At 33.2% G+C, this 72089-nt stretch overlaps 6 protein-coding genes and 3 pseudogenes across 9 annotated transcripts in view; 2 read left to right on the top strand and 7 right to left on the bottom strand.

The window, feature by feature from the left end:
* The window catches only part of LOC120192141 (two-component response regulator ARR2-like), a 3151-nt gene extending 1703 nt beyond the window's left edge, over positions 1–1448 (bottom strand). The window contains exons 1-5 of one of the 2 annotated variants that reach the window (XM_039194987.1): positions 1304–1448; positions 825–976; positions 343–723; positions 153–229; positions 1–57 (exon numbers count right to left, since the gene is read on the bottom strand). The exon at positions 1–57 is cut by the window's left edge and continues 1182 nt beyond it. In XM_039194987.1, the coding sequence (XP_039050918.1) occupies positions 1–57; positions 153–229; positions 343–723; positions 825–969 (660 nt within the window). In that variant the 5' untranslated portion in view covers positions 970–976; positions 1304–1448. Of the gene's footprint in view, positions 58–152; positions 230–342; positions 724–824; positions 977–1303 lie in introns of those variants that run through there. The other variant, XM_039194979.1, reaches the window with a different exon arrangement.
* Positions 1449–7914: 6466 nt separating this feature from the next.
* On the bottom strand, positions 7915–9694 carry LOC120192029. Its single transcript, XM_039194885.1, has 4 exons — positions 9646–9694; positions 9112–9361; positions 8473–8868; positions 7915–8320 (listed from the first exon to the last, which is right to left on the bottom strand). The coding sequence occupies exons 1-4, from the start codon at positions 9692–9694 to the stop codon at positions 7915–7917; spliced, it is 1101 nt and encodes a 366-aa protein (XP_039050816.1).
* Positions 9695–17897: 8203 nt separating this feature from the next.
* Positions 17898–20351, top strand: LOC120192132 (protein DEHYDRATION-INDUCED 19 homolog 4-like). Its single transcript, XM_039194970.1, has 5 exons — positions 17898–18162; positions 18237–18385; positions 18790–18867; positions 19388–19644; positions 20069–20351. Exons 1-5 carry the CDS (start codon positions 18075–18077, stop codon positions 20175–20177), a joined length of 681 nt encoding a protein of 226 aa, XP_039050901.1. The 5' UTR covers positions 17898–18074; the 3' UTR covers positions 20178–20351.
* Positions 20352–24580: 4229 nt separating this feature from the next.
* LOC120192121 (probable polygalacturonase) lies at positions 24581–27538 on the bottom strand. The gene is made up of 6 exons (XM_039194960.1): positions 27415–27538; positions 26391–26708; positions 26122–26242; positions 25868–26042; positions 25693–25763; positions 24581–25500 (listed from the first exon to the last, which is right to left on the bottom strand). Exons 1-6 carry the CDS (start codon positions 27424–27426, stop codon positions 24815–24817), a joined length of 1383 nt encoding a protein of 460 aa, XP_039050891.1. The 5' UTR covers positions 27427–27538; the 3' UTR covers positions 24581–24814.
* Positions 27539–32587: 5049 nt separating this feature from the next.
* On the bottom strand, positions 32588–34617 carry LOC120192110 (annotated as a pseudogene).
* Positions 34618–49038: 14421 nt separating this feature from the next.
* LOC120192087 (ethylene-responsive transcription factor RAP2-3-like) lies at positions 49039–50549 on the bottom strand. 3 transcript variants are annotated; one of them, XM_039194951.1, is made up of 3 exons: positions 50274–50548; positions 49413–49797; positions 49039–49367 (listed from the first exon to the last, which is right to left on the bottom strand). In XM_039194951.1, the coding sequence occupies exons 1-3, from the start codon at positions 50476–50478 to the stop codon at positions 49199–49201; spliced, it is 759 nt and encodes a 252-aa protein (XP_039050882.1). In that variant the 5' UTR covers positions 50479–50548; the 3' UTR covers positions 49039–49198. The 3 variants fall into 3 exon arrangements, with proteins under 3 accessions (XP_039050882.1, XP_039050877.1, XP_039050872.1); XM_039194946.1 differs by having other exon boundaries at positions 49039–49799; positions 50279–50549; XM_039194941.1 differs by having other exon boundaries at positions 49039–49797; positions 50274–50546.
* A 2147-nt stretch (positions 50550–52696) lies between these two features.
* LOC120192024 lies at positions 52697–54829 on the bottom strand (annotated as a pseudogene).
* Positions 54830–56026: 1197 nt separating this feature from the next.
* On the bottom strand, positions 56027–57941 carry LOC120192014 (annotated as a pseudogene).
* Positions 57942–62289: 4348 nt separating this feature from the next.
* LOC120192077 (pectinesterase-like) lies at positions 62290–64347 on the top strand. Its single transcript, XM_039194934.1, has 2 exons — positions 62290–63295; positions 63620–64347. Exons 1-2 carry the CDS (start codon positions 62305–62307, stop codon positions 64309–64311), a joined length of 1683 nt encoding a protein of 560 aa, XP_039050865.1. The 5' UTR covers positions 62290–62304; the 3' UTR covers positions 64312–64347.
* The last annotated feature ends 7742 nt before the right edge of the window (positions 64348–72089 follow it).

The raw sequence follows: 72089 nt of genomic DNA, 5'->3' as shown, positions 1-72089 counted from the left end.
CAGATTACTCGGGTGAGGCGATACCCCGCTCAACCGTCTAAGATACAAGCGATATTTCTGATCACAAGATAACAACGTAATAGTAATCAGAATTTATAAAATGCAAATGCAGGCAAGTAAAGAGTTCAGGCATTTGGTGAACTGCAACCTACCTGAAGGTGGCTGGCAACATTTTCTCTGGACAGTCCAGGAACGTTCATCAACTCCAAAATTTTCTTCGGGACAGCCTCTATATTAGAAGATCAACCAGAAAAATCATACAAGAGAAAAGACAGCAGTGCTTGAAATTAATTTAAAAAGCATTTCATCAAAATCGAAAGAAATGGAATAAAAAACTCATACTGTCAATGCCTAGTTGATTAACTGCTGCGACAAACTGTTGATGAAGCTCAACAGACCAAACAACCCTCGGCTTCTTTAGCGTTGATGTATCATCCCTCTCGTCGGTTTCATCTTCATTATCCTTCTTACGTTTCGAGCTTTTCCAGTTCCCTTCATTAGCCGAGGAAGAGTAACCAGCGTCTTCTGATTGTTTTAGCTGCTGATCTCCTTCCTCTAAACTTCCCGATTGCTCAAAGTCCTTCCATTCGTTCTTCCTCTTCCGAACCACGTGCTGCCATATGTTCTTCAGCGCCTCGATACGAACCGGTTTGATTAGGTAATCGCAGGCACCGTGGGTAACACCCTTCATAACAACATGCTTTCCATCATCGGCAGACATCACTGCAGAAAATACAAGTCGAAATCACATGAAAATTTCGAATTCATAGAGGTTATATCTTGATATCAAACATCTATGAACTATGATAAGAATGTGTGCTTACTGATAACAGGGAGATCCATCTCTAAACCGATATGCTCGAGAAGCTTGAATCCGTCCATGTCCGGCATGTGGACGTCGCTGATAACGATATCGAACCCGTTTTGTTCTCTCTTAGCATAGATAATGCAGTCTCTGCTCGATTGCATTTGGTAACTGAAAAATAAAACCGTCACAAATCAAATGAAAATCAACCCCTAAAGCTTAAAACAAGATGTATCCGCGTTTCAAATATCCACAAGATCAAGACAAACTGACACAAAAATCATAGCTCAGAGTACTAAAAAAAACTATTGCCAAATCTAGGAAACAAAGATCCATTTCTTCCCCCTTTTGTTTTTCCAGAAATAAAATTCAACAAAATCAAGAACAAGAAAAACAACCCAATTCACAACGAGAAATCAAAAACACAAAATCATGGCTCCAAAAATAAAAAATTAGTAATCAAACAAAAGATTCAAAGACGACCCGGGGAAGAAATACCTTCGTAGAGACAAGTTCTCAGCATCTTCTCCAAGATCATAAGACAAGTAGGATCATCATCAACAACAAGAACACGCAAACCAGCAGGAAACTGATCAGCAGCAACAGCGCCTCCAGCTTTCCAGCCAGCACTAGAGCTGGCTGTTGACATATATCCCTTTCCACTACTTGTATTCATCTCTCAAAATCCTGATCCAAATTCCAACACAGAGAAAAAGGAGAAAAAAATTGCAGAAAGATGCTGGTTTTCACGTGCTTATACAAGAACTAAGCAGATTGATAGTTTGATGCATAGTTGAAAACTGAAAGAACCCAAAGTTGATAAGTTAAAGATTTGAAGTGAAAAGGAAAGAATTTCCCTTAACAGAGATTGAAGACGAAGAGATTTGCATGTCTCGTCTTTAAGTTTTGGGTTTTTTCCCTCAAATAAAATAATTCATTGAAATTTCTTTTAATTTTTTTTATTTAAAAGTGTGGATCCAGCACACACATGAAGTTAACTAACTCCACATATCCAAATCTACTCTAAGCACATGTCAGAAGTTAAAATATATATATATATTATTTTTTTTACTTTTAACTTTTGTTTTTAATAGTAAAAAAAACTGCCCACAAACTCTATCTTATTCCTTACACAATCAATTTCTCATCCAATTTTTTTAAATGTTTTGTATAATTTATTTTAAAAACCCAGTTTAATGTATTTTTTAATTTTATTTTTATTGTAATAGTTTTTACAATAATTTTTTCCTAAAAAGAATATTAATAATTTCTTTGTAAATAAGCCAATTATCTTTATAATTTTTAACTAGTATAATTACCATAATAGATAAAAATTATATTTTTAGTTTTTGTTTAATTCAAATTACAATTATTATTGGGGAATGAGCTCTGATTTTGATGTGAACAGTTCGACTATTTTCTCTCTGTCCAGTTATATTCTTCACTGACTAAGCTTTTACTGTTATTAAAATTTTATCTTTTTATCTCTTTCTTCCCCCCCCCCATTTGCCACGTGTCATGTTCATCCAATTCGAAGATATAGGTCTCTTTGGCTTATATTGTTTTTGCAGTCTTATGATTCACACGGTAGATCTTTTTTACCTTATTAACTTAAGGTAATTGATTTATAATTAATTACACTTATTTTTTATAACAAAGCTTTACTTTTACTTTATTTTGTTATTTATTTATTGAGTTAATCTTAAAATTATATTTTCACTTGTATTTTTAGGATGATAATATAAATATATTTGTATTATTAATATATGTGTTCGCGTTATAAAATATTTGGGAGGTTTGGTAAATAATATTTTGAGAAATTTTTAGTTTATTTGAGCATAAATAATTGATTGGTAATGAAATCCTCCATTTTTAGTATTTGGTAAACATCTTTTTGAAATAATTTATTGTGCAAAATAAACTGAAAATGAAAACGTTAAAAAATCCAACGGCTTGGGGAGCTGATTGTAAAATAAGATGTTAAATGACATATTTGACTTTATTATTTTCATAATTATATCACCGACATAAACCTAATCTAATGAAATAACATCCATCCTAATATCTTTTAGTGAAATTTTATTTTATTATTCTATTTTTAGTTGTAGATTCTCAAATATTTTAGTTAAAAAAAATAGCAAAACATGAATGAAAGAAAAATGTAGTGTTGATATTTATACAAGGTTAATAATATGTATCAATCTCACGATGTTAATATTTGTAAATATTAAATTTAAAAAATATATATTCAAAATTTTCAAAAAAAAATTCACTAAGGGATTTTTAATTCATTGTCAAAAGAATTTTATCCGAATAATTTCACCCCAATAAAGACTAAAGTATTATAAAACATATGTACTTAACAACTAAATGTATCATACACTTATTTGTGATTTTATCCATATCAACTATCAGCTAAATTTTATCAAACACTTCTACATAAATATTTAATCAAATCAGTTTCTCAAATTAGCTAATCAAATCAGTTGATCAAACCAGCTACTGGAATCAACTACCAACTATCAGGTATTTGTCATACACCCCCTTTATATTATTAATATATATGTTTATTGTCCTCAAAAATATTTTTTAACTCTATCACTAACCATCGTAATTTTGAGAGCAACTTGATATTTATTCTCCCTATGCCCCTAACCAGGGATGGACTGAGGAGGTAAGATCGCACCTCCTAAAATTTTTAAAATCTCTTATATTTTAGATATTTTCTTTGTATTTTATATGACTTATTTAATTTCGCACCCCTTGAGATTTTATAATCTTACACCCCTTAAAATTTTAATATAACTTTTTATGTTCACATATCCTGACACAAATTTCTGCACTAACCCAACAAATTCAAAGATATGTGGTCCACGATAAATTTCGATCTGAAATGATTTTATAAGATTAGTTCTTTATCAAAAAAATAGATTTAAATATAACATGAAGTTGAATACAGGTTCATAATGAAAAATCATTGATATGAGATAATAGGATGATTATATCTTATAAATCTATGATGAATGCAATAATAATAATAATCTCTTTATGTTCTTTATGTTTTCTTATTTACTGAATTTTTAGAATTGGACGAAGTCTCCCTAAACCTAAATCATATCAATAACGTATAAAAAATATAATACTCAATAGAGTTTAAGCTGATCAAAAACATGCCTATCCATAATTGTATGCATACATCATAAGACTACATGCAAAGGAGTTGACATGAAAATACCAATTAGTTGAGCATATTGAATAGTCTTATTGGTAAAAGGAATATTATTCTTCTTGGAGGATTCTAATTCGAATAAATTATATTTACAGAGTGTGTATGTGTATTATCATAAGACTAAGAAAATATTGAATGTATATTACCTTATAATCACTTTAAACTGTTAAAAAATATTAATTAACTTAAAAATCAATTTCAAAGAAGTGTCAAAATAGATGATTAAAATGAATATTTTTATTTGATTGACCAAAGTATAAAAATCTCTAAAATAGATGACCGTAGGTTGTAATTTAAAAAAAAAAGAGAAACTACTATTGCTATATCCAATTAAGATGCCTGAAACAAGTGTTAGAAGGGCCCACCTTCAAAGAAAGAAGGGGACCACTGTCCAGCTTTAGATGTCCACGTCATCAAATTAGGGCCCACCTTTAAGATGACCGTGGGTTGCAGTGTAGTGCGTCACTTCTTAACACGCCCGTTTTCACTCGAAAAACAAAAGGTCATAAAATTATCAAAAAAATAATTTTTAGACGGAAGTAGGGGTGATATTGGTTATTTTATCCACGTTCACTTCAATAATTATTGTTGTAAACAAATGAGCTAAATCGATTATACTCGATTCATCTCTTTTAATTTAAGCGGAACTACAATCAGTAACTAGACAATCTTTGGCTAATTTTAAAATGTTATGTTTTATGAGGTAGATAAGAGATGAATGAACGAGAGATTATCTCTTTTTTCGATTTGAGTTGTAAGGGTTACAGTTAGACATAGAGTTATAATAGTTTACCAATATATTGAAAGAATAGGTAGAGTTGATTGATGTTATCGTTTATAAATTGATTTTGACTCTTACAGATTATATGAGTCTTGTTAGAGGTTATATTATAAAATTATAAGAGTTAAATATTTATATTAAGGGTAATCTATGTCAAATACCACTCATATTTATGCTCGGGATCGAAAATGTCACTGACGTTTTAATTTTTCCAATTTTAGCACGGACGTTTATGTTTCACTTCAATTTTGCCACTCTGTCGTTAATCAATTAACGGCACGATGACATGGCGTTCAAATGCCGTGTACGGCGATGACATTGACGGTTTATTAAAGTTTTTTAGTCCACGTAGGATCGTTGTTGGCATTTGATTGGTATTTTGTGTTATAAATACCTAATTTAACCCTATATTACCCCATTTGCTTCATTTCTCCTCTTATTTTCAGCAACAGAAGAAATAGGAAGAAGTTCGGCGGTGGAAGAAGCAGAATAATGGAGCAAGCCCTTGCATATCCAGTCTCTGGGTGTGGATATCCGGCTCAACTGGGGACATCATGGTCCAATGATAATCCCGGGAGAAGATTTTTTGGCTGTAAAAACTATGGGAGTTTGGTTGTATTCGGTTGTCGATTTTTTTGCTGGTTTGACCCTCTTATGACTCCACGAGCACGTGTTGTTCTTGTGGGATTGTTGAAGAAAATCAAAGCAATTGAAATTAGGATGAGGAATGAGAGAATTGTTTGGGGTGTTTTTATTTTAGGGTTTGTATTAGGTTAGTACATAAAACAAATGGTGATGGTGAAAAATACTTAGGGTGGAATTTGTGATGATAGTACATTTTGGTTTGTAATGGGACGAAAAATTGAGGGTGAAAATTTTAGGATTAACGGGTTTGTGCTTGTTAAATATAATGGTGCTTGTTAGATGGTTTTATAAAATTAGCTACTGAGCTTTGTTTGTTAAAAAACTTGGTGTATTGGTGCTTTGATGCTTACAGTTTTTTATGTTTAAAATGTCAAACATGAATGATAAACAAAATAAATTTCATTCAATAAGAGTTATGGTTGATAATCAACACATGTGTACAACAACATAAAGTGCACATAAGCACTTAAGTATCAACCTATAAAACCCAGCAAAATATGAAACAAAATATCAATGTGAATAAACACATGTGTTCAAAAGCATAGTTCATAAACTTAAGTATTCAATCCAAAATATCAACCCAAGTATCTAAGTTCTGAAATCATCCAAATAAAATTGGAGAATATCAATCTATAACATCCTTGGTAATTTTGCAAAAACAGTTCAACATTGTTCTTGGGAAGTCTGGGTTATAGTGCTTAACTGGCTTAATTGTTGGCTGGCAATTACATCTTCTTGTGAGGGTGGCATCCATCTAACTAACATTACATTTTCTGTTTGCTGGTTGGTTGGATAAAATGTGTGGCCTGGAGTAGGAATAAAGACAAATGGAGGCTCAGCTTGTGATGATGGTGGTGGTTGTGATGTTACAGCTTGTGATGATGTTGCAGCCTTTGATGATGGTGTAATCCTTGTTGTAGTTCTTCTCCTAACTTGTAGTCATAAGTGTACCAAAATCTTAAAACATAATTGTAATTGTGATATAAGGTTAAAAAAGAATAAGAATATATACATGTAGTTTTCTCCGAATGTGCCTTGATTCAACCCTTATTTCATTGGTTTCCCTTGTTGAGTTGAAATTAGGTCGCCTAGGTAGCATGTTGCCTCCAACTATCCCTTTGCAAGTCCTTTGGTTGTGTCCTGGTTGACCACACTTGGAGCAATACATCATCAGACCTTTCTTACTCATTGTAGCATGAGAATTTGTAGGCTCATTCGCTTCTTTTCTCCTCTTTTTTTAGGTCTTCCTGGTGGTCTTCTAATTGTTGGTGGTATAACTGGTTCATAAGTGGTGTCAGTTAGCCACTGATTGGGGCCTCTCATGGGTTGAATGAAGTGACTATAAATTTCTCGTTGAGTGGTTACAAAATAAGAGTTGTGAAGATAAGCTTCAGGCCTTTGATTATTTAACACCATTACAGAAACAACATTTATGCATGGGATTCCTATCAATGAAAGAAATAAAAGTGGTTAAATTAATAAAGTAAATGAGAACAATATTGTAACATAAGACACTTGATACAAACCAGTGAGATCCCACTTCCTACATGAGCAGGAATGATTTTCTAAATCAATAGCATGCTGGTTAGATGGTCCAGCAGACATTTGATATTTTTGACCTCCTGCGTGTGTAGGCCAGCACCTACACATAAAAATGAATCAAGAATAAATAACTTAATTGTAAACAAACTTAACAGTACCTACACATTAGTAAGAATAAATAGTTTAACAATACCTAGTGGATTGTTGAATTGCAAGTTTAATTTTCTTTTGGATTCTTGGACACAAACTTCCAGTGTACTTGTTTGCAACTTCATTTTTCTTGGCAAAATTTTCCATTATCTTGGTCCTAATCATCTCAATTAAAGTCAAAATTGGTTTATCGCGAGCTTCAGGATCTTCTTGTAACAGAACCAAAAAATGGCTTATAATCATATTATAATATAATCATATTTAAATAATTTTATTCATTTTACCTTGTTAAAACACTCAGACAAATTGATGAGAAGCATGTCTGATTTACTCCTTGGGGAGAAATGAGATTTAGACCATTGGGTTGGGTCTTTTGCATTCAACCAATCAAAGTCTGATTTTGATAATGCTTTCAGTTTATCCATTGCATCTTCAAACTCTTTTTTGTAGGTAGCTCTAGTTGCCTTCCACAGTGCATCCTTTAAGTTCTTTCCTTTGAATTAAGCATTATTCTTAAATTTGGAGTACAAGTGTCTCACACAAGTCCTATGCTCAGCATTAGGTAAAACATGCATCATTGCCTCAACCAGTCCCTAAAAAACAAGATACAAAGTATTAAAAAAATTGTTCATAATAGAAAGGAATAATTAATTAAAGGGTAAATCAAAATTACCTTTTGTTTGTCTGACATAAATGTGATATTATGGAGGTTTCAATCTCCAAATCAGTTGCCAACAGTAACAGAAACCAATTCCAAGATGATTAATTTTCACTCTCAACAACAGCATAAGCAATTGGATAGATGATGTCATTACCATCAATACCAACAGCAGCCAAAAGAGTACCTCCATAATAGCCCTTAAGGTGACAACCATCAATGCTAATTATAGGTCTACAATCTTTGAAACCTTCTTTGCATGCTTGTAAACATATGTACATTCTTTCAAACACCCTATTATCCAATTTTAGAATGGTTGTGCTTCCAGGATTAGAAGACCTTATTTCTCCAAGATAATCATATATCTTTGAGTATTGACCCTTGTGACTCCCAAGGACCATATCAAGAGCTAAGTACTTAGCTCTCAAGCATTTACTCAATGACACTTTATACACATAATCTTCTAATACATCATGTCTTAAAGTTGTAATTGGGTACTGAGGATTAGCCCTAACTTTTTTAAGATATGTTTTAGCCATCCACTTATAGGTTGCATTTTTATTTTTAAAACCCATCAAATAATTATGATCTCCTACATAAGACTTAATCTGCCATGAGGTGTTGTTTTATATTTTCGATCAACCTTTGATGCCCAAATATACCATGGACACCCTTCCTTGCAAACAATATGCACCCTAACCCTGTTAGTTCTTTTGAATTTGATATCAACCCTATTCTTAATCCCATACTGCCTGACAACCTCTTTGAACTTCAACTTATCACCAAAAATCATTTCAACTTTAAACTGTGGGTTTTTCATATCAGTTTCATCGTTAAACTCAGGACATCTATGTTTTCCTTGACCATTAGAGTCAGACTCAGAATCAAATTCAATTTCAGTATGCAATGACTCTACTCCATCAATTTCATTTTCATCATTCAAAGATGCATTAATATTTCCCTCATCTCTATTGTTTAACCCATTAAAATCTCTTTCAAAATCTACACCCACATGTACCTCATGTACAGACCCCTCTTCCTCACTCACATCATTTTCACTGTATTCAAAACCACTTACAGAAGAATCAGTGTCATCAGCAACATATTATGTATCTTCTTCAGAGTTTAACTCAGTCATGAATGTTTCATAAGTTTCATGAGTTTCATGCATTTCAGTTATAACAGTTTCATGAGTTTCAGTTGTATTATGATATCTGGTTTCAGTGGTTTCGTTCGAGAAGTTTGCTTCATTTTCTTCTAAGTATAAATGAATGTGCCTATTCATGTGCATATCTTCTAACATGCTAATGATATCACAATTTGTTCTTAATGACTTAACAGTAAATTTATGCCCAGATTGTTTCCAAAACAAATTCCACAAACCAGAATAACCTAACTCTTCCACAAAATCATACATTTCAAGCATTGACATACTGTCCACATGGCACATATCAATAAAACTTACCTCCTTTCCAGTGTATTTAAAACCTGATGAATTTACCATAAAACCACCATGGTGCATAACAATTGTGAAATATTTAGATTCTCTACCTGTCAAAATGCATTAAAAAATCAGTCAGCATTAAAAATTAACTTTACAATACTGGTGGTCCCCTTACACTACTTTTGCAACACTGATAGCAAACAAAACCAGTAGACGGACCATCATTAACTTGTAAAAAACTAAAATTTGGGACCACTATTGATGACAACTATAGAACAATTAATCATACATGCAGCAAATTTGATGCAACAACCACCGACCATAAAAAAAGTTTAAAAATACCCAACATCCAGCAATATACATTTATATGGATAAACTATTCATTCAATACAGTCATATGCATCGGCATAAAAATCATGCGGGCAAGCAATAACAATCATATTTTATACTCTTTTCGAATACAACAAATAGTTATATTGATATGCACCGCCATAAAACAGTCAGTTCTTTTGGAATACAACAACTATGCATTAAATACAATTATATATGCACTGGAATAAAAATCATGTGGGAAATCAAAAACAATTATATTTTAGACTCTTTTGGAATACAAAAACAGAAATAAAACCATATTTAAGTTACATAAATAACGAAGAAAACAACAAATAGTTAGAGATAAAGTGTTTTCATAAAAAAACCCTAAAAGTATTTCAGAAAAATCTCTAAAAGTATTTCAAAAAAATCTTAAAAAAAACGTCAGTGGCTTTTCAAACGCTATTACCGTATTTCATGCTCGGCATTTCTTTCGATCGCAAGAATCGTTTCTTCATTTTGCTTTTGCAGTGACAGATGAAATGAAGGAAATGTTTTTCAATGATAGAGAATTTTTAGACTATTTTGGAGTACAAATGAACGAAAACTTCTGGTTCATTCATCTGATGGGTTGTATTTGGGAAACCAACACAAAGTTTTAATTTTTTTTAGGAATACTAATAAATTGTTTAATGGGTTTCGGGAATAATAAAACACAAAATTATAAAACTACACCGTTTTAGGAATACAAATAGTCATTGGCAAAACTACGTCGTTTTACTAAACAGTCCATGTCATCGCCGTCACGGCATTCGAACGTCATGTCATCATGCCGTTAACGGATTAACGGCGGAGTGGCAAAATTGAAGTGAAACATAAACGTCTGTGCTAAAATTGGTAAAATTTAAACGTCAGTGGCATTTTCGATCCCAAGTATAAAGATGAGTGGTATTTGACATAGATTACCCTTATTTTAAACATATAATAAGAAAATATTTTTTTATAATATTGTGAGAGTTAAAATGTTTATTTTAAACAAATCATAATATCACAATTTTTAAAAGATTAAAAAATTAAATTAAAAAAATGATATTACCTCGATTCTATTGAAAGTGTCTCTCATTCGAAAATTTTAAAAATGATTGTTTTAAATATTTAAAAAAGTAAATTTTAAATATATATTTTGAAACTAATTAATTAAATATTTTTAAAATATATTTTGTAATATTAATAATAAATTTTAAATAATAAAAGTCGAAATTAAAAGAAAGACCTAAAATAATCAATAAGACACCTTTTAAATAAGACAAGGAGTATGAATTAAAATAAACTCAATGATTAAATTGGTAAAAGTTGTTTAAAAAATCCATAGCTTTCCCCTCATCATTGTTCTTTTATCTCCGTTCTGTTTCTGCATTCTCTAATGCGGAAAAAGTTAAACCCAAGTGGGGAATTGCATTGCACTTTCATTGGATTTTCATTGTGGAAAAACATAAAATTACTCAAAACCACCCAAAGACTGAATTACTCTTACAAATTGGGGGGGGGGATGCAATGATTTTAACATTTCATTAGATTTTTTTCACGAATTAAATGATTTTAGTGATAAAAAATTATTGATATTCTTTGAGATCTCGAGTTTGAGTATTAAAAATACTAAAAATATGAGTGTTCTATGTCAAGTGATTGAGAATTATCTTTAAATATATATTAGGCTTAAATATACAAAAGGTACCCAACGTATGCTCGTTTTTTCATTTTAGTGTCTAACGTTTTTTTCGTTCCAGTTTAGTGCCTAATGTTTCGTTCTGTTACTCAAAATAGGTCACGCCGTGACGGACCGTTAGTTTTCTCCTTTAAATGACACATGTCATAATATGGTAATTTTAAAAAAATTATTTAAAAATAAAATAATATATTTAAAAAAACTAAAATTTTGAAATAACCCCAAAACTTTAAAAACCTTCATTTAAACCCCTAAATCGTTCTGTCGCCCTTATTCCAAGCTCGTCCGCTCGGTGATGATGGCTTACCAAATCGGTTGGGTTTTGGTCGGACAGGACCGACGAGCACAGCTTCGGTGGTGGTAAGGCAAAAAAGCGGCGGTTTCGGCCGAAAACCGCAAAAATCGAACAGTGATGGGCTTTTCGTTGGTCTTTCAAACGCCACTCCACCACGAACGACGGCAACTTGAGGCGATTGGATGACTGGGTTATGACCAGTCTGAGACGACGCTTCCACTGGGGCTAGACGGTGATGACTCCCGACGAATGGTGGCTGAGGTTGGAGGTAGACGATTGAATGGTTTCTTTGCGATTAAGCTTGACGGTGATCGATTTCAAGTGATATGAGGGCTTAGTTGAGATCGCTAGTTGCTGCTGAGTTCGGCGGGAGCGGCGGTGTACACCACCACCAGGTCGAAAAATGGTGGTTCGGTGACGAGGTTAGAGGTTAATGGGTTGCAATGAAGGTTTTCAAAATTTTAGGGTTATTTCAAATTTTTTGTGTTTTATTTTTTAAAAATATATAATTTTAATTTTTTAATTTTAAATAAAAATTTAAAATTACCAAATTGTGACACGTGTCATTTAACGGAGAAAACTAACGGTCCGTCACGGCGTGACCCATTTTGAGTAACGAAATGAAACGTTAGACACCAAACTAGAATGAAAAAAATGTTAGGCACTAAATTGGAAAAACAGACATACGTTGGGCACCTTGTAACATCCCAAAAACCAGGCTAGTGACTAAAACATAAGATTTTGAAACTTTGTGACCAATTTCAAAAAATTTAAAAATTTAAGGACTTAATTGAAGTATCTTGGAGTTGGATTTAATAACAAAGTTAGAAAGTAGAAAGGATATAATGGTCATTTGATAGGAATATACTTAAAAATTATATTGGTGAAGATATATATACACATGGGGATTGAGGATGAAAAGAGAAAGAAAAATCTGGAGAGCTTTGGGTTCAATTATCTCATTCTTCTTCTCTTCCAGTGACTCCATTAGTAAGGTAAGTTGGTTCCAGGTTGATTATTTCTTTCATTTTAAAGTTTGTTTTGATTTTTGGAGTGTTAAGAAAGCTTAAGGAAAGATTAAGATTTATTAAAACCAAAGGATGAAGAAGTTATGAATAATTAAGAGCAAGGAGTTTTTAAGTGAATTGTTGAGAAAGAGTTAGTAAATGAGTTTTGAAATGAAATTTGACTTGTCCTCAGTCAGAATAAGAAATTTAAAGTGTTAGAAATAAATTTAGAACACGTTGAATAATTGGTGTGATTTTTGTTTCTAAGTGTTCTATGAGGATTTTGGATGTTTGAGGGTGTTTAAATGATATAAGTTAGTTTTAATAAGTATATTTGAGTTTAATGACTTGAAAGGAATTAAAAGAGTGGAAGTTTAGTAAGTTTTGGAAAATTTTCGGGTAATATAAGTAAGTTCTGGGCAAGGGGGTATCAGTACTATTCATCAAGTACCGATACTTCAGAGTGAAAATAGGTAATTTTGGGTTTGGGGGTATCGATACTATAAGAACAATATCGATACCATAAGGTAAGTATGGACTGAATCTTTAAGAAGTATCAATATCGAATGAGTAGTATTGATACTAGGGGTATCAATACCATTTAGCAAGTATCGGTACCATTTTAAATATGAATTTCAGAATCGAAATTGGGTATCGATACTGAAGTATAGTATCGATACCATAGTATAAAAGTATCGATATTGTACCTATGGTACCGATACTACTCATATGGAAATTGTGTATTAAGTACTTTGTATAGCTTATGTTATATACGATTGATTAATAGTAACTCGAATTAAGACATTCATATCAACTATATGTATCATGTAGATATCAAACGAAAGTAAGTACCGGATGAGTCAACGAGATAAGATCGATCAAGAAAGAGATAAGTGTATTGCTTGGACTAATGAGGCTAAGGTGAGTACATATGATTATAGTATATGATTATATGGAAATTAGACTTGCGATGAGTCTATTTCCATGTTTTGAGTTTATGAATGCATGAATATTAGTATAATTGATAGCTATTAGTATGTGAATATATATTGTCATGTTCTTTGCTATGTGATATGATTTATGTGATGATGTGATTTTGTGATATAAGTTATATGATTATGAATTATGTAAATAACAATGACTTATGTAATAACAAGAGAAAGTGATATAAACTATATGGTATAGATATAAATGATTATATGAACATGTAATATAAGTTATGTAATAAGGATCTATGTGTTTATATGTCTATGAGAAGATAAAAGAACAAGATGTAAGCCATATGATATGAACCACTTAGCTATGTGTTATTGACCTAAATAATTATGTAAACATGTGACGTGTGAATATGAATCTTATGAAATGTTCTAAGTTTAAGTGAACTATATAACATAAGTTATATTGTGTGATAATGATCTAAGTGAATATATGACAATAAGGTATAAATTATATGAATTAGATCTATGTGAACTGATATAATTAACTTATGTGATTAAATGAAGACTGAGATAGGTTAAGTAGCATTGATATATATGATAATATGAGAATAGGATATAAGCTAGGAGATACTGACATAAGTAATTATACAAACATGTAAGTAAGTTGTATGGTAAATATATATGAAACCATATGAGAATACATGTCTAGGTAACAAACTATGTGAAGCTGAACTAAGTGATATATGAAACTAGTATAAAATTTATGTGATATAGGTGATTATATAAAACTGTGAGATAAGCTATATTGTATTGATATACGGACTATATTAAAATGTGTATATGAGTACATGCTTAAGTTATATGGGTTGATATGTGAACATAAGAGAATAAATGATAAGTTATATGATACAAGCTATGTGATTACATGTATATATTAATATACCATGCTTGCATTACATGTTATGTAATATGAACATATGCGATATGTGTTATATGACAATTATTTATGAGACCATACAATAATGTTACATGAGCTACGTCATAATAAGTTAAAAGATTATATGTATATGCGATATAAGTTATGTGAATTGTGATAAATGGTAAAGCACATGTTATGTGATATGAGAGCTAGGGGTATAATTGGCATGTCAAGAGTTGATGGTTCTACGCAGTCCTTCGGGTTTAAAGCAAGCCTTGCATAATTGCATCCACACTTCTCGGGTTTAAAGCATCGCCTCTCCGCTATAAATACCCCTCTCCCCCGTAAACTCTCTCACAACTCCCTCTCAACCGAGAAACTACTACAATAATCTTGTCAACCAGTAAAAACACACGACAATCCTTTTATATTTGATTCAGAAATTCGTTCGATCTTTCATTATAAGGCAATTTTTTATAATATTTTTTATAATTATATATGAGTATTTGTAAAAAAAATAGTGTATTAATTGTTTTCAATTAATTTTTGTGGTTGTAAAATTGGAAAGCGGGAGCATACATTAAAATATTTTTACCGATACAGTAATAATATAAAATTATATTATTTAAATTATTTACGTTTATATGTAAAAAAATTATTGTGTTATATTTTCGTTCATATATTATTTATTTAATTAGGTTTGGTTCAGGTTTTTTTTCTAGATATAATATTGTCGCACTTTCAAACTCTAAGAATGTCGCGAATTTCAACTATTGTTTATTATGATGGAGAAATTCGAGAAGATGAAACTGACGTTGTTTTTGTATCAAATCATTATGTTAAAATATCCTTCAAGAGAAACATAACTCTTGAGGAGTTGATAACGAAGATTTCAAGGAAGGTTCATGTTGGAAGTACTAGAAGAATGTCGTCGTTGCAGTACAGATTTCCAATATCATTGTTGTCATTAACTTATACAGCGTTCGAACTATCGAACAATGATGATGTTGAAATGATGGTTGATTCTCTAAGTAATTATTCAGTCGCTGATACGAAGACGTATGCAAAGTTTGTTTAAGTGTTTGCTGTTCGGGGTCTGTCATTAAGCTCCCACTATGGGCAGGCTGAACAAGTTGATCAAGTTGACAGCCCAACTACAATAATGTGTAATGATTTTAATACCATAACGAGGAGACATTCATCAATAACTCCTTACGATCTGTATCGAGGTGGGTCCACGAACAATCCGTATGACAACATCGCGTCCAGTTCATGGAAGAAAGCATTCAAGGTGAAGGCAAAATATTAAATATAATAAAATATACCTTAAAGAGCTATAAGAGAATATAATAGTATTTGAGAGAAGTTGAGAGGATTTGATGTGATGAAAGTTATTGAGAATTGAGGTATTTATAGGGAGGGAATGGGGGTGTGAACGGCCGGGGTGGATGCGAAATTAAAGCAAAGGCGCGCTTTAGGGGCGCGTCTTTCTGACACGTGTCATAATTGCAGGAAGGCGCGGCCCCCGCACCGCGCTATACTCCTACGTAGCATAAGACGAGCCCCAGGAACCGCGCCTTAGCCAACGCGTATCCATGTCATCATAAGACGCGCTTCAAGGGGCGCGCCTTTTTACAAAGGGTGTTAGATCGATAAATAAAGATCAAAGGACGTCTGACAAGTAATTAAAGTTTAAAAAAGTGATTTTTCGATGTAATTATCAGATACAATTAATAAAATAAATAAATAATAAAATAAAAATAAATTTCAAGATAAACATTTACTCATCTTAAATTAGAAGTGAATCAATCCATTATTATTTTATTTTAAATTTGTAAGAAAATATACTGGATTCAATGAATTAAAATATTTTATTAATCTGATTTATATTCTATTATCTATTCAGAATAACCCATTTTTTATAGCTACATACCATGGATCGGATTTATGAAATCACTAAATTGTTTAATTGCACATGAGATACTATTGGTGGATCATCTTATTTCCATTTTCTACAATTGCACGAACTAGCTTACTTAAGTAGTTAAAAAAAATATTATTATTTCTTTAGGTCACAGATTTGAATATCAACAACTGTAGTAGGGTGATTAGGCGTTTATTGTCAAATGATTGAGAGTATTTAAAATAGATATTACTTTGTAATCACCTTAGCAAAATCAAACAAAAAAAATCAAAAACACTTTCTAAATATTCGGAGGACTTAATAAAATAATATCATATATTCGGGATTATTTGTGTACTTTACCCTTGTTTTTAATGGTATTTTCTTTATAAATATTTATCCAGCGAATCTTCAATATATCTCTAGGGCTATTCATGGACGGTTAATCGTACCGTTTAGCCTAAATGATCGGTTAACCATTATGACAGTTATAAGATTTTTCTAACCGTAACCTAACCACTAAGAAACAGTTAACTGCTAATGATTAATCGTTATTAACGGTTCGGTTACAGGTTAACCTACGTTTAACCTATTACAATTATTTGTCAATTTTTTTCATAATTCATACTACAAAAAATTGTAGCACTAAATACATACTTACATCGATGTAAGTGAATAAAATAAACAAATGTAGTACATAATACATACTTACACCAGTGTAAGTGAATAAAACAAAAAGTGTAACAGTTAACACATACTACACCGGTGTAAGTGAATAAAATAAAAAATATAACACTTAACACATACTTATACTGATGTAAGTATGTATATCTCACAATATTTTAGTTCCTAACAATAAACATATAATTATATTAATGTAAATATTTTCTATATTTTTAAAGAAATAAAAAATTAAAATAATAAAAAAATATATTAAGTTATTTGTATATAAATTTTATTAAAAATCTGTATAGAATATAAATAATAGAAATTTATATTATTTATTTTTAAATTAAAAATATAATTATAAATTTAATTTATTAAAGATTAACCGTTTATCAAAATTCATAACCGTAATCGTAACTGTAACCTTAACCGTTAACTATTCTTTTTAACAATTCAATTAACTAAAATCATTTAATATTAACAATTCAATTAATTAACTTATTAAATATAACGATTATACCAATTAATTTTTAACACCCTTATATTCGCAATCAACCTTCGCTGTCTCAACCGAAAACAAAAAATCAAAAATGACAGCTCCCGCGGGACACGTGGAAAGTCCAGAACAAACGACGTCAGTAAAACGCGTTTCAACCAACAGCCAATTAAATTCCTCCGTGACGTTACTAACTCCACGTCCAGTAATGAAATCACAGCCGCCAACCACTGTCTATCCTTCTCTCATCAAGTGGTTGGTTAAATGGTTATGGAAGTAGGGGGCATTTCCATAATTCAACAAAACTTAAGGGGGCAATATGGAAAATAAAAGCAAGTTGTTTCATAAAATATAGCAGAAATTCGTTGTACAGTCTCTCTCTCTCTGGTGTTTTCCCTGATCGTTTCTTCCATCTTTTTAGGGTTTATTTTTTGGTTAATTTTGTGGACTTGTTTTTGTTATTTCATTTCAATAAATGTATCGATTGGCTTTTTAAAGGAAAAAGTTTGATAAATAATTGGATCGAAAAAGAAGAAGCTGCTTTATTTTCTCGGGAAAATGGAGTCAAATTCATGGAGTTTTCGTTTCTCCAATTCTTCTTCTTCTTCGTCTTCATCCGCGTCAAGGCGTCGCCAATCACGATCCGGTTAGTATCTGGCTGTTTGTTTCTCGAGAAAATTAGAAATGAAAATGGTTTGAATTTTTTGATGATTTTTTTAGATCTGTTTCTGGGAGGAGGCTATGAAGAAATTGACGGAGATGAGGATTTCAAGGCGCAGTTTTTATGTCCGTTTTGCGCTGAGGATTTCGACATTGTTGGCCTTTGTTGCCACATCGATGAAGAACATCCTGTGGAAACCAAAAACGGGGTACCTCTTTTACCTAATTCTCAACAAGAATCTGCTTTTTTTTATTCTTTTGATGAAATTATTTTTTTTTTAGGATTTTTGAAGTATATAAATAGAAGAAATGTGTCTCGAATAGTTCATAATTGCAAAAAAAAGAATATTCTTGTGGGATTTAAGTTTTATAAGACTTTTGATAATATTCTCAGCTATGCGTCTTTATTGGTGAATTTTATTACTGCTTGAGTGATAAATGTTGCGTTTTAAGCTACTTAGCTTTAATTTGATTGTTGGGGTCTGATTCTTCAGGCATTGATGCTCTTTTTCGCCAATTGATTTTGTTGTTGGTTTGCTAGACAGGTGATATTGCTTGAGAATTGCATCTGAATATTACTTAATATGTATTTGGTTCGATGTTACCTTTTCAGGTTTGCCCAGTGTGTGCGAAGAGGGTCGGAACTGATATTGTCAGCCATATTACTATGCAACATGGGAATTTTCTTAAGATATCCTCCTTTTTTTTTGTAGATTTTGTTTGGCCGGGTTTAGTTGTTATCTATCATTTGCTTCTGATGTCAATGCTGGTTAAATAATACTATTTCCATGTAGATCTGGTTCAACCATCAAAGTATTTATGTGTTTATGTTAAAAGGCTACACTTTTACCCGCTTTCATATTAACCATGGTGCTTGACTATGCGGGCCACGGTGAGACAACACATGAAACATGATAGATTTCGTTTAAGGTTATTTATGAGTATTGGTTTTATATTTTCTTATTTTAGAATCAAACTGTACGTGTCCTTAGGTAGATTTCGTTAAGGTTATTTATGAGCATTGGTTTTATTTTTATATTTTCTTATTTTAGAATCAAACTGTATGTGTCCTTAGGGCGACCGAGTTTATACTTTGTTCTGTTAAAAAGGTTATTCTCAGTTCTCATATTTTTAAGTTCGAATGTCTCTTGCTTATTTGTGAGTAAGCATTCCTTGGTTAACAGTTAGGTTATACCTTGACTGGACGTTACGTGCAGCGCAGGCGGAGATTACGCAAGGGTGGAACCAATTTGACATTTTCTATGTTGAGAAAAGAACTGCGAGAAGGAAATTTGCAGGCCCTTCTTGGGGGATCTTCATTTGTTTCTTCCTCCAATATTGAAGCCGATCCTTTATTGTCATCATTTATGTTTAGTCCTCCAGGTGATGACCCTTTAAGCTTGCAACCTCTTCCTATTGCTGAAGCAAGTGCGGTAAAGGAAAGCGTAAATAAAGAATCTTCGGAAAGGTAAAAGTTCTGGTCTATTGTTTCTTTGTCTGATCTCCGAAAAATGACAGGCCTGCTTGTAGTCCTCTATGATCCTTTTAGTGAACAACTTTTAGTGAATTCATTATGGCTCGGAAATGTCATGACTTACACTATGTTTGTTTTATTGTTATGGCTCAGAAATCACTAGATTATGGTAGCTTTGGCTTAGGTTCTTCATTTTCCTTGAAGCATTCATGTCCGACGCATATTCATACAAGAGTATAGGGATATATGACCCTCCAAAACTCTTCAGATAAATAGAAAATCTTCAAAAAGTGAACTTATCTATCTCAAATAGATATCCGAGTTTTGAGTAACATAGATCACTGCTATTGATAGATGAAACTTTTAACCATATTTTATGCAGATATCCCAACTTTCTAACACTTATTTTTGTTGACAGAAAGCCTCAACAGCCCCAAATTTCGGATAAGGATCACGAGGAAAAGGCTAGGAGACGCGACTTCATCCAAGGGCTGTTGATGTCCACTATACTTGATGATAACTTATAAGCTAATGGGGGTGCATGGGTAGTGGTTATGCCAATATAATGTTAGGTCCGAGAGAGTAAAGCATAAAGAAGACCTTCTACCCTACCTCCAAAACGGTAACGGGTTAGATCCGTGGGCATTCTTATTGTATTTAGAGCTTTTGTGCATAATGAAAAGATGGAAGAACTTCATCCTATATCTATGCTTTGCTTTTTATATAGTATTGAAGATCAAAGTTGCTTTTAATAATCTCACGTCATTATTTGCTATAGAGGTTTGCCTTCTGTTGAAAAACCGGACTTATCGTACTTGACGCTTGCCTTTGGCAACACATTCGACGCATTTCTGAATATAAATACGAGGATGTGATTCTTCAAGCGCTTTTTTAATCATGAAAATACTTTAAAATTTTGAATGTAATAACGTGTTAGAAATTTTCAACCTAGCTAAGGAGTTGTAGCAGTTGAGTTTGGTGATTTCAAGACCATGATGCTGGTACCCGCTAACCGGAAACAGTAGCTTTGAGGATCAGTGAACTCTCTGACATTAAGCCTCAGAAGGGCAGGCCATCGTTCTGCTACCTGCTCGATGGTAATCAATCACAACTCTCGTATGTCATTGAAGCTGGAGATTGAGATGCCAGAACCAGAATCTGTGGGATGCAAGGTTACCAGAGAAAGCACAGTGAGATGCAGAATGACATGCTAACTCTCAAGTACACGGTAGAATATGCTCAAAGTACTCGGAAACAAGCTGACCGGGAGGGTTGTATCGGTTTCATCCTTGATGAACCCTGAGAGTGTCTATTCGGAACCCCTAGGACAGCATTGTTGTTACCGTCACGACTCGTTGTGTCCCGAGATGACTCGGTATCGCTTTCCTCTATGGGTTTACTGTTCTACGATTCAGCGGAAAACGATTACACGGAGCAGAGAGCAGATCTTGTAAAGCATATAGTAAAACTACATTGGGAAGGGTACGATCCAAGTTATACCAACATGAAGCACAAATCTATTATTATTAATATAATTATTGTCACTTTAATTTTATAGATAATATAAACTAACGCTTGTCTTGTTATGTGCGTTGATTAAATATGAGTTATTAATAAACGATTACTATACAACGAAGTAGTGATTATCTCTTCAAGAATTTAAGAATATTTTTGTTATTATATTTTATTTTACCCTTTAGTTTATTTGTTAAACGACTTTTTAATTTATAATTTTATGTCATAAATAACAATTATATTAAGGAAATATGAATTTAATTTTTTTCTTTTTGGAAGTAAAAGGACCTCGTTAAAAGCTCCCCATAACTCGATTAAGCCGAAACAAAATAGGGACAACGAAAAGGGGGAAGAGTCCCTAGAACAAATTAAAATTGTCAAAAGCATAAATATCATACAATATCCGATACAAAATATGATTTAAAATTATTTTATTAATTATATTACTAGTTTTACAAAATAAATATTCATGTTTACTCATGTGGAAATTTATAAATTAATTTACTACAATTGAATTATTTATTTATTTTTTTAAAAAAACTTTTATTTTTATTCAGATTTGAGAGGGATGAAATGAAATAAACAACTGAGATTAACCATAAGAAATGTGAATATATTTACTAGTAAAATGAGTTAATCTTAGTTGTTTATTTCATCTCACCAACTGATGTAAGGTGATCTACACGCTTTGATGGAAGAGATGCAGATAGCCTTATTGTGCCCCGATCTAGGATTGACAAGTACTGATGCCCTTGAATTAAAAGCTTGGTTGCAACATAGATATGAAAAGAAATATGATTAGTAAAGGAAAATAAATGAAATAATAAAGATAAGAAATGAAATTAAATAAGGATGGGATAGAGATGGCTGAGGAAATTGATGGTTTTTGATGGATGATGTTGATGATGGAATGGCAATGGTGGTGATATTGTATCTCAAACACGCCAAAGATGAAATAGTGCTAAGGAGCATAATCCCGGTCTTCACAAACTTGCTTGAGGGGTGGTGATAGTGTCTTCACTAGATATTAATCTAGGAATTTTGGAATCAGGATAGAAGGAATGACGCCACAAGTATAGGAACTATACTTGTTTAATCGATAAAGTTCACAAAGAACTTTGAAGAGAAGTAACTCACAAGAGTATATTTTATATAAGAGATGAGATGAGTACAAATGATGGCAAGCCACTCTATTTATAGGAAATGAGAGGTCTTGGTCGAATGGTTACACGGCTGTTCAGTTGATACATGGCTTTTGATGAAAGTACATAATGCTTAAAATGAATGATTAAGTCCTTTGGGCTTGTGATGGATCGGCTAACCCTTCATGAAGGGGCTTAATAATTCGGCAATGATGAGGAAACATCTCCCTTGGTCGAATGGTGTTGTGACTTCTCATGTTGGCGCCAAAAGCTCTCATGTGCATGGCATGTGTGTGGCCGAATAGGCATGGAGCTTTATATCATGTTCCTTGGTGATTTAAACTTCCAATGATTACAATGTCTTCATCAGCATGCTCTTGGATGTAAAGGCATCTTCATGGGCAGCATCATTCATGAAAGGTCACAATGTTTGAGAAAGGTGTCCCTTCATGTTTGAGCTACTTATGGTGTGAATGAGCTAAAGGTGAGCTGGCCATAGGTGACTTGTAGCATGGTGAACATTATGGCAGCTCCTTGTGAAAAGGTACCTCTTGATTTAGCAACTATTCGCGAAAAGGTACGATTTCACAAATTTTGACTTAGGACATATTTGAAGTGTCCTAAGTGGTGATGATGATGGTGCAGCTCCCTAGCTGAAATGAGGTCATCTTGTAGCTCAAATCTTCAGCTCAATCCAGCTATGAGCTCACGGCCTCAAAACAACTTTTCACCAATTTGCTCCTTATGCTCTCCTAATCGTTCCCATGTAAGTATCCTTGCTTTTGCATGCTCCATTTAGCTCCAATGTAGCTCCGAAGTGTTGGCCGAATGTGCCTACATGCATAACTTAAAGAAATAAACAAAGTAAATGAACTTATATAATGTATTATATAAGAATGTGAACTATAGTATATTATGATAACTTATATTTCACATATTAATGGATAAGTTATCTTCAGAATAACTATAGATATAATATATGTAGATGAAAATAACTATATTAAAATATTTGAAATAAGCATATATATGTGTAAAGTTAGAAAGTCTTTTCCCTGGTAAGGGTGGAATATCCATGATGCTGAATTGGATCACATCACCAACGGTATTAAATCTATGTAAAACTATCAAAGTTTTACTTTGTGTGAATGTATCATAATCCTATACAGATTTGCTGATGCATGCGAGATATTGCTCAGCTCAGCTCGAGTCCATGTTAGATAAGCTCGAAATCATGCTGCCTGACGGTAGCCCCATAGTCCAAAGAGGCCTACATCACCTTAAACAGCTCCGATTCAATTCATGTTTCATATGACTTTAAGTTGTTGACAAGAACTAAATCTTGGTTTGTTTGTTTTAGCATTTTCAATCTTAATTGAAGAATCTGTCATACTATGCCTTTTTTATTTTTAGAATTCTTTTGACCTGCTGCTTGACATACACACATACATGCTCTGTATATGTATGTGTATGCATTCTAACGAAATCATGTCAATGTTGCAGAGGATGAGATTCAGCCTATACATTCAAAAGGATAAACCTGAAACCAAATGGGACGATGAATATGTTGACATGGGAGGATGAACCAGCTCCATGTGGATAAACCTGATTTGGTCGTTAGTGCTTGTTATGCTGTGGATGATTGCGCCATTATGTGATTTCGGCGAATACCACCGTCGAGTTAGATCCGGCACAGTGGCTTCCGCCCCACTCCCCTCCCAATTCTTGGAGGAACTTTGTCTGTCTGGTGAGAACAGCCAATGGAACAATATTATGTTGGACTTGTTTAAAAATGTAATTTTACCATCGATCTAGTTTATGGTTCTCTAATTTTTAAAATGATTAAAATTGCATATAAATTTATAAAGACAAAAAAGCTTTGAGGGCAACACAACAACCTCTTATTAGATAAGACAAGTAGGATTAATCATTTTTCCTTTGTTTTATTTTGTCTTTCTCTGCTGTAAAGCAAAGGCATCCAATGCCAAGTGGAATCTCTTTTTCTTTATAAATAATTGGTCAAAATTTGTCACTTGCCTCAGAATCATGAATAAAATATGAATTTAACTTAATAGATTTAAATAAAATAATTTAATAAAATGAACCAAATTTGACAATTTTTCTCAATTTGACCCCTCTGAATCTCTCATCTGATCTACTGTTTTTTGATTCAGCAAATTCCAATCCACATGAAAAATAATTGATTATACAAAGTGATTGAAGCTGGATCAAAGCCATAAACATTGAAAGTAAAAGAATTCAAGAGACACCAATACTGAAAAATAAGCCAAACCCCCTCCCCCTTTCTTGTACTAGCCGCCGACGACAAAAATTTCCTTACACAAGAATGAAGAAATCAAGCTGTACAAACAATCTGCAGGACAAGCTAAAACACCGACACGAAACGGACCAAGGTATTCTAGACGCGTGTCTTATTGAAAAGAATTTGACAGATGGAGATTTCCGATTTATTCAGGTGTGATTTTTTTTCTTCTAGTAGGAAGGAATACTTATCGTAAGATTGCAGTAGCCGGAGCACTTCCACCGTTGGGATTCATCAAGATGGAGAAACACGATGAAGATGTATTCACATTCTTAAGCTCGTCGCATGGTTCTGGAAAGACAGACTCGGAATAGCCAGAAACATTTGAGCACGTCCAAGGAATGGAACCGGTGGGACTGATTGATAGAGATACATTTGATATGCATATTGAATTGAATGGAGAATGTTTGATACCCGTGAAATTTCCTGCAGCATTGATCTTTCTACCGGTGATGTTCTGCAGTGTGATCTTCTTGATAGACGGGAAAGCATCGGGATTAAATTTCTCATCCGGATGGGTACCGTAGTCACCAATGGCAACAAATGCCGTGTTGACGTTCAGCAAGTCAGCATCTGATATGATGATCTCTTTGATGTAACCACCTCTGCCAATGGTTGTTCTAAATTCTATACCGCTTAATGAGTTGTAGAGATAGACATGTTCCACTTGGACATTGGCAATGCCTCCTGACATTTCACTACCAAAGGCAATAGACGCACCAGTAGATGACTCAAGGTGGACTGACCGGATGTGGACATTTGTGGTAGGTCTACCATAGGCAATGCCGTATTCGTCCCAGCCACTCTTGAGGGCAATCGCATCATGGCCCGTACTAATGTTGCAGTCCTCAATGCAAACATTATCAGAAGAATCTGAAAGCAAATGATAAGTGACTGATTCAGTAATCTTTTGGAAAAGAAACTAAACAAATCCTATAGTTACTGTTGTTTTTGAGAGGGATAATGTGATAAAAAGAAGATTTAAGCACTTGCGAAAGCAATTTTCGAACAGAATGCAGCTTAGGTGCTCGAAATGAACAAAATCAGATATTAGACATCGCAAACCTGGGACTATGCCAACGGTGTACGGTGATCTTGGTGGAGCATAGGCTGTTATGTTGTGTAAATGTACATTGCTGCATAAATTCCGAGCAGATAGAAACTTAACTTCACCATTTATCGACGGATAAAAAAAAGTTTAAATAACGAACTCAGCAATCAGAGATGTATTAAAACGAACCTGCAATAGACTGGATGAATGTTATAGGCAGGGGCATTCAGGAAAGTAATGTTTGAAACACGTACATCCTCGGAGGAAACAAATTCTACAAGGTGAGGGCGAGTATAGTTTAAAGAATGAGATGTGAACCATTCCCACCAAACCGAGCCCTGCCCGTCTATGGTTCCATTATCACCTAATGCAAAAGGAAAACATGAGTTTATCTTTAGACAACCAAGGCAGCATGAGCGAAAATGAAGTTAAGGGAACCTTACCGGTTATTATGACATCACGCAACATATAGCCATTCACCAAACTTTGATACCTTCCTCCTGGAAGTTCAATTCCTCGACCATATGATGGTAAGGGTTCAACAATACCCCAGTGAGATGGATCCTTAACGAGAAAGAAAAGCAGGTCTTCAAAGAAATCAAAGCTAAAAATTGCATCTAGCAACACGTATTATTGCTATTGGACTATCGGACAATCGCCCTGTAAAACATGTGAATAGAGATATGGACAAAGAAACGGGCAAAACAAATACCTGAGATCCAAGAATTACAGCACCCTTTTCTAAGAATAGGGTGAGATGGCTAGTGAGATTGAAACTTCCTGTAAGCCATCGTCCCGGAGGCACATAAAGTTGAGCACCGCCCTTGTCGGCGAAAGACCTGAGATAGAAAATAGCATTTTGAAAGGCAATGGTATTCAAAGTTTTGCCGTCTCCGACGGCACCGAATTCCAAGATGGATACACTATGGGGTCTCGGTTGCAATGCCAGCTTATTGTCACACCCAAGATTGCTCCCTCCTCCATTGACTTCGATCGCATTGGACAATGCCAGCAGCACCAGCAACGCCACCTACGACGCCATGAAATTACATAGTGAAGCTAGAGAAAATATCCAATTAAAACATGAAAAAGATGAATAAATTTCGCATTGAAAGGATGCAAGAAAACTTCGAGAACATATCGATATGATATATAGTAGATGGTATCGAAATTGTGTACAAACATCTCAAAAAATACGAATACTAGAAGCACAAAAAAAACCCCATAGTTATGCCCCTGTAATGAAGTAATGCCAAAAAGATAAACATTAGACACATTACCATTAAAACAAATTCCCAAACAAATCAAGGTAATTAAGGATGAAAATGACTAAATCTAAAACTTTTGACTAAAATTAAGGAATTACCAGAAAATTAAGCAACCATTAATTGGGAAAACTAATTAAACATCTTAAATGTCAATGTCAAAGGAAGGATCTCATTACTCTAAATACATGGATGATGGAAAAGTCTGGAGTTTTAGAATCTAATGAAACCAAAAGTCTAAAATTCAAAGAGACAAAACATCAAACAAGGAGGGAATCCATGTATGCATATATATAAGTTGAATTATCACCACTGATGATGAGCAAATCCAATAACACAAAAAACCCAGAAATGCAGTCAATTTCATTCATAAAATTAGATTTCTAAACAATTTAATTTAATCAAAGATTTAATTTTCATTTTAAATCCAAAGAAACAAAACCCAGCAATCAATCAAAGAAACGTACTTACTGGCATCTTCATATGTCGACGTCTTCGGCAATAGATTACCAGCCAGGCGAAGTAGTGAATATAAAAAATCAAAAAGAAAAATTGATATACCCAAACCCTAATATAAATAAAAAGAAAAAAAAGAAGAAGAGAGAGGAGGGAGGAGAAAAGAACTACGCAAACAGGACTTCCCTGTAAGCAGGAATTCCTTTTCTTTTTTAATGAATTTTAATTAATTAGGAGCTAATTTACTTAATATAATTGTATTTTTTGTTATATAATACTTAACATGAACGAATAATATTAAGAAGTGTAACCAAAAAATACTTGTTTTATTTTGATGAACAGAGTGTAAAATGCCATCCTTTTCCCCAAATTTAAATAACTTACCTAAACTTAAAAGTGAAAAAATTATAACTAAAAATTTATATTTTATTATTTTATTTAAACAAATGTTAATACAAAAATAATCTTATTAAAATAAAATATGAATCTGGTAATTTTTATACATCATAGTCATTGTTTGATAAAATTTAATATATTTAAAGATAATATAACAGTGATCACTTTTTAAATATTTATTCGGTTAAAAAAATATTATTCTTTTTATAATACTTAAGTTCGAACAGAAGTATTTGCACAGTGCATATTTTTTGCCACTAATTAAAAGAATATTCCGAACAAAAACTATTTTGTAATCAATCTAAACTATTAAAGAATAATAATAAAAGGAAAAGTATTCCCTTTTCTTAAGAAAAAGTCAATTAATTTTATGTTAATCTGTTTTATATTTAATTATATTTTTGAATTTTTATCAATTTATCTTTTAAAACAACATTAATTATTAAATTTTTAATAATTTTTTTAGTTTAACCAATATTGCATAGTACATCATAATGTTATCTATAATTATTTTTTTTCAAAATTTATAAATTGAATAGAAACTTTTATTTGAAAAAAATTCATAAATTCAAAATTTGATCAAAGAGTTAAATGGAAACAAATCCTTTATTCAATAACTTAATTAATTTAAATCAACAATCCGAGGAATCCAAATATTAAGATGTAATTAGTTTTTGAAAAATTGAGGACTTTAAGCCTAGAAAATTATACATTGTAACATATTAAATATTAACCTTTAATTATCATATTAATAAAAAATTTAAATCCACACAATTTTCATATATTCATAATTTATATTAAAAAGTAGACAAATGATAAACAAATACTTTACGAAAGTACTTATCCAAATGATAAAGATCCTATTAAAATGCCATTAATCAGTAGTTATCTCTTAAGTAAAAATAATTACAATAATATATTTTAAATAGTGATATATTTTATATTTTATTGTTGAATAATCGGGTAAAGAAAACGAAAAGAACACAAGAATTTTAACGAGTTTCAGCAATGTGCTTACGTCATCGGTGCTCTGGGCGGCGTTAGATTTGTCATTCAATGTCTTATAGGTTTTGGTTACATCTCCTTTTAAAATAAATGTACCTTGGTATATATTTACAAAAATAACCCTGCACCGTACATAAAATAATATTTGTTACAAAGACTATTAATTATTTGATAATAAATGCTCAAACATCTTTATAAAAGGACATACTGAAACTCAAAATCTCTAGAAATAATAATTATCATTTAATTACTAAAATAATTTGATTCTTATATTTAGATATAATTATAAATATAAATGTAAATATATATATATATTATTAATCACAAATAATTATAATATAATATATATTTAAATTTTTTAAAATTATTTAATAATAATTATTCAAATAAATTTATAAAAAATCATATTCAAACTCAAAATATATAAAAATAATAATAATCTTTTAATTATTAAGATTATTTAATTCGTATATATTATAAATACATATATATATCTTTGATAAGATGAGTTTTGCTATTGTTTTTGTTTTGTGAAAGTGTGCTGGAAGAATGACACGTAAGAGGGCAGGACAGAAGAATGGTGAAATGGTGGGTGAAAGAGTGCATGGGCATGTGGTGGATTGCCAGGGCAGAGAAAGTGGGACCCATGTTCAATCATGCGGCGATTGCTAGCCTGGCGTGGCGTCAGTCACATGACAGACAATGCATCAAAAATACGTAAAAAATATATGTACAAGTATACATATACGGATTCCGTAGTCTTTTTAGTACGTTACGTATTCATTCATCTAGAATTAAATTATAATGTTTTGTGTAACTTTTAATTTTATATTTTGAGTACTTTTAAATGAGTGAAAATAGAATTTTAAGATCATTTTTCTAATTTTCTGTATATTTTATCAGTGTTATTGTTAATTTTAATCGTTTATTTTTATTTATCCAAATATCTTAAAAATATATAAAATTAAAAAAATTACGCTATACAAATGAATTTTGTTTTTATCGAATATTATTAAATTTTATTTAAAAAATTAGTAAAATCAAATTTCACTTTAATCTAAATAATATTACATGTGTTGTGACAAAAAGTTGAGCTCATCGGTCGTAGGTATTTCATTTTCTTTCGATTTGGGAGAAGAATCACAATCAATGAGAGAATAATCCTTTAACCGATAGTTAAAAGAAAAAGAAAATGAGTTATCATGAGAATGAAAAAGAGTTGATCGTGGTAATAGACGGTTCTTTTCCATTCCAATCTTGATTGGACGTACATATACTTACTTTTAGCATGTGTGTCAATTGTAGGGTCATCATGACTATTCGTAGGTCGATAAATTAAGTAGATCTGAGAGCCAAACTTTAAATGACGTGAGCCACTCGATAATTTATCTATGCACTATAATTGACTGATTGTCGGTTTGAAACTCGAACTCTCCAGAGGTCCTCTTCAATGATATAACAATATGCATAAATTAATTTATGAATTTTTATAAAGTAAAATGATGGAATTCTAATAAAATAAGTTATGAATGTTGCTTGTACGTACATGTATGTGTGTATATAATAAGATGGAAGCTACAGCTCATCGATGGTATAATTTCAACCATGAAAAATTCAATGCCAGTTAATGGAAACAAACAAAATGGGGCCTAACTTGGCTTTGGCCACATCCTTTTATATGCATCAACAACGTGGGATTTACTCTCACCATCCGAGCTTGGATTCTCTTTCGGAGCACATCAAATTACATAAAAAAGCAAAACAAGCATTTATTTATTATAATCCAACTCCAAATTTAACTCGATTGGTTCATATAAACTAACTTACTCCATCACTTTTTCCTCTGTCTAAATTGTTCCTAAAGGTGCGGCCATTATGTGGGTTCTTGAATATCCTTTTCGTCCCAACTTGGCCCAGCAATTTTGTTCCCCTCACGGTGTGTGCTGCTTGAATATCAATGGTTTAAGATATTGATATCAAATAATTGATTGTGCACGTCTTTAGGATCATTACGAGTGAAAATATACGATTGAGATTAACAGTAGAAAATGAGAATATATTCACTAAAAAATAAAAGTATAATCTCAGTCGTCTATTTTTTCTTATCAAACGATATTAAAAACGTATAAAACTTAAAATTTTTATATTACGTAAGTAGATTATATATATAGGGTTAGGATCCACTTACACAAAGTAAGTCAATCTCGATCATCTATTTTCACTCATCAAACGATCATAAATATGTGTAAAACTTAAAGAGTTTTACATTATGTAACTGGATATTGTCCCATATATATATATATATATATAGTCAATTTCAAAAACGATTAGGACCATTAAAATTAAGACACCAAGTAGAAATAAAATAAGAAAAATAGTTGTAATATTTGGAAAAAAAATTAAACATTCTTTGTCTGAAAATGATACTTTACTTAACATGAGAGGCAGCCTTGTCTTGACTCCTCAAAGAATTCTTTAAGCTGTAGGAAGTTTGAACAACTATTTTAAAATATTCCATCCCAGACAGCTAATATATGAAAATGGCATTAACAAAAAAATATTCACAGTTGGTCAAACCATTTGAATTAAAGATCGATAATTTAGAACCATCGAGTGATGTTATTGGTTAAAAAGAGTATTGTTATCTTTTAAAGCCTCGCGTTCGAGAAGCTTTATACGTTATTAATGGTTAAAAAAATTATAATTGGATACTATCTTATAATAACTCTATATTATTAAGAAAATCGATAATTTTGATATTTTATAATCGGATAATAATATGACATTTTTAAAATTGATCATGGAAGCAATCATTACTCTAAACAAAATAAATAAATGAAGATGATGTGTGAATTTGGACCTCAAGAAGAGCTTGGAAGCAAATATCCAACCAAATCTTATATTGTTATGCAGTCCAATCGAATTTTATTTATTTATTTTATTTTTCATATGAATAGTGGATAGTATAATAATATTGTTGGACCAACATCATGAACATGACACGTTGGGTTTTCTTTTTGATATTAAAATTGTTCCAACTATAATGTTCAAACCTTAAGCACATATCAAATTCCAAATTGTAACATTTGCCAAACGACAAGACCAGTGACCACGTTTCATTAGTCCCATTAAGAAAAAAGAGAAAAAAAATATCCTCCACAAATATTTCACAAATTTTTAGTCCGTATAATTTAAATTCGAATTGCATACAATTTATACAAAAATTTTACATCAAGTTATATATTCTAATATTCCGTTATACCCGCAATCACAATATATATATAACGTTTGCAGATGATTTTTGTCTGTAGAATATTTGCTTGGACACTAATACGGTTAGGCCTACAGAAAAAGGAATGGACAATGTTCCCAGGTTGTCCACCATGCAGCTGTTTTGTAACTTTTGTCCGTGGATGAGTTCAGTGTGACACTGTTATAAAGTAAAAACAACCTTGTGTTTGGTTTCGACTCGATAGGAACTCAAGACTGTCTCTGGATTGTTAAGTTAGGCTCGAGCTTGAAACTGAGTTTCTAATCTCCAGTTATGCTCGAACTTCTTACAACTTGAACTCAAGTAGATAATGTCCCTAAATCTAATCATGGACAGTGAATTCGAAGCTTGCTGGAGATAAGCATATAGTTTGATAATCCAAATCTATGAATAACATTCCTGTATCTAACACTGAATCCGGATAACATTCGAAGTTTCGAGTACCTTCCATAAATGTAAGGGTTGGGATAGAGAGGATAGGCCAACAAAAAATGTGTCATAATTGGACAAGAGACCAATAAAACAACTCAAAAAACATCTCCATTTCATAAAACAGCTTGTTTTTCCAAAATTCTGTAATTTGTAACTAAAATTTTTAACATAAATGAAAATCAAGTTTTGGAAACTAACTACTACATAGAAAACAAAACAGATTGACATACAAAGTTTATCGATCTTCACAAATTCATTCACTTGTTCGTCTTCACCTACTTAACCCCTCTGCAAAATAAAGAGAAATCCGAATTGGAGATGTTGAAAGACATACAATAGCAAAGCAGCAATAATATAATGCATCTTACTCAGCCTGTTGGTTTCCCGGCACAGGTGCGGGTGCTGCCTTTGCAACAGGTTCCTGTAAGATGAAAAAATACCAGGATTCAGTCACAAAGAACCAACTACAACTAGAAGCATCCAAAACAAAATACGAAGAGGGTGGTATAAAACTCATGAAGTGTTGGGTGGCAAAGTTAGTACTTGACAACAAAATATAGCTTAGCAAGTGAATGCTTCCAAATTTGGAAAACATTGTTCTTTCTCTAAGGTAACTTTTTATTCAACATAGATCAATTGCGAAAGTTAGCAACAAATGAATCAAAACACATGTTTATGTTACCTTTGCAAGGTGTTCCTCCCTTCTGGCCAACTTTCTCTCCCTGCTAGCCTTGTTCTTAGCACGCTTGGCCTCAAACTGGTCAGAGAGTGTCTTCTCTCTTGCTTTTTCAGCCTTGGACCTGTGAAAACTTTCCATCAAGACACACTTGTTCTTAAACACATTACCTTAGACCTTCATGTACATGTCATGGTACATGTGCTTATCGATCTTCTTGGATTCCCTGTACTTACGAAGCAAACGCCTCAGAACATGCATTCTCCTCATCCAAAGGACCTTTGTCGGCAACCTTGCCTCTTGGGTACCCTTCCTCTTACCTGAAAGTATTTAATAGACATTGTTATATCTTGCAAATGCACAACTTTGAGGAACAATAGAACACTAATCATGTATCAAACACTCTGACTACAAGTTATCAAACTTAGAGTAATCATATACCATATCCAGAGTAGCGGCCCTTTCTCTTGGCCTCCTTCATCCTACGTGCACGAGATAAAACCATCCTTCACCAGTTTCCTAACGTTCTTCCCTGCAACCAGTGATCAAATTATCAACATACATTCCAGTTGGAAGAAAACCAGCTTGATCTAAGCATAACCGAATGAAAAAGCCCTGAAGCTGCTCCACAACAAGATAGAACACAATCCCCAACTATCCAAAATGGTATCCCGGTTCAATTTAAGATTCATCAGTGCACAAATGAGACTTATTCTCATAAGCTACTCAAATTCAGCTCAGCCATTGCTAGAGCCAGCTCAAACTATCATGCAAGACAAATTCTAGAATTCAAATGATCGACTCGAGTAACTCAGAAGCCTAAGTGAGATTTTTTAGATATATATTGATTGATTGTAAATCACTATCAAAACTAATGACATTATAAAAGCATAGGGATCAAAGGACTAAATCCCAAATTTGAGCATAGCAGAGGGACCAAAACCAGGATTTGACCATTACACCTAAAACTTTGTTACTAATTAAAAAATACAGAAACCAATTCTATCAGTTTCTATCATGAGTTTTCAAAGAAGCCAAACAAGCACTCAACAGTAATAGATGAACAGTAACATCGAGGATCTACATACCAAAAGCATATTGAAATGAAGGATTTGGATTGCAAATTCACAAAAAAATTGAATCGAGGACAATAAACTGGAGAGGGAGGAGCATACTGGAGCTGGCCATGGAGATCTCATTGATGTCATTAGGATCAAACCAGACCTTGCCACGGCCGCACTTGAGAACGCTAGCGGTGAGCCGCTTCTGGAGCTTCAGAGACACCATCGATGTTCCCCCCTTTTTTCTCTCTTCTCCTTCTCCCTCGCTTTCGTGTCCGAGTTTAAAAAAACTCGAGGGTTTTGGGGAAGAAATTGTGGAGGCGGCTTTTATTACGACAAAGGAAAAAATTAGGGTTAGGGTTTTTGGGTGTTTGAAAATAATCAAAATTGGGGATTGGCCCAATTAATTAGCTGCTGGATAATAATTTGGGCTTTTCTTAGAATCAGCCCAAAATAGATATAAATCCAATATTTTGTGAAATATCTCATTAGCTATTTATTTCAGTTTCATACAATTTCGAATTTAAATTTGGTAATCGAATATTTTTCATCTTAATCTAAACTTTTAAAATTACCAAAAGATAAAATATTTTAAAAAATATTTAAAATATAGAGTTTGTATTGATTTTATTACTTAACTTTAAAACGGTATTATTTAATCACTGAGCTTTAGTTTTGGCTTCAATACAAGTATTGAATCGTTAAATCATTAATTACGTGATAATTTGATTGTTTTATTTCTTGTGAACTCTAATCGTGTGCTGATTTTGTCATTAAACTTTCAGAGTATTTTATTTTAGACACTAAACTTTAGTTTACATATTATTTTGGTCAATGTAGACAATTATCAACTCCTTCAGCCAACACTATTGGTCAAGTATCATCTGTCCCTAATCGTAATTCACGACAATATTAATACTAAAATGTTCAGATTTCACTCATCTTTCTTCTTATTAGATTGGGTTTTCTTGAAACACACTCAAAGTCGATGAAAACTCATCTAAATGATTGATATTCTAATACTCAGATCTTCTATGAAGACGGTTCGATGATGCTAGTCTTGGATATATTATTTATTTTATTGAAAGAATGTTTCTCACCATTCAAGTTTTTGAACAAACACCCTTAACTCCTCATATTTGAGAAAATCCTCAAAGTCAATTTTTTTTTAATTTTGTGGGTTGTAAAGAAATTTTAAAAAAATCTAAACCAACAAAATAGTAAAGGATGATGAAATTAGTTCATCGATGTTTAGGGTAATCGTAAAAGATGTTGAAAAATGATGATTTTTGACAACATATAAAAATGAGCGAAAAAAATCTTATTTTAGTGAAGACGTTGATATAAAATGAAAGAATAATTCTGAACTTCCACATCAACGCCCAACAGCAGCAAATTGCCCCATCATCCAATTGTTCACGGGTTAGTATCTCAATGCTTATATCGGAGCTAAAACTAAAATTTAGTGTCAAAATTGAAACATTTTAAAATTCAATGATAAAATCAATTCAAACTCTAAAGTTTAGTGATATTTAAGTTCGTTTATCAAATAATTAATCATTTGAATATACTTAAAATAATTGCATTAAACCCTATGTCTCTTCTTTTAAACATAAAAATACAAGTTGGCATTAGTTATAATTGAAGTAGGATTCAATTTGAGAGCAAATTCTTTAGACAAAATCTCATAGTGATTAATATTATTATCATTATTATAATGTGTCATCTTCAAGAAAAGAATGGTGAACCAAATCCCAGTATTGTGCAATGAACATATATAATTATACTATTTTATTTTTTCCTTTGCAAGTTGGATTTTACTCTTTATTGGAGAAAGAATAATGAAACCTTCAAGTGGCATTCCCAGGTTGCTTTCGGGGCCCCATCCCATGAAATCAAGTTGTGCCCAATTAAGTCCCCAAAAGTATAGCTTGTACTCATCCATTTTGATTTGATGATCTCTATTTTTATATGTATAATTAAATATTTAAGTTTAGAAAATTAATTAATAAGCTCATTTTATCGATAGAAATCATCTTTGATTGTCACAATACTAATATGATATGATGGTTCATGTGAGTGATGAAATAACAAATAAGTTCAATTAACTCGAAGTTTACGAGTTTAATTGATTTTTAGAGAAATTATGTGTTTAGTACTTAAACTATCAGTTTTGGTCCGTTTTAGTACTTAAACTATCAGTTTTGGAAAAATTAAAAGTTAAGGAACTAAAAAAGACCAAAACTGATAGTTTAAGTACTAAATGCATAATTTACCTTTGACTTTTTCATAAAATCAAACATATGGATACTTATCACATATGGATAATTATCACATGTATAACTTAGACATGCGTTAAAAAATAGGGTAAAGAACGCAAATGGTCCTCCGTCTATAGTATACTATTTTATAAAAGTTTTGTAACTTTTAATAGTCGATGGACTCAACAAAGCAATACTCCATAGTCGAATGACCATTTTGTAACTTTTAATAGTCGAGGGATTTAATAAAATAATACCCTGTAATAAGAGACTATTTGCATTCTTTACCCTAAAAATATAATAAAACTTTGGAGGGTTAATTATATTTAACAAATTAGATTCAAAGTATCCATGTAATAACTATAAAATATACTCTAAATATATTTTACGTCATTTTTAATAGTCAAGGATGATTAAATAATGTTTTCTTAATCGTTGATAATGTGTATATACACCCTACAGACGTAGTTATTGGAACTTAAGCCATACATTAACCTAACTTATATTTTCAATCATGTATGATTGTACATTTGTTTACAAATAAAGACAAACATTGAGGGATTATTATTGAAATTTGGATTGTTTCGAAAAATATAAAATATTTAGTTATTCAAAGCTTCCATGACGCACCATTAGATTTGGTTCGTGCATCTCCCCTATGAGCCCCCAATTTTAAATTGCTTTCCCACCTATAAATTCTCAATCCACTATTTGTCTGTTGTCACGATGATGGAAAATTCATGTTATTTCGTACTGATTAAATTGTAAATTTATATTGTTCGTTTACTTAAATTGAGTAAAAATATGTGTAGATTCTTTTTAGATTTATTCTAAAAGGACATGTCTAGAATTATTTTAAACTAAATTATGCTTATATCATAAATTTCTTTAGACCACTTCTAAAAAGTTAATATATTTAAGAGGGGCTGTAATATTCTTTATGGAATCGTTGATCAAGGTGACATTAGAATACAAATACAGATTCGATAGATTTTAATCTAATTTTGTTTTAAGAGGTCATTTTAAAAATTTAAATTCGATTTGGGTCAAATTTTTAGATGATAAGATGAATTCGGGTTTATAGTTTAAAATATTCCCTCTATCTATTTTAATTAAATTCTTATATTATTGAATGAAAATGGGAATTATGTATATATTTATATTGGATCTGTTTAGATGTAAATTTTATCTTAAAAATAAATTGAGTTTTAGGTTGGATGGATCTTCACACTCAAATGAAATTAATTTCAAGTAAAAGTAATATTTTTTTTTGGGTCGAATTAACCAAAATCTCGACCCATACCTACGTAAGACATGAAGGATATTTTTGAGAGCAAATGAAATCAATTACTTAGGTTATGAAGAATAAAAGAGTTTAGAAAACATGTTGAAATTGGGAAACTCCATTTTATAGGCGATAGAAGCGAAAGATGATTATAAGATATTATTTTTCTACAATTTTTTTTAATTATTGATAATACGTACATATCATGCAAAAGTAATTGTTTGAACCTAAAATCTCAAAGAAAAATAATATTTTTTTTACACATTACGACCACTATGTTTTTAATTATTTATCTATTATGAGTAGGGATGGTAAATGGGCGGAACATGTGCAAATACATCTTTTTCCATCTCCATATCCATTTAATATTTTTGTATGCATCACATACTCACGATCCATGACGGATAAAATTTTTAAATACACACCCACCCATATAATGACATTCTCAAATTCAGCAACGAAACCATTGAGGGCTAAAGGTGGGCACTTGTCCACCCTGAAATCTGAATTTTCTTTGATTAGTCACATATTTTATTGATGGTGTACACTCAAAAATTTTATTGTGCCCGTCCTGAAATCTAATTTTTCTTCGATTAGTCACCTATTTTATTGATGGTGGCCAACCACACACACACACATCTAAAAAATATTTCAGGATAACCATAACCCATATGTACCTGCCTGTACCCATCAATACCCGCCTAACATCAACCTCACAGATTAAAAATTTGAGAATTTAAAAAACTAATTCTAAAGATTAAGAATTTTAGACAGGAGAAACAACCGTCATCGATTCTAAAAATGTTTATACTCTAACATTTAGTTAAATTACAAGTCATGTCTTATAAAATATTAATGTTTACATAATAGTTTATGAAATTATACATAAAATTTATAATGGTTCAAGATTTATGCGGTGGATACTAAGTGGACGAACGGATGTGGGGTGAGGGATACAGGGAGGATAATGTCTCAAACCCATCACCTACCGAATACCCATGTTGGGTAAGACTTTTTACATCCACAACTGCCCACTGCTAACCAAACGTATACTCATTTCCATTCCAATTTGTAAACACCCATTTTTTGTCGGGTCTCAGAAAAAAATATTTTATTATTATTATTATTATTATTATTGTTAATTAATTACAATTACATTTTTCAGACCATTACAAGTTCAAAGGCCCAGACAACATACAAGCCCAACAATCAAGACCCAAACAGCTCAGCTGAAGCCCGACCTGTTTATAGATAACAAACCTAGACCCGAACCGACCTAGCAACCCAGGATGCGACTAGACCCGGCTCACCTAGGATTTTATCAAAACCCTAGGTAGCTTCTGCCGCTGTCGCCTGCTGCTGCTGCCACCTCCGACCGTTTCTGACGCCGCCGTCTGCACCCAAGTTAACCAATCCATCAAACAATTGCAAATCACTAATTAAGCCAAGGAAATCCCATAAAATATTAAGAAGTAAATCATAATTAAAATCCCGAGGGGATTTATAGGGATGATATCAACGCATGCAAGGGGAGATAAAAGAATGAGAGAAAACCAATCGAAGGGGAGAACCAATCGAAGGGGAGAACCATTCGAAAAGAAGGAAAAACAAACAGAGAATCATTCGGGGGTTTTCAAAGAAAAACGAGAGAGAGAAAGGAAAAAGAGAGAAAGAGATAGTGAACTGAGAGAAAAAAGCAAGAGGATTCGAGGGCTTTGAGAGAAAAAACACAGAGATATTCGAAACCCAACCAAGAGAAAAAAAAAACAAAAAAACCTACCTCTCATTCGAACCCATTCGAACCAAACACCGAACAAAGAAAATAGAGAGTGAGAAAGAACATATATGGATTCGAAGTAAGGGGAAGTCCAAAAGCCACCGTTTTTTTTTAAAATTTTTCGAGAGGTAAAAGCCTAGATCTAGGGTTTTAAGGGCTTTTTTTTAGGATAAACGAGGTTGGGTTTCGGTTTGAGGTGGAAGAGAGGAATGATTTAAGGTCGGTTGTTTTTTTTCGATCGTCGTGGGCCCTGCCATGGGGCACCTCCGGCTGCCGTGACCTTTCTCTCTTCCAATGAGAAAGTTGATAGATTTCTGATACTCTCTCTCTTCTCTCGTTTGAAAGGCAAACATATGAGGAATATGGTTTGTTTTAACCTTGGATTGTTAAATATATATATAACGCGAAACGACGCTGTTTTGCCAAAGACCCTCAGCGTATTTACATGCTAGGGGTAAATAGCTATTTAGGCCCCTGTTACCTTGTATCATTTTATTTCAGACATTTAATGAAGTTTTACTTTGTTTGATTTTGAGCACTTATGTTTTATTATTTATGTTTTAGTCCTGTCATTATATGTTTTATTATTTTTTGTAAATATTTGACTTTAGTTACAATGTTTATAATTATTTCGTTTTAGTCACTAGTTGTATGGGTTGTGTATTTTTGCTAATATTCGAATTTGAGCCCTTATATTTTCAATCTTATTTTTTAGTCACTGATTCTATGTAGTGTATAATCTTTGTTGTTGTTCGAATTTGGCCACCATATTTACAAATATTTTATTTTATTCACTGTTTGGGCATTTGGTTTAATTATCATTTAGTCCTTCATGTTTTTGGTTTAAATTATTTTAGTCCATAAATATTATTTAGGGGTTATTTTCATTTATGGTGCCTATATTTATTTCAAATTGAGAGAATTATTAATTTGGTCCTCGCTTTTGCTCGAGTTCCAATTTAATTATTCGAATCTTAAAATTAATTTAGGTTAATATTATAGCCTCTATTTTTAGTTAGATTTCAATCTAGTCCTTTTAATTTAGGGAATAATTCGAGTTGGCCCTCGCCTAAATGCTCGAGGAACCATCTCGATTATTCGATTCAATAATTAATAAAAATCAAATAGGATTAATATTAGAGCCTACGTTTTTAGATTTGAGCCCTTAGGTTCTTAATTTTTCATAATTTGACATGTTAAGTTAGAAAAAAGCCTTAATTTACTTAGTTTAATTAGGATGAATACATTTTTTCTGATTGCATTTTATTTTTAACTCTAAGGAATTAATAGTATATCTCCTGCAATCATGTTCCAGGCGTAACTACTGGTAATTCCTGAAATAGGTCGACATCTTTTTCAAAGCCTGCATCATGATTTTCTAAAAACAAGGCAATATTAGGTTATTAGGCACAATAGATGATCTCCTACATTTACGCTTAGGAGCGAATGTTTTCGATCTTAATAAACGAATATCTTTTTCAACTTTGCATCTATAATGATTTTCAAATTAAATAAAGATCGAACTCAAAATTTCTGATTTTAAATATAGGTTAATCAACTAGGTACCAATTTTTAGGAGCTTGTGGGGATGCTAATCCTTCCCCACGCGTAACCGACTCTCGAACCTGATTTTTGGATTTTCGCAAACCTTAAAACTTGGTATTTTGATAAAAATGAAATGTTTTATTAAAATCACCCGGTTTTTATGGTGTCCCAATCGCACCTTAAATGATTGGTGGCGACTCCTCACATTTCAAAACCCTTTTCAAAGAGAAAACCCGAGTCAGTATCGATCTTCCCCCCCCCCCCGGGCGAAAAACGGTGTCGACAGCTTGGCGACTCCACTGGGGACTTTTGTTTTTTTAAACAAATTGAGAGTTGAGCCACGAGCTGGGTACACTATATTTAGGATTTTGAAAAATTACGAGTTCGATCTTATTTAATTTACTGTTCATTATGTTATTTCAAAAAGAAAAACAGATTTCTCTCTGGTTAATGCTTACACTTTTGTGGAATTATTTAAGATTGTTGCATATCATAGCTCTAACCCGGTTTACCTAAGAAGGGAGAAACGTCACACCTCACAAGGAGCATTGGCTTCCTTGTGTGGGTCTGATAAAGTATATCTGGAAAGCAACTTAAGTTGCCCATCCAGATATCAAATCCGAGGTACGCTTTTAGTGGTGTGATCCCCTGAGCTGGACCCGATTCGCAAGTCTGTAATGGGCCAGAATCGGGGGGAGGGGGCAACCTTAGCAGGTTGTAAAGATGGTTTGAGAACCTTTGCTAGAACCCCAACCACATATAGAGAATTTAGTAAGTCTACCCCGTTAGAGACATGTGGATAGCCTAGGAGAACTAGAACGCATGCGGTTAGGACTACTATTAATTTTCTTCGTATGTTTTTTTCTTCAGTATCAACTTTAAGTCGAATTTAATTATTTCTTCTAAGATTACATTTTTTTGACTAATCATTTCAACTAACTTGATTCTTTTTGTCTTGTTTATACTAACATTAATTTCTTTTTGTCTGGTCTTGTTGCATTTTTGCATGAACATGACATATCATTCAAAGGTATTGATCCCTAAATAACTGATCGTTTAGAAGGTTCTTGAATAACAATGCCACAATAATGCCTTTCGCTGGGATCAGAATAATTTCGAAGATGTTATACGTAGATCGAGCAACGCCAAGAGAGAGTCTACCTACTAAGGAGAAAAACTAGACATATACCTGTTGACGTAACAAGTTGGACTCGAGACGATTCAATGCTGAAGCCAACAATTGAAGATCACGAACTAGCTCGAAAAGTTTATGAAAGTAAGAGATGAAGTATAAGCTTTGAAGACGATGCGGTACCTAGATGCTTATAGAAGCTAGACAACTTACAGATGAACTAGATTTTCATTCCCCAGTGTATCGAGACATTATCAGTTTTTTGAGAATTTTTCTAGGAACAATTATTTTGGGATCAATTCCTTGTTGCATTTGCATCTCGCATTTTGCACTCCCATTTTTGCATCTTTGCATTTGCACGTGCATCTTTGCATCTTTGTATTAGTTTATATACATTGTACATTACATTATATACATTGAATCTCAGCGGATCCCGAGAATAACTCGTGGAGAGTTTTGTGATAAAAGTTTTGAGGTAAGATGAAGTCACCCCATTCGTAACAAAAAATGTTTGAGAGCTATGGACACAATGTTAGCACCATCTGAAGATCAAGGCACCTTACTGAGAATTGTGAGGTATTGAAGCGCAGGGTTCAGAATTTAATTTATTCTGGGCCATGGACATTCAAAGAATGACGGGACATTCTGATGTAAACCGAGAAAAATCATTACAACCACTACAAACTTTTAATGCACTCGCATAATGTCTTGTTTGAACTTGTTTTTCTTTTCCCGCGTTTACATGTTTGTAAGTCACTTGACTTTAGAAAATTTTAAATAAAATGCTTCCTTATGAGGAAATGAGCAGTGAGCAAATTTTTAATCTTGAAATTCCTTGAATATCATCATAATTAAAAGCTCTTTAATAATTGAGGTTGTAAATCTTTAACAAATGACAAGATTGAACCCCAGCAAAATAAGGACCCCTTGATCCTACTCTAGAGTATACATCATAACTACCCTTCTTTTATAAGGACCTAGCTAGTTTTCTCTTCACATGAAGAAGCAATCAAAGGACTTGGCATTCAGGTATGTGTTAGGAGCGGGACAAAATGGGGCATCTGGCACATGAAATAGCAAAGTTGATTAGTTTCTACTTCTGTTGATGATGTTCAATGATGATCATGATATTCACAGATGGAATGGTCGAGTAGGTGAATCTAGTTTAGGTTAGTTGCTTGGAAATTGAACTCTAACGATGAGATTCTCCGACCTTCAACAAACACCGGGACTATAACAGGTTCTCATTGACAAGATTAAGAAATGAAATTCGTATACCCAAAATATATATATATATACAATAAAGCTGAGCTATTCTGCTAAAGCAATTAGTTATAGAGGAAACTCGGAAGCCCTGACTTTATGAATAGATTGCATTCAAACTATGACATTGATCGGGTACTTGGCAATTCGATGTTTTCTCTATTGTGATTGTCAGGTCAAAGACTTTGTGACGACATGAATCCTTCAGCTAGCCAAAAAAAGGCAATTATAATATATATATGTACAATAAAGCTAACTTCAGCTAGCCAAACAATGGCAAATTAAATCTAATTTACTAAATAAGGAGTTTCTGTGAATATGGACTAAGGGAGTTGAGGAACACCTGTTATAGTCAACTTCACACAAGCATTCAGAAATCTCATTTTTAGACCGATATTTCTACACTGCCTTTGCTAGAGGAGTCTATGAAGCTTGAACAAATAGAAGATTTCAGAGAATTGAAACATAAGTGTTCTAAAGAGTCTAGCAATTAACTATGCTAGTTGCGACATTTTGTCCGCCTCCGATCAAAATGCCAAGACAAGAAAGAGGGGCATGCTATGATCTTCACGATGACCAAATTGATGAAGTAAACCTTAGAATTTAGGTAGCCAACCTCAAAACCAACCTTTCGATCTTGATATTTGTCAAAGATTTGCAGCTATCAAAGATTAAAAGAGCAATTGATTCTTTTGATATCTAATGAACTCTTGTTTTATAATTTGTCTTAATTGTGAAACTTAGAAGGAGTCAATATTTTTTTTTCAAAATTCTTTTTGATATTTTTTCAAAATTTTGAAAATTCAAAAGAAGAAGAAAGACATTTTTCAAACAAGATAAGTTCCTGGAAGAATCTTGGAATTCAACGAATATCCCTCCGAAGCTCAAGATCGAAGCCGAGACAAGGGAAGCCAAATTTTTGGGGCAAAATTTGATGGGCCAAGGAAAATAAATTGTCTCAGGTCGAGGTTTACAAAAGTAAACCCTGGTGGAAATGAAGACAACTAAATCAGGGATAAAATGAAGACTGCTCACGCAACCATTCCCCTCACAGATCAAGAAAACATACATCAACACATACATACATGACACATGAAATTTGCATATTTGCATTCATCATCATGTGCAATAAAGACTTTGATTTTGCCTCTCTTGAGGACAAATTCAATGATTCATCAAATAAAATACAAACTTCATCATGACACCTTTAAGCATCCAAGATAGGCAGTCATAAATACATCATTTCGATCTTTCAGGAAATAAAAGCTCGAAAATGACCAGATGTCTTCAACCTGAGAAAACAATACCATCCATAATTTTGACTTCCTGAAGTCAACAATCAGATCTTTCGAAGATATTTCCTCAAACATGCAGGAATGGACAATCTATAATCCTTTGAGATCGCCTCTCTCAAAACAAACTTCATCTCGTTTGAGACATTTTCCCAAAAGTTTGAAATATTTAAAACAAAATTGATCTCACATGAGATAATTTTCCTAATAACAAATTTTGTCTCACTGGAGACAATTTTCCTTAAAACAAAATTAATCTCACTTGAGATTATTTTCTCTAAAAAACAAATTTTGTCTCCCTTGAGACAGTTTCTCTTGAAACAAAGTTTTGTCACTTTTGAGACAGTTTCTCTTGAAACAAAATCTTTGAATCTGTTTCCCTTGAAACAAATTTTGTCTCTCTTGAGACATTTTCCCTTGAAACAAAATCTTAGAATCCGTTTCCCTTGAAACAAATTTCGTCTCCCTTGAGACAATTTCTCTTGAAACAAAGTTTTGTCTCTCTTGAAATAGTTTCCCTTGAAACAAAATCTTTGAATCTGTTTCCCTTTAGACAAATTTCATCTCCCTTGGGACAGTTTCTCTTGAAACACCAATCTTTGAATCAGTTTTCCTTGAAACAAATTTTGTCTCCCTTGAGACAGTTTCTCTTGAAACACAAATCTTTGAGATCGTTTCCCTTGAAATGAATTTTGTCTCTCTTGAGACAGTTTCCCTTGAAACACCAACCTTTGAGATTTTTTCCCTTAGAACATGTTTTGTCTCTCTTGAGACGGTTTCTCTTGAAACCATCATACCCCTTAGACGGCCATAACTCTTTATCACGTATAAGCAGTGTCGTCCCCCAACAACAAACATATCAAATTTCCAAAACAAGAAAAAGAGAACCGAACAAAAACTGATTGTTTTTCGTCTTTGCCCTATTCTTTTTAACACAAGAATGTGCAAAGAGGGGCAGCTTTAAACACTCATTTTTTGTCCAGGTCTCGAAAAAAATATTAATTATTATTATTATTATTATTGTTATTAACTAATCACAATTACATTTTTAACAAGACCTCAACAGCTCAGCTGAAGCCCAACCCGTTTACAGATAACAAACCCAGACCAAAACCGACCCAGCAACTCAGGATCTAACCCGACCCGACTCACCTAGGGTTTCATCATAACCATAGGTAGCTCATACTGCCGCCGCCTACTGCTGCTGCCATCTCCGATCGTTTTTGCCGCCGTCGCCTGCACCTAAGTCAACCAATCCATCAATCAGTGACAAATCACTAATCAAGCCAAAGAAATCCCATAAAAATAATAAGAAGCAAATCACAATCAAAATCCTGAGGGGATTTATGGGGATTATATCAACGCATGCAAGGGGAGATAAAAGGATAGAGAAAACTAATCGAAGGGGAGAACTATTTGAAAAGAAAAAAACAAAGAATCATTCAACGATTTTCAAAGAAAAATGAGAGAGAGAAAAGAAAAAGAGAGAAAGAGAGAGTGAACCGAGAGAAAAATCAAGAGGATTCAAGGGATTTGAGAGAAAAAACACCTAGATATTCGAAACCCAACCAAGAGAAAAAAACCAAAAAAACCTACCTCCCATTCTAACACATCTGAACAAAGAAAATAGAGAGTGAGAAAGAACATACCTAGATTCAAAGCAAGGGAGAGTCCAAAAGCCGCCGTTTTTTTAAAATTTCTCGAGAGGTAAAAGCCTAGATCTAGGGCTTTAAGGGCTTTTTTAGGATAAACGGTTGGGTTTCGGTTTGAGGTGGAAGAGATGAATAGTTTGGGGTCGGTTGTTTTTTTACGACCGCCGTGGGTTGCCATGGGGTAACTCTGGCCGCCATGACCTTTCTCTCTTCCCATGAGAGAGTTGAGAGATTTCTGATTCTCTCTCTCTTCTCTCGTTTGGAAGGAAAACAAATAAGGAATATGGCTTGTTTTAGCCTTGGATTGTTAAATATATATATATATAACGCGAAACGATGTCGTTTTGCCAAGGACCTTCAGCGTATTTTCATGCTAGGGGTTAATAGCTATTTAGGCCCCTGTTACCTTGTATTGTTTTATTTCAAACATTTAATGAAGTTTTACTTTGTTTGATTTCGAACACTTATGTTTCATTATTTATGTTTTAGTCCTGTCATTATATCTTTTATTATTTTTTGTAAATATCTGACTTTAGTTACAATGTTTATAATTATTTCATTTTAGTCTCTGGTTGCATGGGTTGTGTATTTTTGCTAATATTCGAATTTGAGCCCTTATCTTTTCATTCTTATTTTTAGTTATTGATTCTATGTAGTGTATAATCTTTGTTGTTATTTGAATTATGCCACCATATTTGCAAATATTTTATTTTAGTCACAGTTTGGGCATTTTGTTTAATTATAATTTAGTCCTTCATGTTTCTGGTTTAAATTATTTTAGTCCTTACATATAGGTCCTTTCAGTTTCTATTAATACCAGTTTTGGCCCTTAAATTTTTAAATATATTTATTTGGTTATTTATATTTTGATTTATAAATTTTTATTGTTCTATTTTAGTCCCTTAAATGCTTATTTTTGGTATTTAATTTTATCTTTGTATTTCTATTTTATAAATTCTGTCCTTTAATTTCATTACTTTAATTTACTATTTTTATTATCTATTTTTACCTTTCATTTTTCTGGTACTTTAATTTTAGTCCTTTTATATTTTAATTGTCTTTAATATTCGAATCCTTTTAATTTAATACTTGATGGATCACCTTTTTTTAGAATTAGTCCATAATCTTTTAATTATTCAATTCCTATTTAGTCATTAAATTAAGAGAATTATTAATTTGGTCCTCGCTTCTGCTCGAAGTTGCAATTTAATTATTCGAATCTTAAAATTAATTTAGGTTAACATTATAGCCTCTATTTTTAGTTAGATTTCAATTTAGTCTTTTTAATTTAGGGAATAATTAGAGTTGGCCCTTGCCTAAATGCTCGAGGAACTATCTCGATTATTCGATTCAATAATTAATAAAAAATCAAATAGGATTAATATTAGAGCCTACGTTTTTAGATTTGAGCCCTCAGGTTCTTAATTTTTCATAATTTGACACCTTAAGTTAGAAAAAAGCCTTAATTTACTTTTAGTTTAATTAGGATGAATAAATTTTGTCTGATTGAATTTTATTTTTAACTCTAAGGAATTAATAGTATATCTCTTGCAATCATGCTCCAGGAGTGACTACTGGTAATTCTCAAAATAGATCGACATCCTTTTCAAAGATTGCATCATAATTTTCAAAAAACAAGGCAATATTCGGTTATTAGGCACAATAGCTAATCTCCCGCATTTACGCTTGGGAGCGAATGCTATCAGTCTCAATAAACGAATATCCTTTTCAACTTTGCATCTATAATGATTTTCAAATTAAATAAAGATCGAACTCAAAATTTCCGATTTTAAATATAGGGTAATCAACTAGGTACCAATGTTTGTGCGCTTGTGGGGATGCTAATCCTTTCCCATGCGTAACCGACTCTCGAACCTGATTTCTGAATTTTCGTAGACCTTAAAACTTGGTATTTTGATAAAAATAAACTGTTTTTATTAAAATCACCCGATTTTTATGGTGTCCCAATCGCACCTTAAATGATTGGTGTTGACTCTTCACATTTCGAAATCCTTTTTAAAGAGAAAACTTCCGAGTCTATATTAGTCTTTCTCCGTCTGGACGAAAAATAATGTCGACACAATTGAAACAAATATGATGTAAATATTTCACGAAATTGTATCTGACTGCCTCCTTAATAATGCGATGGAACGTGCAATTTTATTGTAAAGGTCATATATCAAAGACCAAACAAGAAAAGAGACAAACAATTGATTGCTTTGCTTTTCGTGTCTTGTCGGTATCGTTGAAACTCGAAAAAGAAAGAGCATCGAGCAACTTGCGAATCACTTGTTTTTCCTCTTGGTGCATGCATGCTCTTTGTTTTGGGTTACATCTTTTACTTTTCCTATGCCAAAACCATATTCAACCATTATTTTGTCCTTATTTTCTTGAAAACATCCATTTATATTGTATACAACACATTAATTTTATCTAACAATATACATATTAGATGAATCTAGATAAATAATCATAATTAATGAATCAATTACAAACACCTTTATTCTCGTGTATATATATTAATGCATTGATTCAAACATGACTTATAAACACAAATATTGTCATTATATTTTTCTTATTAACATTCAGAAACTCATAAACACACATATTAACATTCAGAAACTCATAAACACGCATACATACGTATATATAGATAGTATAACGAAATTATAAAAACTGTAATTAACACATAAACATTGATTAACGATAAACAGTATTATCATTATATTTTTCTTAGTACTGATAAACAAGCTAGTGCTGTAGCTGATACTGTGTCACGAGGTCATCAAGCGTCCAAAGCTCCATTGAGTCAGTCTCACTCCCACCGTTTCCACTCAGCTGAGTCGTAGTGATCTCATTGTCATGTTCTAAACCAAGGAAACATTCCAAACTCGAGATTTGCTCTTTCAGCTCCAACTCACTCTCCTCCACGAAAGCCGGCCTATAAACTTCATTTCCATACCCTAAACCCATATGATAAGGTGGTGGTGGTGAGTCTGTGGTTCTCTCGAAACCCGGTTGAGTGAACTCAGGACCCATATACCTTTTCTTAGCAGGTGGCTGAGTGAGGGCTGGTGGAGCTTCTTCTTCGGCTTGAGCTTGAGGGAAGTTGAGCTTGGCTTTGTCACCACGAATGCGCTTAGCGGCTTCATCGTAGGCTCGAGCCGCTTCTTCGGCTGTGTTATAGGTACCGAGCCAAACTCGGACGCCTTTATGAGGGTCTCTAATCTCAGCTGCCCATTTACCCCATGGCCTTTGCCTGATTCCCCTGTAAACGCTCTTCCTAGTTCGCTGAGTCTTCTCAGCTTTTTCTTTGACTCGGCCTGTCTTCTGAGTCATCTCGCTTTGCTCTACTCAGTAATCACCCCAAAGAAAATCAAATTTTTAATCAATTCTTTTTTCATGCATGAACTTGAGGCTGAAACATTGTAGCTTATGCTCAACAAAAGGGTCTAATTGTGAAATGACCCCTTTACAAAAATTGCGAAATTTGTACCTTTCCTTTATTTGTTCATGATCTAGTCCTTATATTTCACAATCATTGATAAAAACATGAACTGAGATGGTTGATTTTTGTTAACCTGCACTGTATACACTGTAGTTTTTGCTAATTCTTTGTAGATTAATCTTTGAATTATGATTTAATGGAAAGGTTTAATAAGTAAAAGACTAATACCAACCAAATTCTAACAACTCAAAGTAAAGGGATGGAAATCATAATTAAGCCTTTTTATGTTTTGCTCAGCTTCAAAGTTCATGCAAGAACAAGAACAAAACACAGACACAACATTTTTTTTGCAAGAAAACCCAGAAGAAAAAACCAGACCTTTGTTGTTTAGTTGATTGTCTTTAGGATCGATCCACTTGTTGTTGCTGGTGCAGTGAGGGTGATGGTTGAAAGGGTTTTTGCCATTGTTGTCCAAACCTAGGAGGTCGGAGAAGAAGTCAAGTTCAGACCAAAGGTCATCGGCAGTCACATGCCGGCCATGATTCACGGCAACGAAATCGGAAATAATTGCACCTCCACACATTTTTTTGGTGGGTTTGTCTTAAAACTAAAGTTTCAACTCAAAAGCAGATGCTTTTGGGGTCTGTGATTTATAGAGTTTACGGTTATACTGCAAAGCTATCAACGAAAGAAACCGACAAATTATATATATATTAAAAACAAATATGAAATATACGAAAAAGTTAAACATATATATATATAAACAATTAATTTTAATATTTTTTAACTTGTATCTTATATTGGTTATCAATTTTTTTTATTAAACTGAGATAAATACAAATAATATTTGTTTAAATATAACTTTCAACTATTTAAGATTGAACACTTATATCTTTAGCATTCATAGCACTCAAACCTGAGACATCAAAAAATAATTACAATTCATTTACTATCGAGATTATTTAATATATATTTTCATGTTCGATCGACGATATTGATTTTAATATTTCTATCATCTTCTTAAAAGTATTCAAATAAAAAGTATTTTACATATGTATATTGTTATCATTTTATTAAACGGAACTTATAAATAAATAAATAATGCACCTTGGGTGGGGTATACGATAATCACGTGGCAGTCAGTGATTGGGAGAGGAAATGAGGGGGCTCCGCTTCGTGTAACGCAAGTCACATCACAATAGGTCCAAAATATAACGGCCCGTGTGAGAGTCATTCGATGAGGGACGTTGTCTAATGACCCTAAATTTCCCATTTATTTACATTCTTACCATATTTATTTATTTAAACTTATCTTAAATTTATTTTTAAAACAGAAAAACATATATAATTATCCTAAATCATAGTAATGAAGTTTCAATTTTAAGATTTTAAATTTAAATCCAGTTATATTTAAATTATATTTAAATTTTCTTTCAATTAAGATTATGACTATTTGATTTTTTTTGGGGTACATAGATTATGACAATTTGATATAAAAAGATAGAAACACGTATAAAACTAAAAGAATAAAAATAAAAACGTGATTACAAACCTTAACCGTTTGATTATTAATTTATTTGGATACATTTTAGTACCCAACCGTTAAAAACTTAAAGCATTTAGTACATAAACTATCAATTTTGGTTCACTTTTTTTCTTCATAAGTTAACATTAAATTTTAATCGGGATACTAAAATAAAACATAAACTAAATTTAGATATGATTTTGAAAAAAATTCAAAGTTTAAATATAAAATGAATTACAATTGATAATTTAAGTACTAAACGAATAATTTACCCTAAAAGTTTTTATTTCGTGTAAAATAAACTTACGCGTTGGCATATGAAGTTTTTATTTTTATTTATTAAAAGTTAATCATTGTTTAAAAAAGTAATAGCTTGATAACAGCGGGAAATAAGAATTTTTTCAGTTACATGAAAGGAAGAATAAGAACAATATTTGATAGGTCTGCCTGATTCCACTGCAAATAAAAGCATTTGGGAAGGCAAGAATCTGGGAGCCAGCCCATGGATTAGGGTTTTACCAGGTTTTGATCTAAGAGATGTGGCCAAATGGACTAAAATACAATCGAATTCATAACCGAAATATATCTGAATTGAGACAACTGAGCTACTAGGGTTTTCAGGTTCAATCGGCATACCTAGTCCGTCGAGTCGATAAACAGTTATTATTCATCCTCGAACTCGAGTCGAATATGTTACCGACTTATGGTTCGATCGATCAATCCTATTGTGGTTTTTCCCATCATGAAAATGTAGGTTCTCAACATGACCATTTGACCATTTTGTCAAAGCAATAAAAAAACACAACTAATCTACATTATCCAAACTCACCATTTCTTCTAAAGAATCCGTACATAGATATATACTCTATCCGATACTTCATGGTACGTATAACATTCTATTTATTTTTTTGAAGAGGGAATTAAATTCAACCAATGGCATCAAGGATTACATCGTTCTTAATACATTCAGGCTCATCCAAATAAAACCAGCTCGGATTATTGCTCGACAAGGCCCAGTGGGCAAGATTATGAGCAACCCTATTTGCATCCCTTCAAACGCAAAGGAACCAGCAGTTTATAGACGCTCTCTAGACTGATTTTACGGCAACAAACGGCAACAATATCGACAAAACAAGCATTGGGAAACAGATTCATCACCATCAAACAAGATATATGTGAAAAACCTTCATCTCAACTGACAACATACGGATGGGAAGATGTTGATGGTGATGGTGGTGGTGACCGGTTGTTCCTTTCCGTAGTCTCAAAAAGATTATCAACTGCGACCTCGAATTCTGCTGTTAGATGGCTGAATCAGACCTGTGTATTGTGGCCTATGGATGACTTTCTCATGAACAAACAAATCACCGGATAATCAATCCACAAAAGAAGTAGAAGGATCAAAATTTGTAGAACATAAAGGGAATTCAGCAGAAATAAGGGCTGAATTTACGAAATAATGTTGTGAGAAAAAAAAATTCACGAGATAACGCGTTCCAACAATTAATTGTTGAGATAGGGTGTTTGCTACAGTTCGAATATAGGTCGCCAGATGGTCTGGGCGACCAATGAAGGTCGCCAGGTGGTCTGGGCGACCAATGCTGTTTCACAAGTGTTCTCATCTTAGTCAAACACTAATTGTTTGGGTTAAATGCAAATTTGGTCCTCACAACTTTACACTCTCATACGCGTGTTTTAATATTTAAGGGATAATAGCATTTTCGATCCCCTATGCTTTGTAATCTATTTGTTTAATCATTTAGTGACATTTTTAATGTTTTGTTTCAGGCATGTATATTTTAATAATTATATTTTAGTCACTAGTTGTTTATTCTGTCAAGTTTGTGTATGCTTCATTTTGATCATAATATTTTTAGTTATTTCATTTTAATCACTGATTTCATGTGTTTTATATATTTTCCTTAATTTTCAAAATTGGCCATGAAATTTGTAAACATGTTATTTTAGCCACTGTTTAGTATTTATGTTTAATTATAATTTAGTCATACATGTTTCTTGTTTATCCTATTTTAGTATGTATTTATTTTTCCCTACCAACGATATTATTTTGCAAATTTTTCCAATATAAAATAAAACTAAATAAAACTAAAAAATAGTGAAAAATACTCGAAATAAATAAACGTAGAACAAATAAAAATTATTGAATACAAAACAAGATATCCCAATAATCAATTTTAAAATAAATACATACTAAAATAGGATAAACAAAAAACATGTATGACTAAATTATAATTGTTTGTGACTAAAATAAATACATGTATGAGAGTGCAAAGTTATGAGGACCAAATTTGCATTTAACCCAAACAATTATTGTTAACACTACATTTTCCCAAACTCAAATGGCATGGCTGGCGACTTTCATTGGTCGCCCAGACCACCCGGAGACCTTCATTAGTCGCCTAGATCACCCGGCGACCTTCATTTCGACCTGTAGCAAACACCTTATCTCAATAATTAATTGTTGGAACGCGTTATCTCGTAAATTTTTTTTTCTCACAACATTATCTCGTAAATTCAACCCAGAAATAAGCAAGCAAACCATCAAGCTTTAAACCCTCGAATTCGGAAAACTACCCACCTCCGTAATCTTTGTTCGAAACATTACGAATCGGGCAAAACCCAGAGTACACGAGGAAATCCTATACACTAGCTGAGTGTCAACGAGAAACAAAATCCCAATTGTATGAAAAGGATTGATTATTACTTTAAAACCCTAAACCCTGAAACAGCTAAAGAAAACACTATACAACCCTGAAAATCAATGTTAATTCTTACTTTTAACAAAAACCGTAAACCCCTACCAAATGAAATTACCTTTAAGTTTATAAGACAACTCCTCAGAAATCAAAGCGCACAGTATACCTCGTAGTACAAACAGAGTACATTCTCTTCTTCGCTTCCTCTTCACCGCAACATAAAAAAAAAAGCAAAAATAAGAAAACCCAATTCTCAAATTTAAACCCCCCCCCAAAAAAAAAATTCATGAAATTTAAAGGAGTTTAGTTAACCTGCCGACAACAGAAGCAAGGGTTTTGACATAAGCATCGATCATTTCTTCTTCGGAAGGGTTTGGGTCTTCCGTGAACTCTAAAACAATAAGCCAATGCTCATAATCACAGCCGTCGAGAAGGATCGTTTCCTTTGGCGGTCGGTTGCTCCAGTTCGGAGATTGATCGTTCAAGGGAGAGTACCCGGATCCGGATGTCCTGGTTTGGGTCAGGATCTTGAGTGGTTCGGGGATAAAAACTGGGGAGTTTTTGAGGAGAACAAATGTGAAGCGAGAACGAGAAGAGAGAGAAGAAGAGGAAGAAGAAAGAGGGGAAGAAGGAGAAGAGAGGGCGCTGCTTATGAGGGTTGATAAAGAGCGTCGGGCATTGATGGAAGCCATTTTCGAAACGCCGGTTCTCTCTCGGTAAGCTTCGTTTCTTCGAGGCTACTCCCAACTGAGGCCGATATCCTATGCGAAATATTTTGGCTTAACTCCAATATAGGTGTCCAATTATTCATCTCTTCTTATTTAAGTGTTTAACATTTTTTATCTTTCAAAATAGATATTTAAAGTTGTATTGTGCTCTCATTTTAAGGTGGGATTATTAACGTACGTAAGAATATTTGTCATCAATGAATGCACAGTATGTGACCTAACTTTCATATCAATTAGGTTTTGGGTCGAGTGAAGTCCTCTTAAATCTAGATCACATTATGACATCTAGTATAAATGGAGAAGTTTAATTTTAACATCAAATTCAAATAGATTAAAAGTTCGATCCACAATCATTACCAAGTGTGGCCCCATCTTCTTAGTCTATCCCTAATAAAAAATAAGGTAAAATACATATTTCGTTACCCAACTGTTTTTTATATCATAGATATTATTATGTTTTGGTTATCCACCATTTAAAAATTAATAATGATGTTAACGTGTCACCATAAAATAATACCACATCATCATTAAGAAAAAAATATCATATCATCAGTTTGTTTATTTTTAACTATGAGTGATTAAAATATAATCAAAACGTAATGTTATATATGATTTTATAAGAATAATTAAAGAATAAATATGAAATTATAACAATAATTGAATGACTTAACACATAGTTTATTAAAAATACATCTAGACAAGTAATATATACACTTTTAGAAGATGCGGCTTAATTACCTACAATAATTAAATAAAAAAGATGTTACTAAAATGAAAAAGAAATTTAAGATTCAACAAGTAAGATACTATTAACCAATCTTATTCAAACTTTTGTTTTTTTTCCAAAAACTTTCTATCAATTGACAAAAGTTATTTAAAAGAATAAACTTTTTTTTTGTATTTACAAAAAATAGCTAATTAGAGCCTCAAAATCTTAAAAAATTTGAGGATATTATAATAAATCTGTATATTTTTTCAGTGTCGTAACAATAACTATACCAATCGGACTAAAACGCTATCGAAGATTATATGTTTTCAATGCGTCCTAAGCCTAACTCAATTGGTTAACATGTACTTCCACTTTTTTATGATATTGTACACTGCATCCACTGCCTTCTATCTCAGGAAAAACATTGAGATTTTGAATGCCACGCGCCACCGCTAACTGCACGGCGGAGGGCTTTGTTTCCCGGCGTAGGTGACTTTGGCGTTGGTGCAGTTAGAACTGAATGGCCGATGATCATTTGGCAGTCCTGAGTACTCCAAGTTCACATTCTTTATCTCCACGCCACTGCAAGGATTTACTTTACTGCAAAGCAATTGTACTGCAATTTTGCTCACCGAAGTTCCCCTGATGTTTTCGAAGAGAACGTCGCTAATGCTCACTCTCGACGACTAATAGCGACGGAAAAACCGGATTCGAAGAGCTAAATTTAGTTTAGGGTTCACAGGGAAAATTTTGATGTTTGTTCAATGCTTGGGATGGAAGAAAGCTTTGAATTACCTGAGCAATGGCCCTGTTTCCGTATTCTTGGTCTATGATAATCGGGTTTGCTACGTTATCCATGATCAGATCCTTGAAAAAGATGTTTGATGCTTTACTCGGCGAGTCGGTTTTTATATGTTTTGATTCGAGCTCCGTTCGTTGTCCCTTTTAGAGTGCTGTTCGTCACGGATATCTGGCTAACGTCCGCCTCGTCGTCGTAATGGCCTAGACTACCGATGCTGTCGAAGACGGATTAGCGGAACGTTTCATGTTTGAGCTCGTGGAAACGAAAAGGGAAATGTAAATTTATGTACCTGAAACCATGTCCGGGTCCGCACGTTAAATTCTTGATGCTGATTTCGCTGGTTCCGTGGATTATTGAGACGCAGTCGTCGCCAGTGGCAATGACGCTTTCGGTTATTTCTATCTTGTTGGATTTGCTAATGTGGATGCCATCGGTGTTGGGACTATTTCCGGGGGCTTCGATGTTAACGTTGGAAATCTTAACGTTTGAGCTAACGGTGACAAAAATATGAAACCCTTTTGCATCGACGGACTTTATCCCATGGATGATCGTATCATTCACCCTGACGAACTTCATATTCTGCATTTCGATTTAATGAACCAAAGATTTGTTAACAATTCTTCGTTCTATGTTATCTAATATTATGGTGGCGATTCGAAGCTTACCGCGGGCAACCGTTCGCATTTCGATTTATGGGCACAGTCGTTGTACTTCCACGCTAAAGCTCCTTGTCCGTGGAACGAACCATCACCGGTTAGAATCAATCCGTTCTTCAATGCTTGAAACGTGATCCAATCCGTCGCATCGGCTCCGCCCGTGAAATACGACATGTCGGATTGCGCTTTCACCATCCCGTTGGCTTGAACGATTAGGGGAGACGGATTGAAGCAGGGGCCTGAAAATAAGACCGGACCTATTAAGAAGTCCCCTTTAGGGATAACCATCATTGCATCCCCACGGAAATTGCATGCAGCTTTGAAGGTCCTAATGAAATTCTGCACCAAATCACAAACTCAATCAAACACCCCCACCATGAACATACACATGGAACAATGAAAGAAGAGCCTAAAACCAAAACATACAATCGAACTATCCGTCTTTCCGTCGGCTTTCGCACCGTAATCTAACACATTAAAACTCTTGACGTCGGAGCCTACTTTACCAACACCAGCATCTTTAGTTTTGTTTGAAGCATCGCCTGCTTCATCAGCACCAACATCTTTAGTTTTATTCGAAGCACCGCCTGCTTCATCAGCACCAACATCTTTATTTTTATTTGAAGCATCGTCTGCTTTATCAGCATCAACATCTTTAGTTTTTTTATCAGCATCGCCTGCTTTATCAGCATCAACATCTTTAGTGTTTTTTGAAGTATCGCCTACTTTATCGACATCAACATCTTTATTTTTACTTGGATCTTTGGTTTTATTTGATTTTTTAGATTTTCTTGAACTGCCGCCTTCATCGCCCTCATCGAATGGACGTCCACCGTCGCAGCCGTCGCAAAGCACTAAGAACAAGAGAAGAACGGCTGTTATTTGAGCTCTAGTGACGAATGCCATCGATGTCACCCAAACTGGGCTTCAAATTTCTGTCCTTTTTTTAAATAGAAAAAGTTTAAAGGACTCAAATGGAGAGACTTAAAGAAAGAGATTTATTGGTGGAAAGCTTTGATTGATTCTTTATAATATTTTAGCCATTCAAGAAGAGGAACTCTTGCCTCAATTTTACGATGGGGAAGGACTAAATTGTCGGAAAAATGTTGTTTTCGTCGCTTAAAGTTTCGTCGCCTTTTGTCCTAAATATGGCCTTTTTATGTATCCCTTGTGAGTGTTTAGAGGGCATTTGTTCATGAAATTATGAATGATTCAGAGACAAATCAGTACGGATTTAAATAGACTGATATACGAATTTAAATCTCGGAAAAATAATTATAAAAACCAATTGGATAATATTATGTTAGCTTATTGATACATTAATCGTCACGTCAATTGAATTAAGAATTACACCCGATATATTAACGATCAAATATGAATTATATATGTCAAAATAATTTATTTAGTTATTATTTTTTTTAAAATTTAAATACTTAATTTATAATTAAAAAACACCCAAAAACTTTTTTTACCTCTTAAAGTAGACTTGTAAACGAACTGAACAAACACAAACGAGAGTATGTTAATGTTCGTTTGTTTAACTTTAACCGAACAAACGAACAAACACGAACAACTAAACGAACAAAATTTCTTGTTCATGTTCGTTCATAAAGAAATTTAGCTTGTTCGTTTATGTTCGTTCGTTAAAATGATAAACGAACACAAATGAACGAATGTAAACGAACACAAACGAACGTACACAAACGAATGTAAACGTATGAACATAAAATTAATTGGGTTTATATTTGAGAATTTTTTTCTTTCCAAATAATTTAGGATTTATATTGTTTCTAATTGATTTGAGTACTTTTGATTTGGGTTTAAAATTAATTGAGTTTAAAAATATTAATGGGTTTAAGGATTTATATTTTTTTCCAAACGTACGAACATAAAAATATTGTTTCTTAATATTTCAAACGGGTCTGGAGAACATAAACAAGCATAAACGAACGAACGTAAATGAGCATAAATAAATGAGTTATCGAAAGTTCACAAACATAAACAAAAGAACGAGCCTTTTGTTCGTGTTCTTTCATTTAATTAAACGAACATAAAATCTGGTTCATGTTCGTTCGTTTAATAAATAAACAAACATAAACAAACGAGTTACCGAATGTTCACAAACGTATACGAACGAACGAGCCTTTTGTTTGTGTTCGTTCATTTAATTAAACGAATATAAAATCTTGTTCATATTTATTCGTTTAATAAATAAACATACATAAACAAACTTTCCGTCAAATGATTCACGAACAGTTCACTTAACGTTGAATTCATTTACATGCCTACCTTAAGGGAAAAAAAGCTAGTAGAGGCTGGAATAATATATGCTTCACTTATCACCTTGGAACAAAAATAATATCAAGAAGGCATAATTTCTTTCCGAATTGATAAGATTAAAAATAAAAATAAAAAGAATCCCCTTTTCTTCCGTGGGGCTAAAATTACTATCCACTTGGATTTATTCTATTTTAGTTTGCGTAAATTGTAAAACTAATTTTTATACTAATTTGGCATTTTTGAACTTTTCTGTTGATTAAAACAATAATCATCAAATTTATAAGTAATTTGATTAATTTTAATTGCTATAATTTAACCATATTATTTCTATACTATTTATGTTGAATTTGAAATTTAAAAAATTTAAAACTAAAATCTTAAAAACATGAAAATTATATTCATAACTTAAACATTCGGACGGAATGATATTCTCAAAGTCTTTTTATCATTTAAATATTGCCACATATTACCACTTAAAATGATAATCTAAAATCTAAAAAAAAAAGTAACATTTTTTATTAAACGAATGTGATTACAAAATAATACTCAATCATCTTTGCCGTCGTTGGTACTCAAATTCATAATCTATAGAAACAACAACGATTCATTTGAGTAGATAAATTTCTTCATGCCATGATTTTTTTTCATTGTCTTAAACACATATTACAGCTTCATAGCATATATTCACACTTAGTGAAAAAAGAATAATTTACTTTTATAGTGAATGCCCTATTCCCTCGGATGCTTCTTTCAAATAGTTTGTGAAAATGCCCTGAATTTATCAACTCATTGTTCTTTTTAATAAAATAGACCTTTTGTTTTAATTTTTTGGCTATAGTAATTTTCCTATACAATATTTAAATTAATTTTTGTGCGTGTCAATCGAATTATATTAACGTATAATAAGAGATGATAATTGTGGACATTTTTTTGTTGTCTTGGTGGGTGAGTCTCCCAACGGAGATTTTTTACATATACAAGGACTCGAACCTTAGATCTTGCTTAAGCGATGATCAAAATGTTGATCGAAAAGATCAAAAACTCTAACACAAAAGAAGAAAGAGAGAGAGATAACGAAAGACTTAGTTGAGTCCAGGTCACCTCATTTAAGAGTGAATTGCAAAACAAAACCTACAAATTCGTGATTATAACGACAGAGGTTTGCACAACATTGCCAATTGCTTTCATTACGGAAACCAAAATACAATTGTTTTTTTTGTGTGTGGAAAATGTAATCCGAAATTACCGAGTTGCTTCACGACATTGCTAAGAGCCTGAGAATTGGGATGCTTGACAAACATACCATCTGCCATAGTTGTTAGTAGTTTGAATTTGATGACAATTGCCGGTATCGGGCTGTTGAACAACGGTGACGGCTTGCGGTCCATGATAAACATATTGGCTCGGAGCCAGTTGCTTCGGGGCACACCGGTGGATGGCCGAATCTCCGGCCTGCCGGCCGTGTGTTGACGGAAAGCTTTCGGACACCGAAGCAAGCTTGATAAGATGAGCTATTGAGCATGCCATGGAGCTTTGGTGTTCTATTTTTCTTGCATGTACATCGAGGGTAGGCATTTCAGTGTTTATATAGGAGGTTTAGGGATTAGGATATCTAGTGGAATCCCCTGCATTTCCCATTTTGCCATCACAATTTAAATAAATGAATAAAAATTCAAGGAATTTTCTTAGGAGAATAATGGAAATAAAAAGAAAAGGTTATTCCCCCATTTAGCTCTCTTTGACTCCATTGTTGATTAAGATAAAATATAGACGAAATTGAAACGACTAATCAATTAAAGTTGAGATGCCTAATCATTTTACTTTTGCTTTGGTAGTAGTATCAAATCTGATTTAAATTATTAATTTAAAAGTATTTTAATTGAATTTATAATGTTTTTTTGTCTTGAGTCGCCTATGTTTTTCTATTTTTGCATGTTTGAGTTTTCTATTATTTTATTTAATAAATATTTTATTTTTAATAAAAATAATATATTCTTTAATTAATGTTTATTGGGTTATATTATTGATTTATTATTAATTTGAATCCATATTACCAAGCATCGTACTAACAAGTTATCTTAATAGTTAAAGGAGTGTGTGTTATCCCTAAAGGTGGTCATAGGTTCGACCATCAAAGACGGTAAATGTGATGAACTTTCATTATCAAATTATTGAAAACATTTAAAACAAATACTACATTCTAATCACCATATCTTAATCAAGGACCATATTACTAAGGATTCATAATTATTTTAGATAAATTATGCTTGAGTTATAATAAAAATTAATTGTCAAATATAATTAAGTTATAAGAAAATTTTACGTTTTTACTTTATTAAATGTTTTAATTTTTTATATTAATTTGGGGTAAGCATAAGGTAGTATATATTTAAAGATAACTCTCAATCATCTGACATTGAATGCTCATAATCCGGACATTCATAATACTCAAACCATAAACCTCATAAAATAGTAATAGTTCTTTTATCACTATAGTCACTTGGTTCATAATTGAATTTGAATAATATAATTGGGTAAAGAAAGATTTGCCATATATGCTTATGGGAAATGGAGAATAAAGGGGAAAGTAAGAGCAAACAAATCCTATGTTGGTGTCAAATTATGAACAAAAGAAAATAATACGAATATTAATATGAGATAAAAAATAATATAAGTTCAAGGTGAACGTATTCGTAGAGCTTTTTACGTGTTAAACTTCAACAGATCCTCGCATCCGCAGGGATCTCTCGTCCACACGAAAAGAATGGTGAACTTAAAATGGCGATTTGTTCATCGTCTACTTCGAGTATAAATATGGCATTGGAAATGCAGATTTGTTCAAGCGACAAGCACATGGGCTTTAGGTAGTAAGCAAATAAACCGCTGAAATAAATCTTCTTTCTTTCTGTCTTTCTTCCCTTTTAGGAAGAAAGGAAAAAGATTTTTTATTCTCCTCCTTTTTAGTGATAAAAAGGAAAACGACTGTTTAGAAATGGCGAATAACGTCGCTATGATCGGCATCTGTTCGATGTTTCTGGTGGCTCTGGTGATTGCCGTGGTTGCTGGTGTGACTCACATCAAGAACAAAGACGCCGAGAGCGACGGTGTATCGGCTTCCAAGAAGGCAATACAAGTTCTTTGCGAACCGGTGGATTATAAACAGACGTGCGTGGAGAGTTTGTCCAAGTCGAATTCTAGTGACACCACGGAGCTGATAAGGACTGGTTTTCAGGCGGCGATGACGGAGATAAAGGAGGTGTTGTCGAAATCGGCGACGATCCAAGAGTTGCAGACGGATGTTGGGACGAAGGATGCCTTTAAGGTTTGTCAGGAGGTGTTGGATTACGCCATTGATGACCTTGAGAACTCGTTCCAGACGCTTGGTGAATATAAAATGAGCAAGATCGATGATTACCTAATGAACCTCAAGGTATGGCTGAGCGGCGCCGTGACAAGCCAACAAACGTGTATAGACTCGTACGTGGAGAAGAACGGAACGGCGGCGGATAAGATGTTGAGCCTCATGAAGAAGTCACAGGAGTTAACTAGCAACGCCCTTCACATGGTGTCTGGAATATCATCTATCCTCAAGGACCTCAACATCCCAGACCTCGAGAACCTCGACAGTTCTTCCGGCATCGAACGCAAGCTCTTGTCAAAAACGGTGATCGGTTTTCCTGAATGGATGAGCTCGGGAGACCGGCGACTCCTGCTGGCAGCAGACGTTACACCGAACGTCACCATTGCTAAAGATGGAAGTGGTAAATATGATAGCATCACCAAGGCCTTGGCTGAAGTCCCAAAGAAAAATAAAGTGCGATTTATTATTTACATTAAGGCGGGTGTTTACAAGGAGAATGTCAATGTCACCAAGGCCATGGACAATGTCATGTTTATCGGAGAAGGTCCTACCAAGACTATCATCACCGCTCACCTGAGCAGCCAATTTGATCAGATTACCACGTTTCACACTTCAACTGTTGGTAAGTAGTACTATGATCAAAACTCCTTAGCTTGTCACATTACTTTAATGATCAAATATGATAGTTGATAATCGTATCTGAAAACGATAATTCTAAGTTTGACATCAGTCACCTTACAATCCGTGTATTTATACTTGAGAGAAATTGAAAAGAAGACTTTTTCTTCTTCTCTCCAAATTCTCTAATTTACTATTTTTCCTCAATGTCACCTTCATCCTTAAACATAAAGTCATCAGTTAACGATTGATCTTTCATCGAATATGGCTCTCCACCCATATATGTATCTCGGTTAGTATTGATTGATATGTGTTTTATTTTTGGTAGCTGTGAATGGGAAACATTTCGTAGCAAAGAACATCGGATTCGAAAACACAGCCGGAACAGAGGGTCACCAAGCTGTTGCCCTCAGGTCGAGCGGTGATTGGGCCTCCTACTACAACTGCCACTTTAGCGGGTACCAGGACACACTTTACGCCAACAAGCACAGGCAGTACTACCGTGACTGCACCATCAAAGGCACCGTGGACTTCATCTTTGGCGACGCAAGGAGCTTGTTCCAGAACTGTCATATTATCGTGAGGAAGCCGGCAGACAATCAGAATTGTATCGTCGCAGCACATGGGAGAGATGACTCGAAAACCTATACCGCCATCGTGCTCCACAACTGCACCATCTCCGGTGATAAGGACTACCTCCCAGTTAAGGACAAGAACAAGTCGTACCTCGGCAGACCCTGGAAGCCTTATGCCATCACTGTTATCATGCAGAGCCAGATCGACGACATCATCACGCCTGAGGGGTACACTCCGATGAATGGCACCGTCGGATTGGATACCTCGTTTTATGTCGAGGTCGGCAACAGAGGACCCGGTGCCAAAACTGACGGTAGGGTCAAATGGGGTGGTATCAAGCATATGGATTTAAATGCCGCTAAGCAATTCACTCCTAGCATCTTCCTCGAATCCGAAACCTGGATTCCACAACTTGGGATTCCTTGTGCTCCCGGTTTGCTTTAAAGGGTGTAAATTAAATAGCAAAAAGCCTAAAGCCATTATTGTGATTATGTTATTACTATTATTATTAAATAATTAATAACAAACTTTTTTTCAGTATAAATTATTCGATTGCCATGTTTAATGTCTAGATGTATTTGTATATTCATTGATTATTCGATTGCCCTGTTTAATATTTAGATATTTGATAAAGGGTGAAATTATATACATGTAACAAAATTATAATAATTATAGTATGAATGAGAGACGGGGGAGAAATATAAAACGTAGTGATTATGCAATGAATGTGGGTTTACAGGTACTGATGATTCTTTCTCGCGGAGGTACTCATCTTTCTCATTTATTCTTCACAGATGAATTGCTCTTGTTGTGTGAAACTACGATAAGTCAAGCGAACCTTTTGGGAGTCATCTTTGATCAGTTTAGTCCTTCTTAGGTCACAAGGTCAGTCCTAACTGATACAAAAACAAGAGAAGTAAACAATTTTAAAACAGAGCACAGTGAAAGAACAAGGGAAGGAACAACTTGATACTTTTATTCATCATGCTCAACCTTTTATAACGAAACTTTGAGACTAAAAATACATCAAACATTCAGAAAAATAGGAATTGAATGATTTCCTAAATCCGAACTAAAAAATATTACATAATCTTGTAAAACAAATAACATATTGCAAAACAAATAACAGAAAATTAAAAATTCAGTCAACAATCCCTCCCTTAAACCGAAAGTTTAAAAAATTATCGGTTTAAAGATTATTCATAGCACAAACACCAATCATCTTCCTTAACTTTTGAAATTCTGCTAGTTTTAAAGGCTTGGTTAGAATGTTGGCCATCTGGTCTTCACTTTTACAGTAGATGAGATCAATAACTGCTTCTTTTGTAAGGTCTATCAAGAAATGAAACCAAACATTTATGTGTTCGCTTCTCCCATGTAAAACATGATTTTTAGAGAGTTTGATGGTAGAAATATTGTCACAATAAATTGTTGTAGCACCCTCTTGCTTAAAATGAAGATCTTCAAGTATTTTCCTTATCCAAACTGCTTGACAAGCTCATGCCGTTGCAGCTACAAATTCAGCTTCGGTTGTTGATAAAGTAACAATTGGTTTCTTCTTTGAACACCATGAGATAGCTACTGAATTCATCATGAATACATAACAAGAAGTACTCTTTCTATCGTCAAGATCACCTGCATAATCACTATCAATAAATATGATTTTTCACCTTCTTGTAGAACAACCCATATTTAATGGTTCCTTGCAAGTATCTTTTAGTGGCGAGAAGATGTATTTCTCTAGGACACTTCATATATCTGCTAAGACGACTTACGACATACATTATATCCGGTCTTATGGCTGTCAAGTACATCAAACTCCCAACATTCTGCTTGTACATAGTGTTGTTGATCATTTTTCGTTCAGGATCTTTTATTAGCTTAAAACCTGCTTCAGCTGGTGTGCTAACAGAATTGCAATTTTGCATTTGAAATCTGTTTAAAATGTCTTGCATGTCTTTCTTTTGGGAAATAAAGATAACAACAATGGATTGTATCACTTTTATGTCAAGAAAATAGTGCATCAAACCAAGACCAGACATATCAAACTCAACTATCATGGATTGCTTAAACTTTTCAAGCATGGCACTAGCATTTCCAGTAAAAAGAAGATCATCCACATATAAGAAAATAATAAGCAACTTCCCTCCAACTTCAGTTTTGACAAAACGTGTATGCTCATATAGACATTTGTGAGAACCTTTCTTCAAGAAATAAGTTTCAATGCGACTATACCAACCGCGTGGAGCTTGTTTTAGTCCATAAAGTACTTTATTCAGCTTATATACTTTATGCTCATGTCCAGATTTAATGTAACCAGGAGGTTGTTAAAAAAATACATGTTCTTTCAAGTCTCCATACAGAAAGCTGACTTCACTTCCATTTGAAAAATAAGCCATGAATTTTGTGCGGCTAATGCTATCACCAATCTGACTGTATCAAGTCTTGCAATGGGAGAAAAAATTTCTTTATAGTCAATGCCGAACTCTTGCTTGTAGCTTTTAGAAACTAAGCGCGCCTTGTACTTAACAACTTCGTCATTTTCTTTAAGCTTTGTCTTGTACACCCACTTCACACCAATGACCTTTTGTCCCTCTAGAAGTTCTGTTAACACCCAAGTATTGTTCTTTTCAATAGCAGCAATTTCATTATTTTTTTGTCAAGCAAATTCAGGTGGTGTTCTCGAGCCAATACTCGGCCTCTTCGGGTTTATCTTCATTGGCATCAATAAAAGTATATGCCCGGTGTTGGCTGAACTTATCGATAGGAGCCTCGTTAGGTGCAACAGGAGAAGTAACATGTTTTTTGTTTTTTGTTAGGAGCATGGAATTCAAAAGTTCTGTCAAGCGACTTCGAAACAAGAACATTCCTTTGGTAAAAGTCTTGTGAAGAAATCACAAGATGGAAAAAGCAACTTAGGAACCAGAGGATACTATGAAAAAGCACTATCCTCACCTATTTAATCCAGGTAAGAATTCAAGGATGAATTCTCTTTTAATAACACCCCGAAATCCTAGCCTAGGAGAATTAAGTTACATTGCCTAGGATAAAAACCAAATTGAATGGATATTTCAATTAATGGAATTAAATAAAGATCTAATTGAATTAAAATTTAAAATAATTGAATTGGAAAAAGGACCTAATCGAATTGCCTAGGATAATCACCAAGTTGAATTGGAATTTAAATTAGTTGAATTAAATTAGTTGAATTAAACATGGACCTAATCGAAATGATTGATGAAGTGCTAACCAAATTAGAGTGATCCAATTGAAATAAGTAACAAATAATAAGATTGCATGTCAAATACATGAATTCCTAAATTTACCCTTGAATAGTTGGTTACTTAAGTATTAAGAGAGCCTAAATTGGGCATTTCCACCTCCACTAAGAATGAAAGATATCATCCTTCCTATCTCATTTGGTGACCGACCTAAGAAAGAAAAATTAGAGAGAATTAAGAGAGAAAAAGACGGAGAGAAATCAAAGAAGGAGGCCGACCATGCAAGCTTAGTTCAAGCTTGAATTAACTAGGAAATTACATAGCCTAACAAGTAAGTCTTTCCTTCCTATTTCCATTCAAAATTTAAGGATTTAATTGAGTAAATCCTTGAAAAATTGCTAAGCTTGATTATTGAATAAATTTAAAGTGTCGGTACGATACTAGAGATTTTGGTGGTCATGTTGAGTTAGATTTAAGTGATCAAGAACCTTTTTAAGTTGGGTAAATTATGGGTTATCACCTTAAGGGTGATAACAAAAATAATTGTGCATGCATGTGACTAAATTAAGAAATTTTAAAGGTTTTGTACTAAATTGGAAAAATATATGTAGGATAAAGTTGCTATAAATTTAAATTTATTGAATATTTAAGCTTCAAACAAGAGAAAATGCTGTAAAATTTTAGGAATTTGGCCTTAGAGTGAAACTAGTCACAATTATTGCTATAGATCGATTAAGGATTATTTTGAACAAATTAAGGAAATTAAGGATCCAATTGAAAAGGATTACATATTTGAAATGTTATCTAAAAATAGGGTAGAGACTGAAAAGAATGTAAAATAAATTGTAAGGCTTAAATTATAGAAGAATTGGTAGTTTGTAAATGGTACATTAGCAAAATAGGTAAAACTGGATTGTTCTGGAAAATCTGTTAATTGGAGGACTTAATTGGAATATTAAAGGCTAAGGTTGATATTAAAATACATGGAAAGGATAAAAATAAGCAATGTTAAGAATATTTAAAACAAATTGATAAGAATTCTAGGTGAATTAGTTCACCAAAGTGCATCGAATTGCAAGAGTGACAGATTGGTCACTGGAAAATTGTCCAACTTCAAATGCAAAACTGTAATTGTATATAAGAAATTAAAATACAAGTCATACATGTTTGGAAATATAATTGAATTATATTTATAAGGGAATAAAGAAATCGAAAATCCAATGAGTAAATTAAGATTTATGATCAAATTACTACAAGGTGTACAATCTGCCAAAATAAAATCTATTTAGTGCCAACTAGATAATTGAGCTGGAATTTACTATGGTATTGATTATAATAACTTCCCTATGTTGTGTATAAATTTTTATATCTAGTAATTGAGGAAGTGTCTGAAGGAACTAAGGGAGGATCCACCAAAGATAAGCAAAAAGGGATAGTAATTCAAGACTAACTTAGAGTATTGTGAGTGTAATTATACTCAGGTTGGGAATTAGGTCCTAACACCCTTTATTTTTAGTTCTATATTTTTTGTTCTATGTTCAATTTCTTATGAAATGAGTATGTTAATAATGAAATTAAGTCATATTAGAACTTAAAATTAAGGGAAAAAAGATTAATTAGAGGATATCAATTATTGAGTGCCATATGAAATTAATTGATAAATTGGTTATTGCATGTTATCATGATCAAATCAAATTGAATGGTCAACTATTATATGTTGCATTGATTGAATTGAATCGAATGGTGAATTATTGCATGCTACCATGATCAAATCAAATTGAATGATGAACTATTATATGATGCCTTGATTGAATTGAATCGAATGGTGAATTATTGCATGATACCATGATCGAATCAAATTGAATGATGAAGGTGAATTATTGTATGCTACCATGATTGAATCAAATTGAATGATGAAATATTATATACTGCCTTGATTGAATTGAATCAAATGGTTAATTATTGTAATCTACCATGATCAAATCAAGTTGAACGATGAACTAATGTATGCTGCCATGATTGAATAGAATTGAATGGTGAATTATTGCATGTTACCATGATTGAATCAAGTTGAATGATGAACTATTGCATGCTACCAATATCGAACTCAATTGAATTGAAATCTTGAATGAACAAATCGTTGCTTGCTACCATGAGCAATTTGAATTGAATGAATGATCTTGACATGGAATAGTCCTTCATGGCTATGTTACAAAGAAGAAATAATGATTTCTTGGCAAATAAGATTCAATTTCCTTGGTTAATAGTTAGTCAAAAATATGAGGACATGCTTTAAAGTCTAGAGCTCAATTGTGTATAGGGCTCTATGGTCCAATACTACGGTCCTTATTGGCGATAGATGGAGGGTACATTATTTGGTTTTTGGTGACAGTAGGAGGGTTGACTAGCACTACATTGCAATTAAAGTGTACGGTGACAATTGGTTGGAGACTTGCTTATCTAGACCGAACTAGAAATCAAGGCTTAAATTAATTGATAAGATTGAATCAGAAGAGTGCTTGTATATGCATGAATTGCTCAAATAGAATTGTTAAATAGATTTAATTGCTTAATTAGAAGTACCGTGTAGATTGTGTGTTGCATACATAGTGAATTATGCATTGATTGAATGAAAGAAGAATTGAAATGTTAATTGGTTGATTTAGTTGATTGTCAAATTAAATGTGTATGATTGTTTACTCTCTCAATGTTCGAAATTGAAGCTAGATCAAATAGATTGTTTAAATTGAATGCTATACTATTAGAGTATGTAGTAATTTCATGAAATCAATATATGGAGAGTATTGTGTATTCATAGAACCCTACTCATGTATATAGGCTTATAAGAAAAAGTTTGTAATATTTTAATTTAAATTATGTATCATGGAACTCCATTTTATAAAATATTTTAAAAATAATTTTGTATGTTATATGATACCACTGAGTATGGTTTTAAAAAAAAGATCAAACAGGTTTTGAAAATCAACTGTTACCTTGGTAGCCCAATGTTGCACTTTAGGCTCAATCGGGTCTAGGGTGTTATATTTATTGGTATCAGAGCATCAAGTTGAGTCGATCCTAGGACCCAGTGGTTAATTTTAGTAAGGTATCGGTGAATACATTCCCCTAGGCACAGAAAGTACTTGTATAATTCTGGAATCCTGATGGTACTTCATTCCTTAATATGTGTTGTAGAGTTTTATGATGACTGATAGTTCTGAGCACGGGCTGATGAGGTAGTTTTCTTAGCTAGTTCAAGGAGATCGTTCAGTGTTCAAGTACGAGAGAGAATTTTCTTGGTTGTGTCACTACGCTCCAGAGTTGGTTACGACTGAGTCCTTGAAGTGTAAGAGATTTTTTTAGAGTCTTCATATAGGGATCCTTGAACAGTTGGTTGTAGACCAACCTAGAGCTTTTTTAGAGTTTGCACAACAAGCTAATACCGTAGAGAGAATGCAAAGTATGAGGAATTATTTATTGGGTGAGTCCAGTGCTCCATGTTTGAGGACTAGTGTATCAGTAGATCCATCGTAATCATTCGCAGAGAGGACCAGAGTTTTGTGTGAGCAGAGAAGATTGACGTCAGATTTGCCACTGTAATTGGGTCAAAGGTTAGACATAGGGTCTCGTAGGAGACCACCTATTTCAATTTTTATGATGAGTTTTGGAGTATCTAGAGTGCGAGCATTGTGACAAGAATCATCGAGGAATGTGCTATAAGCTTTCTAGAAAGTACTATAGGTGCGAATCTATGGTGTATCTGGTGAGAGATTTCTCTAGTTTTGATGGTGATGTGTTAGCTCGACCGAGGGGAGTGATCCCAGTAGCTCATCAAGGCAGATGACAAAACCAAATGGGAGTTATTTCGACTTCCAAGCAGGAGAGCAGAGAAGCGTATCGACCCATTCCCAGTCCTATGGTGCACGATCCTACTTGTCAAATTACTGGAGGGCATGGTTAAGATGTTGATGTTGATGTTTATGTTGATGTCGCAGGTGAGATGTAAGGTATGTTTTCATCTATTTCAGTTGTTCAAGTGGTTTCAGTAGGCGTAAGAGCATGCGTTCATAGATGGTGTCAAGTGAGCTAGGTAGGAAAAGTATTCAAGTAGGAAACTCGAGAGCGAGGAATCCAAGTGGCTAGTTGGTGGACCTTAGTAGAACAAACCAGAGTGACCTTATCTTTGTGGACTCGAGTCAGATTTTGTAGAAGACCTAAAGAAAGTTGTTAGCACAAGTGTTGCTTGACCTATGAATTTTGGGCCCGAAGATGGGAAAATGAGTAGCCATTCCTAGTTGAGTTGAAGGTCAACTCTAAGAGAATGTCGAACAAGGAATATAATGATGAGTGAGCATTGTCTCCACAGGGATTGGTGGAAATTTATGAGTTTAACCAAAGCAAATGATTACTTTATCTAAGTATAGTTAATGTGATGGTATGTACTAAAGAAAATATCAAGTCAATATGTATTAATGGGGATGGAATGAAAGTGTGATGTGGTAGCAAATGGAGATGTCGTGGCAGAAAGGATGGAAATGTCGTGGAAAAACAAATTGCGTGTAGTGAAATAAAGTGAAAATATAAAAGAAAAATAAACAAGGTAAATACTAGATTTAACTAGAATGACTTGATAATCCTCACACAATAAGCTACTATAGGAATGAATGATAGGAATCACTTAGGAAACGTAAGTCTAGCTTCTCAAGATGACTTCACTTCTATGTGTTACTTGCTCGAAAAAGTTTACTAAAGGTGCCCTATGCTATCCCTAGTCTATGGACTCGATAGTTTGAGAATGCCAAGGTAATACCTATTGGCATTAGCAGGTGAATGAATCCCATCAGTCTAACAGAATATGTCAATATAATATCATTTAGTATCCACACTAACATCTACCCTCTCGACCGAGCATTACTCCTTTTAGTCGATTGAAATCCTAGCCTTATGTTTAAAGGTGAATTAGGCTTAGTTACTATCTAAAACCCATTGCTTATGTTGATC

The sequence above is a fragment of the Hibiscus syriacus genome, unplaced genomic scaffold, assembly GCF_006381635.1.
Source record: "Hibiscus syriacus cultivar Baekdansim isolate YM2019G1 unplaced genomic scaffold, ASM638163v2 tig00004198_pilon, whole genome shotgun sequence".
NCBI classification, from domain to species: domain Eukaryota; kingdom Viridiplantae; phylum Streptophyta; class Magnoliopsida; order Malvales; family Malvaceae; genus Hibiscus; species Hibiscus syriacus.
Note: the sequence above shows the minus strand (reverse complement) of the source record. Positions and strands in the feature narration are given on the sequence as shown.

Bases quoted from the DNA above. Each gene is read 5' to 3' on its own strand.
- LOC120192029 (XM_039194885.1), bottom strand. From the start codon at position 9,694: ATGATTGTTATTGCTTGCCCGCATGATTTTTATGCCGATGCATATGAC. The intron at 9,362-9,645 runs GTATTGAATGAA...GCATTTTGACAG, and splicing joins TTATGCCGATGCATATGACT to GTAGAGAATCTAAATATTTC. The intron at 8,869-9,111 runs GTTAGAAGATAT...TTTTGAATACAG, and splicing joins AATTGTGATATCATTAGCAT to TGAAAATGATGTGAGTGAGG.
- LOC120192132 (XM_039194970.1), top strand. From the start codon at position 18,075: ATGGAGTCAAATTCATGGAGTTTTCGTTTCTCCAATTCTTCTTCTTCT. The intron at 18,163-18,236 runs GTTAGTATCTGG...TGATTTTTTTAG, and splicing joins GCGTCGCCAATCACGATCCG to ATCTGTTTCTGGGAGGAGGC. The intron at 19,645-20,068 runs GTAAAAGTTCTG...TTTTGTTGACAG, and splicing joins AATAAAGAATCTTCGGAAAG to AAAGCCTCAACAGCCCCAAA.
- LOC120192121 (XM_039194960.1), bottom strand. The intron at 26,043-26,121 runs GTAAGGTTCCCT...CTTTTGCATTAG, and splicing joins GCGTGATGTCATAATAACCG to GTGATAATGGAACCATAGAC. The intron at 25,764-25,867 runs GTTCGTTTTAAT...GAATTTATGCAG, and splicing joins ATTCATCCAGTCTATTGCAG to CAATGTACATTTACACAACA.
- LOC120192087 (XM_039194941.1), bottom strand. From the start codon at position 50,478: ATGTGTGGAGGTGCAATTATTTCCGATTTCGTTGCCGTGAATCATGGC. The intron at 49,798-50,273 runs GTCTGGTTTTTT...ATTACTGAGTAG, and splicing joins CAATCAACTAAACAACAAAG to AGCAAAGCGAGATGACTCAG.
- LOC120192077 (XM_039194934.1), top strand. From the start codon at position 62,305: ATGGCGAATAACGTCGCTATGATCGGCATCTGTTCGATGTTTCTGGTG. The intron at 63,296-63,619 runs GTAAGTAGTACT...TATTTTTGGTAG, and splicing joins GTTTCACACTTCAACTGTTG to CTGTGAATGGGAAACATTTC.